Here is a 72,089-nt window from a genome sequence, read left to right on the forward strand (position 1 = left end):
ACGGAAGGCTTCTGGGCACAGTCAAGTACTTGCGAAGTCAGAGTGTGATCAAGATGGGATTGACCACTCCAAGAGTTGGAGAAGAATGAGTCGCTGTATTTCAATTTAGCAAAACCTTGGCCAGGGTAATCTATCAGATGGATTTGATATTTTGAAATACAATGTGAACAACCTGATCAGAGTTGACAGTTGAACTCTGAGGTGTCCTATGAACATTTTGGTCAAGGGGATGAATTATATAGAAACTATATCCGCATGGGTTCTAAGGATGTTGTTCTTTACACATTCGACCTATCCGACCGTCGGGTACCATTGCTAGATGGTCACTTCGATTGGTACAGGAATTTATTTCTATGCTACCGGCTTGATTCAGATCTATGAGGTCATACACATTAGAGTTCACGATCTGATCGGATGGTTGATCAACGATTAAGAATCGTTCTAAGGTTAAATGATTAAGAATCGTTCTAGAGTTAAATGATCAATACGATTGATATTTAACCTAGTGCAAATATTGTAGGAGGATCGATTAACAATTCGATTACTAATTGGCTTAATTTGATTAAGCCAATGGGCTGAGATTAAGTTTAATTGATATGATTTAATTAGATTTGGTTTGGACTTGATTGGATCAAGTCTAATTGGTTTATTGGATAAGCCAAATGTAAGAAAAAACTATTCCTAGTTCAATTAAGACTTGGATCAACCTAATTTTTAATTCGATTAAAAAATTAAATCAGATTTAAATCTAATTTAATCTGATTAAATTAAGTTTTTAATTGGGTTAAGACCTATTTTAATTGGGTTGATTTGGTTTTGGTTTGATTTGGTTTGAGAAATCAAATTTGAACAAGTCATAGATTGAATCCTAGTAAGACTAGGATTTCACCTTGCGCACCTTAGCCCCCCATGCCCACTCTCTCTCATCCCAGGCCTACTCTTTCTTATTTTGTATGACAAAACCCTCTCTCCCATGTCTTCACGCATGCCCAAAACTTTTCTCTCTTTCTTTCTTACATGGAATGTAGTTATGGACCAAGTCAAAGTAGGAATTAGTTTGGATTTCAAATTCTATAAGATAGAGTTTTAGAAAATCAAAACTCTTTTCTTATGACACTGATTTTACCCAGATTTTTTTTGAAATTTTTGTGGCTTTTATGGCACATAATATGTGCCCTTTACTGGTGGTCCATTGCAAAAAAAGGAGGGGATGCCCAAGAGTTGGGCACCCCTTGTCTTGCCTTGTTTGGATAATCCTTGACTAAGTATTTGACCTAGACAAGGACTTTTCATATCTCTCTATTTAAAATAAATTTCTGCATTTTGTGGAACATAGAGCATTGGGAGATCTTTGGAGCATCCAAAAATCAAGGAGAAAGAGTCTTGAGACGTGGAGATCTAATAGACACAAAACTAGGTGTCTGGATTAGAGCAAAGAGAAGAAGAAGAAGAACTTCTTTTAGAGTGCTAGGTTCATCTCTTCCATTTCTTCATCTGTAAGTTTTCTGAGAGTGTGTCATCTAAAACCCCTTCTCCTACTTCTCATCTTTGGAAGAGTCCAAATCAAGAAGAAGGAGGCATCTGATCGACCATTGAAGAAGGATCAGCACAGTATTAGCATACTGTGCTGATTTCCTAGACCAGGACTTCTGATTGTGATTCGTGGGCTCGTGTGGATGACTCCTAAAGGCCGAATATGTGTGCAGCTCGCAACATCATCCTCAAGCTTGGATTAGCAAAGTTAGAACGTCTAACTTACAAGGTAATAGATCTGATCTATTATATTTTACATACATTAGATGTAGTATAGAAATATGTTGATATAATCAACATATAGTTCTTGCTCTTTATATTTTAATTTCTAATTTAATGTCATATAATAATCATGTAATAGGATCTTAGATCTAGAGATTCTCTGATTTTAATAAGATAAATTTTAATTTATTTTAGTCTTTTGCTGCCTGATCTTGAAAAAGTTTCAAGATCTAACCCTGAAATCCTAGATCTAGTTCCCTCAATTGGTATCAGAGCCTAGGTTGTTTATTACATGATTATTTATATATACTTAGATTATTTCTTAGATTAGATCTAATTTATAATCTGATTGTTAAATCTGAAATTAAAATTTTTAGATCAATCACGAACTGTAGGTTGTCCTGCTGTAAGGTTTACCCCTTACAGTGTAGATCTAAAGTAGTTTCATGCTTATTTCACTTACATTTTCATTATGAATCAAACATGTAACTTGATTGGTAGAACCATGTTGTAAAAATATTTTACAAATATGAAAATTATTTTCAAAAAGCCGAACCCCAACCCCCAGCCCAAAACTTAATTGAGAATTAAGAAGTTGTTTAATTAGATTCTAGGATTATGAATTGAAGAACCTAAGACACAAACCATAACACATTGGGTTAATGGGTTAGTGGGAATTAGGTCCATTAATTGGGTTAGACCCAAGGTTAGATTAAAGATGGACTTAATTAGAGAATTGACTAAATCTAATCAATTGTTGTCTTAGATTAGGTCAAGGATTCTCTAGATCAATTACAATAGTTGTAATTGGTCAAGTCCATGTCTTTAACAAGAACTAAATGGACTAGATTCTTGGCTAAGCGATCTAGCATGAACTGTTAAATTAATCTAATTGAAACTAATTAAACCAGTTGGTGTCTAAGATAAATCAGACTGGTGGTTTTTAATTGGCAGCCCGCTTACCTGGTCATTTCTGATGGTGTCTAAGGCAAGCTTTGGCAGACCCTTCCACCGATCGAACTTACCTGACCTCTTGGTGAAATTATATTTTAATCAGATCACTTGACTATTCGAGCTGACCCATGTTAGCTAGGTAAATTAATGTGACTGATTTAGGTGCTCCTAGACGAGTCCTTTTAATGGTCTCCCTTAAACTGACTTGATGAAGCCAGTGGGAGGATCATGATAAAGTGGTTCATCTGACCTCCTCCTCTAAATCAATTAAATCTTCTAAAATTATTAGATCCTTAAAATGAAATAATTATGGTGATAACTAGATCATAGCCTCCCATTAAGTGGATGATAATGGTCCATCAGTTGGATAATCATTGGAGGCCCAAAGGCCTGGTGCATATCGGCTGATAGAATTGTCATTCATAATATGATTTCTTGACTGCATCTTTCTAAATAGTAGTTAGGTTAGCCAACCAAAGTTGGGCCTAATCATTCATTGGCTAGATAGGCCAAGTATGGTCATGTTAATGGTTGGACCTAACCAGACCTTTTCAGTGGAGGCCAAAGCCTACTGATTAGGAACTGGGGCAAAATTAAAATTATTAAAAATTGTTTAGAGAAATAATTAGTTATGAACCTACCCTTAGATGTACATGGGTTGGCCAACCAAAGTTGAGCTTGTGTGCAATCTAAGTGGATTCTAGTACCCACTAAGGAATTAAGGTAATTCCTCAAATTCGAGGTAGAGGCTACCAATTCGAATAAAATAGTGGGAGAAACCTTTTGATTAAAGTCCAAATCTTTAGGTTTAATGAATCAATTACTAATTAGGTTATGATTTTTCTTTGTGCAGATATGGCCACTTCTCCATTGCTCTGATCATTGTTGGATAATGAAAATTTGATGGGACCCAACTTCGGTAGCTGGTACCGAAAGTTGAAGATAGTCCTGGAGCATGAACGGATCCTATATGTGATAACGGTCCTGCACCTAAAGAGCCAGCTGTCAATGCACGTGGAACAGTCAGAGATATTTACCAGAAGTGGCTCAGTGACCGGACCACAGTGCGCTGCATCATGCTGGCTGTCATAGCAACGAGTTCAGTCGCAGATTTGAGATGACTCAACCAAAGGACATGCTTCAAGTGTTGGAGGATGCCTTTGGCACACCCGATGACATGGAGAGGCATAAGACTAGTTGTGCCATCTTCAACACCAAAATATGGGATGGTGCCTCTGTCACTGATCATGTATTGTACATGATCAAGCTGATGGAGCATTTGAGCAAGCTCGACTTTCCCTTGCATGAGCAGCTTGGGAAAGATGCAATATGAACTCACTGCCCAAGTTTTATCTCCCATTCCTCACTCATTATAGAATGACAAAGCCTAAAGTAAACTACCACGAGTTACTGGGGTTGCTTCAGAATTTTGAGAAGGATCCCCAACTCCACAAGGAGTCGGTAAACTTAATGGGAGGTTCGTCTTCTAGTTCTCATCCCTTTGAGAAAGGAAAGAAGAACAAGAAGAAGAAAGTGAAGAAGGTGCAAGTTCAGGTTGGGACATCAGTGCAGGGCCAAACCAGAAAGATCAAGCCCAATAAGAGTCAAGCTGAATGCTTCTTTTGCAAGAAGCGGGGACACTGGAAGAGGAACTATCCTCAGTACATTGTCTCCCTGGACCCGAACAGGCAGAGAAAGAAGCAAACTGTTGCTGGGCAAGGTATTTATACGATAACTCCTTGCAATTTCTCTATTTGTGATATAACTGACTGGATATTGGATACCGGTAGCCCTTACCATATTTGCAATTCATTGTAGGGGTTGTAGGTCAGTAAGAGATTCGAGCAAGGTGAGAGGTTCCTGAACGTTGGAAATGGAAGATCAGTTTCAGTTCTAGCATTAGAAATCTTGAAACTTGTATTTGAGTCCCATACCGTTGTTCTTAATGATTGTCATTTCTATTCCAGTTTCTTTTTAAATGTCATTTCTGTAGGTCTTCTTACCAAAAATGATTATGAAATTTCAATAAAGAAACAAATTTGTAATATCATTATGAATGGTGTTACTATTTTTTGTGGACATTTGAACAATGGTGTGTATATGTTTTACAACCTATTAACATAGTCTATTCTACTGGCAAGCACCTTAGATTAGATAGTGTATTAGATATCTACTTATGGCACTGTAAGCTAGGTCATATAAACAAGAATAGGATAAACAAGTAGACTCAAGAGAAAATCCTCGAAGTCAGTGATTGTGAATCATTTCCAACCTATGAATCCTGTCTTCTTGGTAAAATGACCAAATCACCTTTTACTAGAAAAGGTGAGAGAGCTACTGAGCTCTTGGGCCTAGTATATACTGATGTATGCGGGCCTATGAGCACAAGTGCTAAAGGTGGATATTTTTATTTCATCATTTTCACAGATGATCTATCCAGATATAGATATGTCTATCTGATGAAACATAAGTCAGATTCATTTGAAATGTTCAAACGATTCCGAAATGAAGTAGAAAAATAAACTGGGAAGAGTATTAAAACTCTTCGGTCTGACCGAGGAGAAAAATATCTTTTTGGTGAGTTTCTCACATATCTAGGAGAGAATCAAATTCTCTCCCAATGGACTCCTCCAGGAATACCACAGCATAATGGTGTGTCTGAAAGGAGAAATCAGATTCTGTTAGACATGGTCTGATCCATGATGGGTTTTGCTAGCTTGCCGATATCCTTCTGGGGATATTCACTCGAATCGATCTATTATCTATTAAATAGGTTTCCAAATAAGTATGTAATTAAGACTTCATATGAGAAATAGACAGGGCATAAGCCAGTACTTTCACACCTTAGGGTCTGGGAGTGCCCGGCGTATGTCAAATGGTTAGTTACAGATAAACTTGGACCTAGGTCTGACAAATGCACATTAATAGGATACCTCAATGAGACCAAAAGATATTTTTTCTACCATGCTGATGAACAAAAGGTGTTCGTCAGTCTTAAGGCAACCTTTTTAAAAAAAGAGTTCCTTGGTGAAGGAACCATTACCTCTAAAGTTGAACTTGATGAAGTTCAACAGGTAGAAGGACCGACACTAATAGCTGAACCTGAGTCGGATTTGATTAGATCAGATCTGGAGCCTAATGTACCTGCACCATTAAGGCGATCCGGTAGAGTACTGCGTCAGTCGGACAGATACTACGGTTTCTTGATCCGAGACGGTGATCCCATCGAACTCAATGAGAATGATGAGGATCCGATCACCTATATAGATGCAATGCAGAGATCTGATTTCTAGAAATGGCTTGAAGCTATGAAATCTGAAATGGAGTCTATGAAGGTCAATGATGTGGACATTGGTTAACCCACCTGAAGGGGTTAAACCCATTGGGTATAAATGGGTCTTCAAAAGGAAGAGGGGCGCAGACGGAAAGGTGGAGACCTATAAAGCCCGTCTGGTTGCTAAGGAGTATCGTCAACATTATGGTATTGACTATAACGAGATGTTCTCCCCTGTGGCAATGCTCAAATCCATTTAGATAATGCTTGCAATAGCTGTCCATCTAGATTATGAGATCTGACAGATGGATGTAATGATAGCTTTTCTGAATGGAGAGCTGACTGAAGAGGTGTATATAATACAACCTGAGGGGTTTACATTCACAGATGAGTCCAAGGTGTGCAAGCTTTAGAGATCCATTTATGGATTGTGAAGCAAGCCTCTCAGAGTTGAAACATGCGTTTTGATAAGGTGATCAAAACGTATGACTTCGTTAAGAACGGAGAAGAGCCCTGTATCTATAAATGGGCAAATGGTCTAGTTGTGATATTTCTTGTCTTGTACGTGATGACATTCTCTTAATCGAAAATGATATCCCCGCACTACAGGGAATAAAAGTTTGGTTGTCATCGCAATTCTCCGTGAAAGACTTTGGTGAAGCATCCTACATCCTAGGGATGAAGATCTATAAGGATAGATATAAAAAGATGCTTCGGTTATTCCAGTCCACGTACATAGACATTGTGCTGAAGAGGTTCAACATGGAGAATTTCAAGAAGGACTATCTACCGATAAGCCATGAAATTTCTCTCTCTAAGAAGGATTATCCGATAACTCCTGAAGAAAGAGAGCATATGAGTAGAGTCACATATGCTTCGACCGTGGGATCTATCATATACGCCATGATATGTACAAGGTCAGATGTGGCATACTCACTAGTAGTGAGTAGATACCAATCTAATCTTAGAGAAAACCACTGGAAAGTGATTAAAGCCATCCTTAAGTATTTGAGAAATACTAAGGACTAATGGTTGGTTTATGGCGAGTTAGATCTGAAACTTGTGGGGTTCACAGACTCCAGCTTTCAATCTGATCATGATGATAGCAGAAGCGTGTCGGGTTTATATCTTTACTATGAATGGTAGAGCCATCTACTGGAAGAATTTCAAACAGCATATTATGACAGACTCTATTTGTGAGGTGAAGTACATCGCAGCATCGGATGCTGCGAAGGAAGGCTGTGTGGTTGAGAAAATTTATCATCGAGCTTGAAGTAGCACCCTCCCTCGATGATCCGAACCTGCTCTACTGTGACAGCACTGGTGCCATAGCTCAGATGAAGGAACCCAAAGCACACCAACGGACGAAGCACATTTTACACTGCTTCCACCTGGTCTGGAAGATCATGGATCAAGGTGACGTCGACCTTCAGAAGATCGACGGAAAGGAGAACCTGACTGACCCTTTCACTAAAACCCTAGCAATAAAGGAGTTTGACAACCACAAGTCAAAGATGGATATTAGATACTGTGCCGAGTGGCTTTAAGACAAGTGGGAGTTGTTGGAAAATATATCTCAAAAGTCAATCTGTTGACGGTTGAGCAACCTTGTATTGTAATTGATTTGTTAATAAATAAAATATATTTTTGGTATTTTCATTATTAGTTTTCATCTTCTAATGAACTCCATTGTTATGATGAAGTCCTTAGGACTATTTAGGTTCGATAAAGAGAAGATTTATCGATTAGTCCTTAAAACTGTTCACGACCAAATGATAGGTTGTTAATAAGGACGACAGTCTCTGTCGAGCATAGATTGCTGTAGGCCATATGGGTTGGTTGTCCTCTTAACCAAGGAGTGTGGAGACATTGGTATGGCATACAGGTCAGATGTAAGGGTACATCATCATTGAACGTGACCAACTTCAGAGCATTCTGCTGTCGAGAATGTCTCTGATGAGATATAGATATAAGTGTCTCTTAGACCTAAGATCGCCTCAGTGACTTGCAAGCAACTCACTGTGCTTTGGTACTGGACTAACTAAATTTTCAATTCAGTGATGAAAGGCTTCTAGGCACAGTCAAGTACTTGCAAAGTCAGAGTATAATCAAGATGGGATTGACCACTCCAAGAGTTGGAGAAGAATGAGTCGCTGTATTTCAATTTAGCAAAACCTTGACTAGGATAATCCATCAGATGGATTTGATATTTTGAAATACAATGTGGACAATCTGATCAGAGTTGACAATTAAACTCTGAGGTGTCTTATGAACATTTTGGTCCAGGGGATGAATTATATGGAAACTATATCCGCATGGGTTCTAAGGATATTGTTCTACACATTCGACCTATCCGACCGTCGAATACCGTACCATTGCTAAATGGTCACTTCGATTGGTACAGAAATTTATTCCTGTGCTACCAGCTTAGATTCGGATCTATGAGGTCACACACATTAGAGTTCACGATCCGATCAGATGGTTGATCAACGATTAAGAATCGTTCTAGGATTAAACGATCAATACGATTGATATTTAACCTAGTGCAAGTGTTACAAGAGGATCGATTAGCAATTCGATTGCTAATTGGCTTAATTTGATTAAGTCAATGGGCTGAGATTAAGTCTAATTAAATATAATTTAATTAAATTTAGTTTGGGCTTGATTGGATCAAGTCCAATTGGTTTATTGGATAAGCCAAGTGCAAGAAAAAACTAATCCTAGTTCAATTAAGACTTGGGTCAACCTAATTTTTAATTCGATAAAAAAATTAAATTAGATTTAAATCTAATTTAATCTGATTAAATTAGGTTCTTAATTGGGTTAAGACCTATTTTAATTGGGTTGATTTGGTTTTGGTTTGATTGAATCCTAGTTAGACTAAGATTCCACCTTGCGCCACCTTAGCCCCCCACGCCCACTCTCTCTTATTTTGTGTGACAAAACCCTCTCTTCCAAGTCTTCACGCATGCCCAAAACTTTCTTCTCTTTCTCTCTTACATGGAATGTAGTTGGGGACCAAGTCAAAGTAGGAATTAGTTTGGATTTTAAATTCTATGAGATAGAGTTTTAGGAAATCAAAACTCTTTTCTTATGGCACTGATTTTACCTAGATTTTTTTTGAAATTTTTGTGGCTTTTATGACACATAATATGCACCCTTTACTGATGGTCTATGGCAGAAAAAGGAGGAGATGCTCAAGAGTTGGGCACCCCTTGTCTTTCCTTGTTTGGATAATCCTTGACTAGGTATTTGACCTAGACAAAGACTCTTCATATCTCTCTATTTAAAATAAATTTCTTCATAAAATTTTCATGAAACATAGAGCATTGAAAGACCTTTGAGGCATCCAAAAATCAAGGAGAAAGAGTCTTGGGGCGTGGAGATCTAATAGACACAAAACTAGGTGTCTGGGTTAGAGCAAAGAGAAGAAGAAGAGGATCTTCTTCTAGAGTTGCTGGGTTTATCTCTTCTCTTCCTCCATCTGTAAGTTTTCTGAAAGTGTCTCATCTAAACCCCCTTCTCCTACTTCTCATCTTTAAAAGAGTCCAAATCAAGGAGGCATCTGATCAACCATCGAAGAAGGATCAGCGCAGTACTAGCATACTGTGCTGATTTATTGAACCAGGACTTCTGATCATGATTCGTGGGCTCGTGTGGATAACTCCTAGAGGCCAGATGCATGTGCAGCTCACAACATCATCCTCAAGCCTGGATCAGCAAAGTTAGAATATCTAACTTGCAAGGTAATAGATCTGATCTATTATATTTTACATACATTAGATGTAGTATAGAAATATGTTGATATAATCAACATGTAGTTCTTGCTCTTTATATTTTAATTTTTGATTTAATATCATGTAATAATCATGTAATAGGATATTAGATCTAGGGATTCTCTGGTTTTAATAAGATAAATTTTGATTTATTTTAGTCTTCCACTGTCTGATCTTGAAAAAGTTTCAAGATCTAATCCTGAAATCCTAGATCTGGTTCCTTCACCATAGCCCTTGCTAAGGAACTCAAGGTCTCACCAGAAGTCCAAACACATAGAGTAGCAGTGTACGCGATCACTTTATATCAAGGTACGAAGAGTAGACTCCACGAACAACATGGCAGATCTACTGACTAAGCAGTTGAGCAACCAAAAATGAAAGTCCACCTTGAGAAGATGGGACTTAGATTTATGGCCAATTGGCTTTAGTCCAAGTGAAAGATTATTGGATGTATGTCTTAAAAGCCAATATGGCTGACACATTGTAATAAATCTAGAACATAATTTTATACTTAATATATTGATATGATCAATAAAAGGATAATTTCTTTTTCATTCAAGAGTGATGTGTCCTTGAATCATCCATAAAATTAGTTTTGATACATATTCTTAAAATATTGAGAATTAGAGACATGTATTTAATTTCTAAAGACTTCCGATCATAGGATCATCATGAGGATGATGATAGATCTGGATAGACTGGCGCATAAATCGCTTCTTTCAAGATAGATAGGTCTCTAATCTACTGTGTAAAGATGCAGGGCGACAAGTGCGGGTGGTTGTTAGAGAACAACTGACACTGAGCGTGACTATACGAGAGATCACTTGAATTTCTATTCAATCGTCAATAATTATCTCGATGCTGTAGTTGTATGACTGGTCTTTTGACTTGAGATAGTATTGCTATTTGCAGTGAAGCTACTAAAGTTTGATTGACACATAAATATGGGATCTCAATGAGCCCTTATAGTGGATATTGACGATAGTTGGTCTACTGTAGGAGTGGGGTGCGCATCAAGATAGGATCTATCGATCTTGATAGAGAGGAGTAGTCCTATGAAATTTGAGAGACCAAGTCCAAGAATCTGTGGCTACAGTAGAGTGATTGATGGAAAGAAGTTTCTATAGACATCACATCTAAACTTGAGCTAATCAAATCTATGATATAACTGATGTTGAGGTTTGACGATTTATCTATGACCTGCCATCTAGTCGGGACTCACGATAAATGTACTGAATCACACATTAACTATACTTAGAGGTTCATTTCAGTTATACTAGGTTGCCACTACATACTGCTAGGTATCACTGGTGGATTGTGAGAGCTCACTAGGATTGTTCTGGATCGATAATCCTTGTTGAGTTAGAGTGAAATTATTCCGACCATTGAAAAGAGTTTCAATGATATGATGATAGAGATCATTGTATGTCTCACTATCAAGATAGAATTAAATTTATGAGGTCACAAAATAAAGAAATTAGGTCTGAAATAAGTAATTGAGCTTATGAAGTGTCAATTGGATTTAGAAAAATCTATTGGATCCATAGTAACCTTGCTCGTACATGGTTGGACCCAGTTCCTCTTTTCGTTGGGATTACTTATTGATAAATTAATTTTAACTTAATTACCTACTAATTATCTACATGAATAAGATTCATGAGACTCCAATTGTTGGGTGTCTAAGGTTATAGATCATATAAATTAAGGATGCAAGTCGCTTATGAATCTCCTTGATAGTTATTATGGGGTGCAACTTTGATTTGATCAATTTGAGCATGTCCATTGATTAGAAGGTCTTTTGATTTCATATGGGGTGTCTCTTGGGTACAAAAGAGGATGTCTAATTATGGGTAAGGGCTCCAATTGTTGGCACCTAATGGGCTTCCTAATGTAAGTTGGATAACTAAAGTTAATAGGAATCCTAATGCAAGTAGAACTTGTATTATATAATTGAATAGGATTCAATCTTTATGTCTATTTAAATGGACCTCCTCTAAGGTCTCTAAGCGATCAAAACCAGCAGTCTCTCACACCCAAAGGCTCTCCCCACGCCCTCTCTTCCTTTCCCTTTCTCTTCTCTTGGGTGTTCTATACATCCCTTCCTTAGGACATGCGTCCCAAGGAGTTCTACATCCAAAGGAGTTTGGGTGCCTCTTTCTTGCTGATTTCTAGCATCTAGTAGCAGTATATAGCAAGAAGAAACTCTAGAGAAGAGGAGAAAAAGAAAATCAAGGAGAAAGATCAAACATTGATTGCGATCCGGGCTTCGTTCTGATTCAGCAGGCTAAATTTTGGAGAATCAAAATTCAAATTATAGAAGGCTGTTTCAGGCTGATCTCCAGTGAATACTCGTAGAGGTTGGAGGACACTTATGCTGCTAACAGAGAGTCTCGTCTCTTCCAGATCTAGTTTTAAATAAAGAGATTGTGAAACAGGTATGTGATTTGATCATAATCTAAATTTTAGCATATATTAATTTCAGCATATGAGATAGATCCATGTGATTTTATATTTTTATACATACATAATTTAGATTAAAATTATTTTAATCTTATTTTCTACCGTGATGTTTAGAAAATGAAGTTTTGAAACACACGTGCATGCATCAAACCCCGAAATCCAATAAAAATAATTTATTTGGGAGTTGACCCTAGTATTTCAAGAGTTGACCCATGGCATATGTGAGTCAACTCTAGCTCCAGCAAAAGTCAAGCCCAAAATGGCCACAAACACAACATAAAGGAGAGTCAAAAACAACAATACGTCAAGAGTCAACTCAAAGGCTTGATGAACTTACCTCAGATGGTGATAAGTTGACCCCAAATGGTGATGAGTCAATCCCTAAAAAATTGGAGTCAACCCCTCAAGTTACAAACTTGTGGGATAGGCTAGTCCAAGTCCAAAATTTGGGGATTTGTAAAACTAGGTCTAAGGGTGACTTAGTTGGAAAGATTTTGATTGATTTTCTAAGTAAAATCAATTGGATTGATTATGAGCCTATTTTAAAATAATTGGACTAGATATTTGGTGATCATAGTTGAAATTTTTAAGCAATGGATCTTGAAGAGTAGATATAGATGCAAAGTTTAGCACCAAACTACAATAAAATTTGATGTATTTGTATAATTTTGCTATTTATCTCCATATATACTTTACTCTTGCACTACAATACTAAAACTAGTGCATATATTTATTTAAATCTTTAAATAATCCAATTCACCTCCTTCTCTTGGATCGCTACATCTGGGCAATAAGTAATATCAGATCTTAGTACTCTACTCCTTTTGATCTAATGATCATGAATAAAAGATTAGATGGAAGCTCAAAGGGGAATATGTCTTGCTGAAGGGTAATCCATTAACTACCCTCCATTATTAGTAGCATAAATTACACGTATTGAAAAGCATACATGAGCATTTTTATTTAGACACTTGATTATGATTTATGGGGAGTCATAATAAATGGACCTTACACACCCACTATGACTAATGGTGTTGCTTCACCTAAACTTGAAAGGAAATGAGATGAACTTGATATGAAATGACCTAGGTAAATGCTACAACCATGAATGTTTTCTATTGCTCATTAGATGCTAATGAGTTTAATAGAATCTCTACTTGTATCTCTGCTAACAAATTTGGGATAGATCAGAGGTTATCCATGAGAATACAAATCAAATAAAAGAATCCACAATTAATATGTCTGTTTATATATATGAATTATTTAAGATGGTCTATTACTAAAATATTTATTAGATTTACTAATATAATTAATAATCTTTTCAAAAGATAGATTGTCCCTTCTCAAAAGACAAAGAAGAAGGCTGTATTGGCTACATGGAGCAATGGTAATGTTCAAACTTCGAGAAAAAGAAAATGAGGAACTCATCAATTTTTATCTCATGGTACATGAGCATGAGGTAATCAATGAAAACTCCTCTGAAATTACTTTTAAAGAGTTACAAGAAGTTTTTTATGTTCTTATAGATGATTTAAAAAAACTAGGGCAAAAAATAAAGAGCTTGAAAAGACTAATCAAAATCTAGGCAAAGAAAAAGAAAAATTTTAGAACGAAAAAGAAGACATTCTCAAAAAAAGCACTATAAAAAATAAATTAATATTAAGCTCTAAAAAACTATAAATGATTTTAAGTAATCAAAGAACTATTTACAATAAAGCTAGATATGGATATAATCCCTTCAGATAATAAAATTTTTGGAAAATATGTTTGTTCAACCATAATTGTTTCAAATGCAATAGACTAGGGCATAGATCTTTTGATTGTAACATCAACAAAATTTTATAGTATTTTAACAAAGAAGATTTAGGCTCCAAAAAAACCATGTCAACTAACCTTCAAAAATGCAAGAAAGCTTAGATACCTAAATTGAAAAAATGATATGTATCTTAAAGCTATGCCTAGCAACTTGTGCACTAAAAAGGAGATAGTACTTAGTCAGTGGGTGCTCGAGATACATAATGAAAGATAAATCTTAATTCATCACCTTAGAGGCTAAGGATGAAGGGGTGGTAATATTTGATTTCCTTGATAAAAGAAAAATCATTGGCATAGGTAATATATGAATCACCCCTTCTATATTTATTGAAAAGGTTATGCTTGTAGATGATTTGAAATATAATTTATTTAGCATTAGTCAGTTATATGATAGAGAATTTAAAGTTATGTTTGAATCAACCATTTGCATTGTCTCTAGTTACATTGACAATAGCACCATGTTCATAGGATATAGACATTGGAATGTTTACATGGTTAATCTTGATGATCCATTTGTGGAAAACATTCAACATCAAGTTGGCCAAAGTTGATGATACTAGTTTGGCACTGTAGGCTAGCTTACTTAAGCATGGACTTTAATTTCAAAATTAGTTAGAAAAGATTTAGTAAATGGTTTACAAAAGATCAATTTAAAAAAATCAAATTTGTGAAAACAAACTAGAGTTTTATTTAAGTCTACAAATGTTGTTTCAACTAGTACGCCTTTAAAAAGATTACATGTGGATTTGTATGGACCAATTAGGACTACAAGCCTAGATGGTAAAGAATATGATTTTGTAATTATTAATAATTTTTTAATATTTGTATGGGCTTTATTTTTTGCTCATAAAGATAAGCCAGCATTTTCAAAACTTTGCAAGAAGATTTCAAATGAAAGGTAAATTAACTATTTGGAAAGTTAGCAGTGGTTGTCAAACTGAATTTAAAACTCAAGAGTTTGAAAGATTTTGTAAGAAAAATAGAATTGAATGCAACTTTTTAGCTCCTACAAAATCTCAATAAAATGGGACAATAGAAAGAAAGAATAGGACTCTAGAGGAGAAGATGCATACTAAACTTTATAAAAATAACCTACTAAAGTATTTTTGAGTGGAGGCTATTAATGTTAGTACTTAACCACATATTAATTATACAATTTTGAAAGAAAACTCATGAACTTTGGAAAGGAGAAAACATAATGTAAACTATTTCAAAGTTTTTGCATATCAATATTTTGTTTTGAACAATGATAAAGAAACTAGATAAATTTGATGCTAAATGTAATGAGGCTATATTTCTGGAATGTTGTTCCACTAGTAGACCAAAAGTTTTCAATGAAAATGTCGATACAATATTGACCAAAGTGTCAATTTGTTGTTTGATCTAGCATGATCCTACAGTTATTCGCACGATCTCCTCATTGCCTCGATTTGCAAATCCCAAGGACTGCATAAAATAGTCCTTGGCCTTGACTTCCTGATAGGCCGAAATCACACAATAACTATCCTTGATGACCCGAAGATTTCCATGCAAAGATTAATGGGCGATTTGTCCTCACTAGAGACACCATCGGCCAAGTCCACCATAGTATGTATAAAGACATGCTACAATGTAAAGCATCATCTCTCGACAATAGAAGAAAGCCTTTGTACTTATTCTATGACTAAATATACTACTGTTTTGTACTGTTCCACAAGTGGCTTCAACACCATAGCCACTTGGCATGTGAATGTATCGAATTGGCTGCACTAGCTCTCCTCCATGTAGGACTTGAGCTGCATCGCCACATCCTGTAAAGAACGAGCTAGTAGATAGATAATCTCCACCTATGGACTATTCAAGGCTAGGCTTGCTAGGAGGAATATAGCTAGTTTGGTCACTGAAGACTTTAACTTCCTAAAGGCTGGAGCAACTAGTCCATAAGGTTCACCATGATGTGATGAACTTCCTAGTAGTCTTAGTGCATGAACATCAATCTTCTTTCATAGTGGCATAATGGTAGTTGTGCAACAATTCTACCAACAATGCTAAAAAAGGATGTGCTGGCCCAAAAAAACAACCCTCCACTGGTGGGATACGAGGATGCGGGCATCCCCTGGTGCATTCCTCTGTATGTGGCTGACTACCAACATCAAATAGATGGAAAGAAAAGGAAGTGAAGTGATGATAACATAAGTCCTGGTGCCTTAAAGGACTTTCTCTATCGTTATACCATCTACTTGAAAGAGGAGAACTTTGAGCAAAGCTGAGGCTATAGGTTCTATGCTACCATGGGTAAACTAAAGTTGGAGTAGCTAACTAAAAGCAAGAAGTTTAAAGGATAAATGCAATGATAAATTAAAGATAAAGATAAAGCCTAGTTGTTTGATTGGCAAAAGGGTTCTCCTCAAATTACATCTTCTTATCTGTAGATAACATGACAAGTGACAAGATAACCATCCACATCCAGTATTAACCTACAATCAGGTTCCACTTTCTTTGATAGTAGTAATAACTAGGACTATAATCCTTCACTCGCCATATCTTATTAACCATCAAGTCCTGTACTACTTCCATTAGCTATCTGCTTAGTCTCTTGCTACACCGCAATAGTTCAAATTAGATAAATGGGTAACAACCCTTTTCTTTAGCATGGTCACTTGGGCCAATTCAATTTCACTCAGCATTCAATTACTCAGTTGGATTGTTGTCTAACACAGTCTATTAAGTGCCCTGTCCAAGCAGCTTCTTCATTACAACTCCTCGATAAGATAAAATAGCACTCAAGCTTTCTGTCTTATCTAGCTTTGGTTGACTCAAGCCCTCAACTTGAAACTCTCCCTTAAGTCTCATTTTAAAATTGCCATGTGTACAGTGATCCTCAGGTGTTAGGATATGATGTAAGCAGACTCAATCTGAGTTAACCCAGTTTTGAACCCAAGCTCAGAAAATTAAGGTCGAGTATTGGTTGGGAGTTAGGGTTCAAGATCATGTTGGCTTTGGATTAGGGGCGAAGGTCTAAGGATCTTGGTTTAGGCTTGGTGTTGTGAACACAAAATTTAAGCTGTTAGTGGAAGACTGACCCAAGCTCTCTTTGATTAGCCAATGGAGGACCATGACAATCTCCCCAACCTAACTTTATGACACCCTCATCACAAATTACCTCCTACTCAAAAAGGGGGCCACCTATGGCCCAAGTCCTATGCAAACCTACCAACTGTTACCTGACCCTAATATTGGCTAGTGAGGGGTCTGCATGATTGATAAGGATAGTGACACATATGGAGCCTGACTCTGATACCACCTGCCATGGACTTGAAGCTGAAAAGCTTAGCTATTGGGTGAAGAATTGACCGAAGCTGATAAACCCATATGGTACCTCTTCTATTAGTTGATGTGAGACTGCAACATTAGGCTGACCTCCATCCCATCCATACCCACCCAATTCCACCCTTATGTCCAAGTTTGTAGCTGTTCCTTGCCACTGCATCCATGAGTCTCTATTTGCTAGTGTAACCGATTTAAATGACATGCCAGACATACATCCGCTTTTATAAACTCTGCAACCTTGTGGTTAATGTTGACCTTAATTAATTCGATGTAGGGTTCACATGCAGCAATTCAACGCGCTGAACGTGTCATTTATAACTAGGCACGACAATATTGTTTTCTTAATATTTTTAATTTTCTTCCATACTTCTTACAGTTATGTTGGAGTTCCCGCACTCTATGCACAATGGGATCCCAAGGAACCCCTAACTGTTATTTAATAGTTATTCCATCATAAGTCCCCTAACTGTTATTTAATAGTTATTCCATCATAAGTCCTATATGATGGATTAATGGCTAATATGCTCGTCATAATAACATCCCATTTTCCAGAAACATCTTGAATGCAACAATAAAATTATATTACATGATTATGTTAACCATAAACACACCTTTGACCAAATTAACATCTTCACATACTCATATGCAATGCATGTGTTACGCGGCTGGGAGACGACATAAAAATGTGAATTTGACTAAACAAAACTGAGGCTGAAAAGGTCAGTAGCACTGCAGGTTCATGGATGGGGAATGGTCGACTTTGCAAGCTACTCGGTCCAAAAGTTATTCTTATGAACATCAAAAACAATAGAGAGAGAATAATCTGGATCACAAATATGGCACCGTCGCGGTTGGTGCCTCTCATTGTCTACCCAACGTTAACAACAGGCCCCCCAAAACACAGCTTATTTCCATTCTAGCGTTGATTCAACATTTGCTGCTTTACGCTGTAATTAATACATCAAATATATGATCAATTGCTGGAACGCAGTGCACCCAATTTAATGATTGCCTCAAGCCTATCGTTCCAAAACAAGAAAAAAATGTTGGCATGCCCCCAGTTGTCCCACAAGATTTCATCAAAAAGCCAATCTTCCTCAACCAAGAGTTTTTCATAGATATCTGTATAACCCAACAGATTATAGAAACTATATGCACAAGTTGCCCCATGTTTGCCATTGCTGCTGAGTTTCAGAATCAAGAAAACCAAGCCAAGAATAATGAATGACTACACTCACATATTACTGGCATGCTAGCAGTGATCCAGGACCTAACATATTGTAACAAATTACTGTGTCAATAGAGTTCTGCATGTCCTCCATTAGAAAAATCCCGTTTTGTGAGATGCATATCCTAGTTTTTTTTTTTTTGATAATGTACTGCATATCCTAGTTTTTGATCACATTTATCTATTAACATTTTTCTTTACATGAACCACCTGGCTATGAAGGGCAGCTCAGAGCAGCTCCCCTTACAGGGGCCTCAAGAGGGGGTAGTCTTCGAGCAGCTCCCGCTCTGAAAGTGCATCATTTTCATTCTGAGGGGTCCACAGCACCTCAACAGCCTGCATTAAATGGTTCACGAATATTATATTTGAATCACTGGATTAAGATAACATAATTCTGTTTCCTTCAGCACTCATAAAGCAATTTCCAATGCATAAGATCTTTGTGATACCAGAGTTTTACGGGAGGGTATAGATGCCAGCTTTTGCAGTGCCTCCTTCAAGTCTGCACTCCCATTAATAACAGGTAGCTTATATACACCCTCAGCAGCAACCAGAATTGTAATCTAAACATGGAGTGAGGAATCAGAGGAAAAAAACATACAAAAATGTGACCAAGGAAAACCATTGCCATAGTCTAGGTATGAAGCTGCTAAAAGTTGTACTATGACATACTTCCCTATTGGTGCAAGTTTTGATTTTTATTCAACAAATCCTACATATAGCTGGACATAACTGTAGAAATAGAAAATAGACAGAAAGTATCAGCATGCATGGATAAAGAAGGTTGTGATGTGAATCTAAGCATGGATAATAATAGTAACGACAATAGATTTCAGAGTTCTCTCAAATCTGATTTTGGTCACAGTTGGTCATCATTAATGTGAGTTGGGCCTATAATCTTGCCGCCTAATTTATGTGGGTATGTTATCAAGAAAGTCTGCTCTACCATTGCATTGACCATGCTTTCTCTTGATTCATTCAGAAAGTAACATTTCCAATAGCTTGTTATGTTCCAAATGACAATTTAGAATCTACCATTGCATTGACCATGCTTTCTCTTGATTCATTCAGAAAGTAACATTTCCAATAGCTTGTTATGTTCCAAATGACAATTTAGACCGCATGTATATGTTCAACAAAGCAAAGGAAAAAAGATGACCACGAAGAATGTTACTAGTGGAGCTGATACCACCTTGCTCGACCTACTCTCATTTACATCCCTAAGGATTGCATGTTTAGTCACCTTGTTCTACTTACCTTTATGCATGTTCTAATTTACATCCCTAGTCTCATTTAACATTTTTTGGGTGATAAATACTGATGCTCCCATGGATGTATCAACTTTTGATATTTAGGTAAATCTGCAGTAGAAACTTTACATTCTTCAAAAACTAATAGTCACACAACAGTTCAAGAGTAGCTCTTTTGTTCAATTAAATTAGGTCCACATTTATGTTATTTTTAATTAATCAAAGCATAAATTATAATCACAATATACTCCTTATCTGCTATATATCATCATAAAACAGAACACTGGCACGTAGAGACAACTATAACATTTATTAAAATCTAGTGCAAATACACATCCTCCTTTCAATTTACAATTAATTAGTTATAGGAAAATGCCAAATATAAATTAATAATCACCACTTTAATAGAGAACATCTCTTTCTCAAACATAAGATCACAGACTTGCACAAGAAAAGATTTTAATAGCACAGCATGGCAAAGCTAATTTTTGAGGAGCTATACATACCACAATATACTCATTGCTGAAACCCTTTGATCTCTGGCTGGTTGTTTTCCGCCTTTTAATGTTGTTTACATTGACAAGTGTCTCTTCATCAAATTTACCTCGCTCCTCAATTGAAAGCTTATTGAAACGTTTCTCCCCACCTTCTATAGTCCGTTTTACATCAACCTTCCAAATTTCCAATCAGATAGTGCAATATTCAAGCTATTGCAATGGCTTTAAGAAGCAACATCAGAAAAGAATTTCACAATAAAACTATCCATGCCAGAGGATGAATTGTTCGAGGAATTTGGCATCATTGACAGAAAAAGAATGATCTTGATGCTTAACAACGGTTAAACAGTGTTTTACTGGGACAACAGAACTTAGTTATACTTCCAAGTTAGTAGGCAAGAAAAAGAAAGTCTCTGACCAATTAAGAATATCTTTACTTTATTTCTGCATTAAAAAAAAAAATCACAGATAATCAAAACCAAATGCTTAACCACAGGTGACTCTTTATTTGTAAGTGCACAACAAAAAAATTTACAACTTATGATGAATATCATTTTCTTGAGTCATAGAAATCACAATCACAAGCTTCAATGGCCTTTAAATTAATTTGGAACATCATAGGAAATTAATTCTTACCTTGCATTCATATTCTAAATCCAACATATATTTCCATGACATGAGATTCAAATTTGCCAAACTCCAATATAGGGAAGAAAAAAAAAAAGCATTCACAGTGCCATAGTTCGCTGAACTGGACCGAACCACCCGGTTCGGCCCCTACCAAGCCGAACTGGTGCGGAATCAGGTCAGTTCAGCCCTGAAAATCGAAATAGGACCCAAATCAGTCCGAACCATACAGTTCAGTATGGGTCAGTTCGGCCCTGTTCCCTTTTTTTTTTTTTTTTGTTTTGCTGTTGGCTATAGCAGGGGATCTTTTAACTAAAAGAATGTGGGGAGAGAAGTCTCTGGCTTCTCTTCCCATCGTGTTCATCCCCAAAGATAACTCCCTTTCTATAGTATAAGCAAGATGCAAAGCAAGGAGAACTCATCAAATAGAAGTAGATGAGTTTATCTCCCGATTCCGTTTCTCTTCTTCCTCTCTACTTTTTTTACAACTACAAAATCCGTGAAAATAGAAAAGACATGGGAAGATCATGCCAAATTTTTTTCATTTTGGTATAATTTCATCATATGTTGTAGATCTACAGATAATTTACACAATGACATTGAAATCATGAATTTTTATTAAATATATAATTTTTAAATTAAAAATATTTTCAATATAAAAAAATTATTAAAAATAAAATTCAAAAATTAACTGTTAAATCAAAATATTGTTTGAGGTTGCAAGCTACTTTTAACATAAATTTAGTATCCGTTTATCAAAATTTTCATGCATCATGTATATAATGGCCTAGGCCTAAATTTGAATGGAATTAAATAATAAATAACATTTCATGCATGTCCACTGCCTTAGAAAAATATATGTAACACCCATGATAGGATTCTACATGAATCTAAGTCAAATTAAATATTCATAATTTTTAAATTTTATAATATTTTTAATTTAAAAAATATTTAAAAATATAAAATTAATTTAAAAAATAAAAAATAAAATAAAATTTTACTATTTTATATAATTACTGAACTACGGTGATTATTCAACCTTCAGAAACAGAACTGTTACGAAAGGAGCCAAAGTGTGACATTGGTTACGACCACAGATAGATGCGCTTGGATCAGCACCATTGAAAATGCAACTAATGCAACACCAAAGTTCAAAAGAAAAAAGATAATTAGATTGGAGCAACATTTGGCTGACAGTTATCTCAATATAGCTATGTACCGAAAGTGCCCACAAGAGGTCCATCAACTGATGAAGAAGTACTTCGCTAATTTCAAAGAAGCGAAAGAAAGGATGACTTCGAAGGTGAAGAAGGACCATCGTGCCACTTAAGATGATGAGGCATAGATCTAGACTGCCATTAATACAAGCTTGAAAGATCAGTGACGGCTTAAGAAGTTGGCCAAGCGTAGAGCTCAATTTGGATTGTCAGTTTACGAGTCAAAATCGGACTTTGCGAGCACTGCAGGAGAATCAGAGTTTAGGAGGTCCTTTCAATTAGAGAGCCCATCGATAGAGGGACGAACCGTATTGCTTCTATATTAGGAGCTTTTAGTAACAGGAAGAAGTCCTCTGAGAAAATTCCAACTGGAGCCACTATCCATGACTTGGATCCATATGTCTTTCCCGATAAAGATTCCAAGCAACAAAAGATTAACAGTATGCTTAAGAAGGACAAGAAAAAATATATGTAACGAGCTACTACATCCTGATTTCACTTCAGTCACATCTCAGCGCATGCGACAGGCAATACATTATCGCTCTGCCATTGTACCTATACAATTTGTTGGTCCAAACGTAGATCGTCCAGATCTAAATGACATCTATAATGAGCTTCTCGACAATAATGAGCTACAAAAACGGATTGCATCAGATCAAAATAAGTGATCGATATACGAACTTACGATGATATGTGATGGTTGGACTAGTCCTATTCGATGGAGCGTCATCAACTTTCTAACACATTGTAATGAAAAAATATTTTTTTCTAAAATCTATTAATGCTTCAAATCAGGAGCGCGATATTGCATATATCCTCAGATTAATAGAGAAGGTGATCGATCAAGTCCGAAAGCAAAATGTCATGCAAGTTATCAGCGATAATGGGCCATAGTATAGGACCGCATAGGAGATCCTGATGCAACGGTGACCACATATATTCTAGACACAACATGTCATGCACATTGTATCAATCTAATATTGATGGATATTGAAAAGCTTAGTATGATATAGAAGACAGTAATAGTGCAAATTATTAGTAGATTCATTTACAATCACACATAGGCCCTATCATTGATGTGACAGCATACAAGGGAAGATATATTGAAATCAAGTGTCATATGATTCGCTATGAATTATATAGCATTTGATAGCCTTATTAACAATAAAATATACCTATATCAAATATTTGTCAATTCCGAATGGCAAAAGAGTAGATATACCAGGACAAATACTGAGGAGAGCAATGTGGAGAACTTAGTGACGAGACAAACATTTTGACAACAAATTAAGAACATAGTTGTTGGGTATAAAATACCCCCAGCCGAAGTTCGTGAAAGGCCGACCCTTCCAGGGCTCTTCCGGCTTCCGATCTTGTATGGCATCTTTCTGAACTCCACCGACCGTCCGAGCTTCCATAATACCATCCGGACTTCTCCGATAATGAGCTCCTCCATTCATCTACTGGGCTGCTCCAAATGCTTTCTGAGCTTCACTATCAGCTGATTTTCTACAGTGATCAACTATTCTCTGAATCTCCAAACTTCTCCCAGCCACGAACGACTTTACTCCGAACTTCTTCCAGACTTCGTCAATGTCCGAACTTCTCCAACAGTAGGACTTCTAAAGTAACCAGACTCCATCCAAGTTTCTACGACGGTCGACCGCCTTCCGGATTTCATCCGAGCTCCTACAAGAGCCGGATCCCAGCCGAACTTCTATAACGGATGAATTCCAGACGAATTTCTACAACGGACGAACTCCACCAATCGGATCTCTACTCCGAACTTCTATTGCAAGCGGACTTTATCCGAGCTCTTACAAGAACCGGATTCCAGACGAATTTCTACAACGGACGGACTCCACCAGCCAGATCTCTACTCCAAACTTCTATTGCAAGCGGACTTCATCCGAGCTTTTACAAGAGCCGGACTCCGTCCAAACTTCTACAACGGACGGGCTCTACCAGCCGGATTTCTATTCCGAACTTCGTCAATGACCAAACTTCTCCAGCAGCGAAACTTTTACAATAAGAAGTCTCCATCCTAGCTTCCACGGCAGTCGATCTTCGTCCAAGTTTCTACAATAAGAAGTCTCCATCCTAGCTTCCACGACAACTGATCTTCGTCCGAGCTTCTACAATAAGCGGACTTCATCCGAGCTCCTACAAGAGCCAAATCCCGTCCGAATTTCTACAACAGAATTGAATCCCGGACTCCTCCAACGTTCGACCTTCCACAGTGTCCCCAAGACTCCTCCAGCAGATGAACCTCCACAATGCCATCCGAACTCCACTGTCGGTCGACCCTCTGTCGGATTCCTCATGGAACCAGACCTCTCCGACGGACGGTCCTCAGACGAGCTTCTGCATCAAGCAAATTTCAGACGGACTTCTTCAACGGAAAGTCTCCGTCTGAGCTTCTACAGCAGATGACTTCCGCATGCAGCATCAGCGCCCAAGGTACTCGGCAACAGTAGACTCGTCAGCAACCTCGAAAACATCCGAGCCACTCTTAGATTGCTGAGACAGAGTCAGTCCGCTCCATCCAGACGTCCCAGCCGAGCTTCAGCCGTCCGATCCGAACTCTCCGATAAGTCGCGACAACAGACATCACTCCACTCTCTGTAACAGATTCAACGTGGCCCCACCACTCTCTGGCAAGTCGCGACAACAGACACCACTCCACTCTCCATAACAAACTCCATATGGCCCTAAACGGCCCCCTGACGCTACTACTCTCCGAAACAAACTCCGCGTGGCCCCAAACGGCCGACTACCAGGCAGTTACAGACGTCACTGTCAATCAGTTACGTTCTCCGTCTATAAAAGAGACCCCCAGATACATTCTTCTCTAAACTCTAAACTCTATTTTGAAACTCTGCTAAAATTCCATTCGAGTGCTCCATTTCTGTTGAGGCAGAGTACTGACTTGAGCGTCGAAGGATCTTGCCGGAGCACCCCCAACTCCGGTTTAGACTTTCCTTGCAGGTCCCGACGGCAGACGCGATCCCCTCGACTCCAGCTTCTCCGACGTCGGCGAAATTCTGCACCAACAATAGTGAAGGCTATCAAGTCTTTGTATAAGGTGCTTCGGACCGTAAACAATAAAAGATATCTCCAGATAAGCTTCTTATATCACATGATGAAGAAGACAAATGATCAGATTAGGTTAGCGAATCCGAAACACGCCTATGACTACATCCAAATTATTAAGCATCGATGGGACTATCAAATGGATAAAGACTTGCATCTAATAGCTAAGTAGCAAATCAAGAATGCTCTAAAAATTTGGTTGCTTTTGTATTTATATAAATATGCTTAACCAATTATGAAATTTATGTGCAACTTACTATCCAAACTCGAGATTTCAGTACATGGTACCTGGGATTAGCATAAATGAAGAGCTTCTGACGTTCGTATGAAATATGACATACAAGATAAAGTTCGATCCAAAAATCACAGTGATGTGCATTGACGAAGTTAGGTTAATTGATTTTTATTAATTAGCCATATCTTCAACTGGTAACACATTATAATAAATATATTTTTTATATACAAAAATATTTAGAGAGGGCACCATAGCTTTGGAACCGATGTGGCAATCGTAAGCAAAAAAAAAAGATGAATCTAGGTACATTATATGTAAATGATAACTTTTATTTGATATTAGAAAGCTAATAATATGTCTAATATGATATAATTTTATTTTTAATTTTATTCAATCTTAATGCTTTTGCAGTTGAATGATAGATCCATTTTATACTTGCAGCTCCAATCTAAAGCAACTTGCCATGCAGATCCTCTCTCAAATGATCTCTTCGAGTGGCTGAGTATAATTAGTCGACCTTCGTCCTTATCCACAGCAAGCTAGCATAGAAATACCCCAACCAACTTATATATATTCACTGCAATCTACCGCTAAGGCCTAAATACATTCACAAGGAAGTTGAGTTGAAGTACTTAGATCCGATTGTGAATGACTTTATTAATCATAAGAAGGATCTAATGATCGAATGGATTGTAGGTCAGGAGCAGGAGTCGAAGCTTGATGAACCAGGATCGCCTCCACGACCAACCAATTTCATAGCTAACAAGGTTCGGATGGATCTTGAGCAATGGACAACTAATGATATTCTATGTAGGCTTCCAACTGATCAGCCACGACAAGCTTTCTCATGAGACAAGATAAGAGGGCAGGCAACGGCTCAGCACAGGCAAAAGAAAAGAAAAGATAGTTGTAACTCTGATGCAGCCACTAGTGCTACGATCATCATTTCTTATTTTATTACATGCAATTTTCTTTTTGTTTTGTGAGTTTGTATCTAATTCAGGCTCAAGACAATTAATTTTAGTTGGTTCAACTAATCTAAACCTATTATCCACCAAAATTATCTCCAAAATCCCAAACCAACATGGCTAAACTTAATATCTTCTCTATTTTTGCACCCTATGACTTTTGGAGCATGTGCCTTGGAGTAAATAAAGGAGTAATGGGCTGAAGTTAATGCCTCTTGGAGTCGGTGTTTTGGAGAAAATGAAGAAACAAGAGACAAGCTGATTTGTAATGCAGTGCTGCTTTAGAAAAATGAAGAGATAAGCTAATTTTTAATGCAGTGCTGCCTTGAAAAATGAAGAGACAACAAAAATCAATATGAGGCTGATTTTTGGCATTATAAATATCTTATTTTCTTTCTTTCTCTTATTGATCATGTCGCTTCTTCCTTACAGCGTGGTTGGCTTCTTCTTCTTCGTCAACACTTCTTCCAGACTGCTGCCCCTCTCTTCTTTCCTTCCCCTCTTGTTGAAATTCTACTTGTGGTGAGGCCACTATCCTCATCAACTGTGGATCCCCTGCAGTCACGCGATCGGTACACTATTGTCCCTCTTGAATCCTAACCTCTCCTTATCCCAGATATCATTATTTCCCAACCATCCCTCTACTATCATCAACCCTTGCTGAATCAACCGAAAACAAAGAGTTTTATGCTTGATAAGATCAAACTTACTATTTTTGTTGGAATATTTATAAGCAGTTTAGTTGAGTAATATTATTGTTCCTTATATAATGTGCTCCCTATCATCTTTGTGTTGCTCTTAGTTGGATTTTACTATCACTTGCTGCAATATTATTTACTATTTTAATTATGGTGATTGAAGTTCTCTAGAATTCTAAAAAAAAAAAAAAGGATTAACTAGTTTCCAAAGTTTTAATTGAAATTTTAGTTTTTGCAACCTCACATTTGCATCAATTGGTATCAGAGCAAGTTCGTTCTTTGGGAATGCTTGTTTTGGTTTGATCATTTAGGAAAAAAAAAACTTTCAAAACATCAACCACTACTTGATCAACTTGATAGCATCTTAGTAATGGCAAATGACAAAGAAGAACCTCGAGATTGGAAAGAAGCATATCAAAGACAGCAAACATGCATGAGAGACATGCAAGAACAAATGAATAATATTCAACATATATTACAAATTTTAATCATGCAACAACAAAATGAAAGAAAAGAAGATTTTGAGATGGACACTGATTTTGACACTAGTAACTTTACCAGCTAGAAGAAACCGCTTCTCCAAAATCAAAGAAACATTTCTCGATGGGATCAGGGCATTAAGATGGATGTAAGTGAGTTTGAGGGTAGATTACAACCCGAGAAATTCATAGATTGGTTAGATAAAATAGAACAGTTCTTTGAATGGAAAGAGTTACCCGAGGACAAGAAAGTTAAGTTTGTTTCCCTTAAGTTGAAAGATCATTCCTTAGTATGGTAGAAGCAAGTCTACAATGATAGGATCAGAAAAGGAAAAGAAAAGATTAACTCATGGAAGAAAATGAAAGAGGATAATGAACAGCGGATAGCTCGCTATCTGGTCAGTCTTCATCCTCAAATCCAAGACGAGTTAGCCTTTTCAACTTTCTATAAGGTTGACAATGCGTATAATCATGCACTTAAGTCTGAAAACAAATTGAAAAGATAAACATTTCATCAAGGAAACACTAGTGGAAAGAACACCGTAAGAGCCAAATCTGCCCAGAAAATTGAAAATTTAGAATCTTCAAAAATTGTTCAAGATTATAAGGGAAAAGGAATCTTAGGAGCAAAACCAACAGATTCTAATATCATATGTTACAAATGTAATAAACAAGGACATAAATCATCTGAATGCCCATTAAGAAAATTCAATGCTCGAGCAAATGTAATTGAAAATCAAGAAGAAGAAGAAAATGAAATAGAAACTGAAGAGCAAGAAAATGAAAAGGAAATTCATGATGAAATTCCGGATGCAACTAAACCGAACTTGATGATTCATCGAGTCTTAGCAACTACTAAATCTACCGAAGATGATTGGAAACGACGTAGCCTTTTTAGGACGATCTATACTGCCGAGGGAAAGTTTTGTTCACTGGTTATTGATAGTGGGAGTACTAAAAACTTTATGGCAAGAGAAATGGTCGATAAACTTAATTTGAAAACTGAAAAACTTGCACGACCTTATAAAATTGCTTGATTTAAGGATGGGGATGAATTTTTTGTTTTTGAGAAATGTCTAGTTAAGTTTTCAATTGGAAAGACCTACGCTGATGAGGTCTAGTGTGATGTAGTGCCCATGAACGTTAGTCATCTACTATTAGGGCAGCCCTGGCAGTATGATCGTCGCACTATACATGATGGAAGAAAAAATACCTACATTATCACTAAAAACAACAAGAAAGTTAGATTGGTCCCCTCCAACTTCTTGCTCAAGCCCAAAGCTAAACAAGAAAAACCCCAGAAGCAAGCAACCCCTGATGATAAGAAAATGATGATTGTGAATAAAAATCAATTTTCTAAGAATCTTGAAAAGACCTCAGTTGTTTATGTCCTCGTAGTAAAAGAACCCATAGAAAACATCGAAGTTCCTTATGTTGTTCAGTCACTGTTGAATGAATTCTCTGACATTATGCTTGAGGAACTCCCTGACGGCCTTCCACCTATGAGGGACATTCAACACTGTATTGATCTTGTGCCAGGTGCAAGTCTGCCACACCTAGCCCATTATAGGATGAGTCCCATTGAACACAAGGAATTGCATAGGCAAGTAGGTGATTTGTTGAAAAAGGGTTATATTAGAGAAAGGATGAGCCCAATAGCCGTGCTAGCCCTCCCAACACCGAAAAAGGATGGAACATGGCGAATGTGTAGATAGTCGAGTAGTTAACAAGATCACTGTTAAGTATAGGTTTTCCATACCTAGACTCGACGACATGCTCAACATGTTAGGGGGTGCAAAAATTTTCTCTAAGATCAAGCTAAAGAGTGGTACCATCAAATCCACATTCGACCTGGAGATGAATGGAAAACAGCATTCAAAACCAAAGAAGGTTTATACGAGTGGTTGGTTATGTCCTTTGGCCTATCCAATGCTCCAAGTACTTTCATGCGCACTATGAAGCAGGTCCTAAAACCGTTCATAGGAAAATTCATCATAGTTTACTTCGATGACATCTTAATTTATAGCACCGGTCCTGAAATTCATCTAAATCATTTAAGACAAGTGTTTCAAACTTTAAGAAATAACCACCTGTATCTGAACCTCCAGAAGTGTACTTTCCTAACTGATAAACTTATCTTCTTAGGGTATGTGGTGTCCGCTAAGGGGATTAAAGTAGATCCTACCAAGATAGAGGCAATTCAAAATTGGCCAACTCCAAAGACCATAACTGAAATCTGAAGCTTCCATAGACTTGCGTCGTTTTATCAACATTTCATTCGAAACTTCAGCTTCTTGATTGCCCCAATCATTGACTGTTTGAAAGGGGGCAAATTCAACTGGACACCCGAGGCTGAGAAAAGTTTTTCATTGGTTAAGGATAAACTTACAAAAGCTCTGGTACTCGCTTTATCCGATTTTGACAAAGTGTTTGGGTTGATTGTGATGCCTCACATGTCAGTATAGGAGGTGTTCTATCACAAACGTCCTATAGCCTTCTTTAGTGAAAAGTTAAACGAAGCACGTACGCGCTATTCCACATGACCTTGAATTCTATGCAATCGTGCAGGCCTTGAGACATTAGCAGCCGTATTTGATTCATCGAGAGTTCTTTCTTAATTCCGATCATGAAGCTTTGCAATATTTGATATTTCAAAAAAAATTGAACAAACGGCATCCTAAGTGGACCATATTTTTACAAGAATACACTTCATTTGCAGCATAAGCAAGGCATTACTAACCGTGTCACCGACGCTCTTAGTCGTTAAACCTGTTTGCTTGTCACTGCTTCATTGGAGATTGTAGGATTTGAAGTGGTTAAAGATCAAATATAAGAATGACCCTCACTTTGCCCCCCATCCTACAAAAGTGTCTATCTTTTAATAATGAATCACCTTCTGATTATTATATCGAGGATGGATATCTTTTTAGAAAGTCAAAATTGTGTATTCCTCCGGGTTTGTTGAGAGAGGCATTGATTGAAGAATTGCATAGTGGTGGACTAGGAGGTCATTTCGGGAGAGATAAAACTTTGGAATTAATTCTAGAGCATTATTATTGGCCTAACATGAATAAGGATGTTGAGAGATTCATTCAAAGATGTAAAATTTGTCAAATATTTAAAGGACAAACTCAAAATATGGGTCTATACACTCCTCTTCCCATTCCCACTACTCCTTGGGAAGATATTACTATGGACTTTGTTTTAAGCCTACCAAAGACTACATGGCAAGTTGATTCTATTTTTGTGGTTGTTGATCGTTTTACAAAAAATGGCACATTTCATATCATGCAAAAAAACTTCTGATGCATCATATATTGCAAAACTGTTTTTCAATAAGATAGTTCGTTTGCATGGCATTCCAAAAACAATTATTTCTGATAGAGACAATTTTTAAGTCATTTTTGAAGAACTTTAATGTCTAAAGCAGGAAGTAAATTGAATTTTAGTAGCCCATATCATCCACAAACTGATGGACAGACAGATGTAGTAAATCGATCTTTAGGTAATCTTTTAAGATGTTTGGTTGGAGAAAAACCAACACAATGGGATTTAATAATACCACAAGCTGAATTTGCTTATAATAGTTCCATAAATCGAACCATTGGAAAATCCCCTTTTGAAGCTTTATATGGCCATCCTATAGCCCACATTCTTGACCGAGCACCTATACCCAATCTTGATAGAAATAGTGCAGACGCAGAATCTTACCTAAAACATATTCAAGAAGTGCAACACAGGTCCATCAGAGGCTACGGGATTCCACTATCAAGTACAAGGATTCAACGGATAAACACTGCCAAGGTATGAATTTTAATGGAGATAATGTCTTAGTTTATTTCAAGAAATAGAGGTTCCCCACAGGAGGCTATAGCAAGCTATGCAAAAATTTGGACCATTCAAGATCCTAAGAAAATTGGGGGCAAATGCCCATCTCGCTGATTTGACCCCAGAGGTGTCGACTTCTCCAATCTTCAACATTAGTAAGCTTTATGAGTACCATGGAGTGCACCCCTCTACCATCGATATTGATGGCTTGCCATTCCGTTCCGACATTGAGGTGCCATCTAAGTGGAGGATATTCTGGATGTGTATCTTCTACGTGTAGTGGTGTTCATCGTTGATACTTGGTGCATTGGCATGGTTGTCCATTGACTGATAGCAGCTGGATGTGTATCTTCTACGTGTAGTGGTGTTCATCGTTGATACTTGGTGCATTGGCATGGTTGTCCATTGACTGATAGCAGCTGGATTTTCGAGGCAAAGCTACGTCATTTTCGAAAGGATTTATACCACAATTTTCACGATGCCATCCCGACGAGATCGAGATTTCTCCCACCTGAGGGGAACTGATGCAGCCACTAATGCTGTGATCATCATTTCTTATTTTATTACATGCAATTTTCTTTTTGTTTTGTGAGTTTGTGTCTAATTCGGGCTTAAGACAATTAGTTTTAGTTGGTTCAGCTAACCTAAACCTATTATCCACCAAAATTATCTCCAAAATCCAAAACCAACATGGCTGAACTTAATGTCTTCTCTTTTTCTGCACCTTATGACTATAGAGCATGTGCCTTGGAGTAAATGGAGTAACGGACTGAAGTTAATGCCTCTTCTCTTTCATCTTTTGACCTTTTGGAGTCAGTGTTTTGGAGAAAACGAAAAGACGAGACAAGCTGATTTTTAATACAATACTACCTTGAAAAAATGAAGAGACAAGCTGATTTTTAATGCAGTGCTGCCTTGAAAAATGAAGAGAACAGAAATCAATATGAGACTGATTTTTGGCATTATAAATATCCAAATGTTGAAGCTTAGGAGGAGAGATTTTATAAGAACAAAAATTTTCTATTCACCTCTTATTTTCTTCCTTTCTCCTATTGATTGTGTTGCTTCTTCCTTGTGGCGTGGTTGGCTTCTTCCTCTACGTCAACACTTTCCGATCTGTTGGCCCTCTCTTCCTTCCTTTCCCTTTTGCTGAAATTCTACCTGTGGTGAGGCCGCTATCCTCATCAACCATGGATCCTCCGCAGTCACACGATCGGTATACTGTTGTCCCTCTTGAATCCTAACATCTCTTTATCCCAGGTATCATTATTTTCCAGCCATCCCTCCACTATCATCAACCCTTGCTGAATCAACCAAAAACTAAGAGCTTTATGCTCGATAGGATCAAACTTACCACTTTTGTTGGAACATCTATAAGTAGTTTAGTTGAGTAATATTATTGTTCCTTATATAGTGTGCTCCCTATCATCTTTATGTTGCTCTTAGTTGGATTTTACTATCACTTTCTTGCTAAACTTTTATTTACTATTTTGCTTATGGTGATTGAAATTCTATAGAATTCTCAAAAAAAAAGGATTAGCTAGTTTCCTACGTATTAATTGAAATTTTAGTTTTTGCAACCTCACATTTGCATCAAACTTCGATGGAAAGAATGTAGTAGTCAGTTGACTCGGTTCACCCAGATTTTGAGACTAGGTAAAATGGTGATGGTAGTTCTTTTGATAGTTATGAATCTGATAGTCAGAGAGGGAGCGAAGGATAGAAGACCACTGTTTATAAGAGGCAATCGTAAGATGGTCTTCAATTCACTAATGAGTCTCAATTTATGCATGCCACATAGGATAAAGACCATGGTGCATGAGCTAATAGAGCCCATGAGGATATAATTTTATAGAGACGACAGACTCTTCGAAGTCATTCAGGATACCATGCAACTACAAATGACCTCCCACATGAAGTTGGATCCATAGGCATATCAGGTTCATCATATTCTAAATCCTCTTACCCACAGTTATAGGCAACTTATCATCTATACGGATATACGAATGGTGCGTCCAAGACATTATCTTCTAGCGGCTACCCTCCCTATATAGATTGGAGAATCTTACAGATTAGATTTTGCTGCCACCATATTTGAATAAACCTCTCCACAGCCATACTATCAATTTGAGGACACCTGAGAGCTAGAGCTTTAACGAGAGACCTGGGACAAATTACAATCTAGCACACATACCTTATGGGATGAGCACAAAAAACTATAGTATTGCATGTTTAAAGAGATGGTCTGATGTTCCTCCAGATTATGTAAACAATCCAGATATTTATGAACATCGACGCTCAACAAGATTCGAAATCTCAGTATGTATTGATTATTTATTTTTTATATTTTTTAATTGATTTAAGTATTTTAGGATTCAATAATATCTAGTTCTTATAAGGCTATTCATATGTTTTCCTCTAACATAACATTATATTAAATTCAGATCCATATCACACGCTCTATTGCGGATGCACCGGAGTGATACAAACGTCAAATAATATCAATTTGGGCTTAAAATCATTTAAGAAATAATGAAAAATTGATTAGATATATTAGAAATCAAAAAAAAAATAAAATAAAATAAAAAATCAAAAAAAAATTGGTGTGCCGTTTTGACCGGCCCGCCTCCACCATCCTAAATGTCGGTACCGAACCGATACTATACTGTACCGACCGATGATGGGTACAAGTATCGATACATATTCGGCCTTCTTTGATTCACACTCTTAATCTCTCATATATGCAAATTAGCAAACATACATATCCATCAGACAAGCATATGCATATCAATAGAGGGGTGGGCATGTATACAAAAATCTGGTTAATAACTAGCTTAACAGATAAGGTGTCAAAACTAAAAGATACCAAATGAAATAGGTAAAGAAAAATGCCACTAAACTATAGAAGTTAACATTATATACAAATCAAGAAGTAAAATATGACATTATATGTGGTCTTAACATCAATTTGATGGTTTCATTTGTATTCCCGCCCACTGATGTTCACTAAAACAAATGATGTGTTTGTGAGACATCATAGTTTATGCTTTTAAGATTAGTAAAATTAAAAGTCAAAGTATTTCAGTACATCACGAAGCAAGCACCTAATATCATTTAAATCAAAGGCAAATTTTATCAAAAATTTTCAATCATCTTTTGAGCGTAGTCAATAAGTATATATCAGTGTGAGTTCCTGCAAGTAGTAATCAATAGGTACATTAGTAGCACGTAGAGATCTAAATTCATATTGATCAGTTAATAGATCAACACATGAAGGCGAATAGCAATATGCAATGAACAGGTAAAAAATGTCTAGAAATGATTGAAGAAGATAAACCATTGCTTACCGATGAGTAGGCAGAAATACAGCAATCTGGATGTCGAAGCAAAGCTAATGTTGTCTCTGAAAATAGATAAGAAAGTGTCAGGGTAGAGTAAAGCACATTAATAGAATAAATACTATCTCAATTGAAATCAAAAACCATAGTAAGTAACAGATTCCAAACAAGGTCAGCAAACTGGATTCCAATCATGGTTACGTGGAGTTTTGGTTTTGGCACTTTCATGGTTTTGGAAGTTCAACTTCAAGTCTAAAAGTTTTGGTCAAAAAAAAAAAAGAAAGAAAAAAAATTCAAAAATAAAAGCTAGAAGAAAAGAAAAGAAGCCAAGAAAAGTATTGAAGATTTTAGAGTATTTTGTATTAAATAGGTTCTTTGTCCATGTACTTTGGACCAGTTTAGTCAAAGATAACATTGCACATAAGTAACATTCATTAAGATATTGGTATACACTTATTTAACATCAATTTATTGAAAATTCATAATATTTATCAATTTTTTTAATGCCTAATATTGCAAACCTTTTCTCCATTTCTGAATAGAAGTCACAGATATATTAGAGTTCAACATTTCTTTCTCAAATTTAAAGGGTCAAGTAGCTACTATTGAACTTTATTTTGCAAAGTATCGTCATTGATGTAAAAGTTCTTGAACTTGGTTGTTCACATTAGTCCCGATTGCTGGAAGAAGGGTCTTTTCAAAGGCCTCTACCTATCGAGAGATATATTTATTATCTATTCCCTCTGACTCAAGGAAAAGAAAGGAAAACTGATCAGATTGATACCATACATTATAGCCTGTGTACATAAATAAGAAAATCTAAAATAAAAATAAACAGCAATACGGAACTTGAAAAGCATCTACCGCTAACTTTGGCCACATCCAACCGAAACTGGCTGAAACTATTGAAACTGGACAAAAATTGCTAAACCTAAACTAAACAGAAAAGAGAAGCTCAATTTCATTTCAGTATCAACAAAAAGAACTTGATTTCAGACAACGCCAAAGTCCAAACCTTCATTTCAAACAATTGCATCATGTAAAAAATACTAAAACTTCTGCTGGAGGCTTTGAAAGAAAAATCACAACATAAAAGTCATCTAAATTGCTATTCACAGATCAAGGATCACAAGCAATGGAATTGCAAAATACAGTAAATAGTTTACTCAGTGGTACAACAAATAGAAAATAACTAGAATCAAAGAATTTGGATGCGCAAAGAGGAAAAAAAAGGTAATATCATGTTAAGAGCCGCATGTTGGCAGGATAAACCATACAAGCAGCTCAAATATTACCTAGGCTATCAGTCTTTGTGCTGCCCCATGGTTAGGTGGTCATCAATGAAGGTATTTTGCATTTCTACATCTTGTACTTAGGGAGGAAAAAGACAGAAGAGGTGGGGCAAAGCAAGTAATTTGTGGGCACCTTGGAAAGTAAAAATGCATCAGGAGATTCACCAAATTTCATTCTAACTCAGGGTATTAAACCCCAATTTAGTGTTCATGTTTGTCTTAGAAAACAAGAAATCAAGTCAAAACTCTTCCATGCACTCATTTAAACAACAATTAAATGTAGGAAAGAATAACGTAATAGGAGTTACAAAATTGGTACTTCATACATAGATATAGGTTTCCTAGTTACATATTTTCGTTACTGTTGACAAGAAGCCTGCGAAAGACCTTACCCTTAACAGCAAATAGTATCCTTAATAGCAACCAGCAATAAAGGAAGGTGCAGAAGATTTAACAAGGACATTTTATTACAGAATTAGGATTAAAGTCATCAAGCAAGTGATAGTTCACATGTAATGGATTATCATGGAAGACCAAACCACCCAGTTCGAGGCCTACCAAACAGTACACCCCCAAACCAGGACAATACAGCTGGTCAGTTCATTTCCAGACCCGAATTGGGAGGAGACAACTATTAAGCTCAATTTAGGGCTGGAACTGCTTTTAGACCGAAATGGAGCAATTTACGTCTGAACCGAGCTGAACATCCCGGTTCAGCTCAATTAGAGCTGTCAAAATGGGCCGGCCCGGCCCGACCCGCCTCAACCCACCCTAACCCGCCTCTAAACGGGACGAGACGGGCTGGCCCGTTTAACTGACGGGTTGGAAAAATCCCAACCCGCCATGGGCCGCGGGTTAAACGGGCCAACCCGTCAAAATTCTAAATAAAAAAAAAAACTGTTAGAGTTCTGCGGATGGCGTTGGTGGGTGCAAGGAAGCCCGGGTGGAGGGGTGGGGCGGACTCACGGGCGCGCCGGATGGAGGGGTTGGGAAGGAGCGAGGGGCGAGGGCGGAAGAGCCCGCCGGGGATTGGGGGAGGGGGGGCGGGGGGATGTGAGCGTGGCAGCTGCGGGGAGCGTCATGGGAAAGGGGCGCGAAAGGTGGGGTGCAGGTGCTGGGGTGGGGTGCATGCGGCCACGGGGGAATGGAAGCGTGGCGCTAGGGAGGAGCTCGCCGAGGAGTGGGTATGGAGGGCAACCGGGATACGAGTGCCGGAAGCGCGGAGGAGCTCGCGAGGGCCTAGGATGCGGGCGTCGATGGTGGGGGGAGGGAGGTGGTGGAAAAATGGAAGCATTTTAAGAGTATATTATAAAAAATTCAAGTGAAAGGTAGCTTCCTATTGATGCAAGACTCCTTTATGAATCTTTAAGAGACCATTGAGTAAAGAGGAGCAAAGATGTCTAGGTAGGAAAATGATACCCTTGAACAGCAGGTTACAAGATTTAAGCTTGGACTTACCAGATGTTAGTTTTGATTTTATATGCATAAAGATATACATCATAATCTCATTATCATATTTTATATAAGTTATATGTTGGCATTTGGTATTTGATATGATGGTAGATTGGTAATCATTAAATTGCATTCTTATATAGTTTTGCGTCAATACATTTTACTTTTATCGATATTCATATGGTTAAGCATCTCCTAGTCAGATTGTTACTGAGAAATAGAATTTAATATAATTCTTTCGCATTTTCATTTCTTCTTAAGAAATTCCTGGAATTTTTAAGATTTTAAGCTTTCAACCTAAAACACCTGAACTATCCTAATCATTGTCCGTCATACCGCCCGAACTGCATGGTTTGGGGTTTATGAAACTATTTCGATGTAGAACCAAGATAGTATGGCCATATGGGTTGAAATAGGCCCAAAACAAACACAAACTAAGCAAAATTGCCTGATTCTACTCAGTTCAAGGTCGTTCGGGGGATTAGCTGCCTATCCCACACCTGAGGGAGAGATGCAAAGGCCTCCCGTGCCTTCTCAGCTCTTCCAACTTTGTTTTTGGTTTTTATCAAAAAAAAAAAAACAAAACAAAACAAAGTAATTCACCCTAGATTTCTCCTTCCCTTCAACAGGTGATCTCCTTTAGTAGTTGTGAGGACAGTTGGTCTACCTTCACCTTGATCCACATGAAATAGAGGAACCACTTCACACAAGTGCTTGAACAGCCTAGCATATGTCCATCATAATTTGAAGCTCAATTTATGTGTATTGAGCTGAAGTACAATGATCTACTTCAAAATGATTTCGCACATGATGAGGAGCATTTGATAATTAGTTGGCTTGAGGACCAGCAGTAGCAATCAGAGTTTAATGAGCCAAAATTGCCTCCTCAATGCTAGTTTCGTAGCAAGAGAGGTTGGAGTAGATGCAAAACAATGAGTAGAATGATACATGGCATGCTCACGTCAAGTCAAGCAACTATAGAGGTCAAGAGGAAGCCAATCATTGCAAGGCTCCATGTCTAAGACATCCTTCCAGATACTGCATACAAAGATGTTAAGAAGAGGCCACCATGGTACCTAGGTTAATCAATTAGGTAAGGCTAATCATGGTGGTAGGCCCAATCAACCCATCCAATAGAGCCAAGCAAGCAAGGACATCCAAAGAAAGAAAGCAATTCTTCAAATCAGCAAGAAATGGAAAGGGAACTATAGTTCTACTAGAGAGTGGATGAGGAGTTTGTTTACTCTAATTTGAGACCAATGAGCCCTCAAATGATCGGTTGTCCAAATCATCTCATAATACCAGTGAATATGATAAGCAATTATACATCTAGTGGCCAAGAAGGTGGCAATGACATGGCACAAGTAGGGGTGGCAAAAGTCGATCCGACCCGCCAACCCAACCCGCATTCGACCCATGTTAAATAGGTTTGGGTTTGGATTAAACGGGTTTGGGTCATAAACGAGTCGACCTGTTTAACCCATTTAATAATCGGGTCGGGTTCAGATTTTAGGCGACTAACCCGTTTAACCCGTTTAATAAATGGGTCGAATCGGGTCGAGTTGGGTCGGGTTATAATCCGTTTAACCCGTTATACTTATATCCTTTAAGGCTTTAACCGGTTGTGTTTTAGGTTTTAGGTTTTACTTGTTTGCCGACGCCGTTCGATCGATTTCGCTTCCACTGCTCCGCAACTGTTCGTCTTCCCTCCTCTAGGATTTTCCATCCCATCCCTCCTCTCGATCGAGGATCCCCCACCGTCTTCCCCACCACCGGCAATAGGTGGCCGTCTACTACCAACTCCTCCCCGTTCGCAGTAGTGCTGAAGGAAACTCGGAGGAATCACGAGATTCCACTGGTCCAAAGCTTAGGTATTCCCCTCCTCGACTTCCTCCCTTAGATACTGCTCCTCCCCGGTCTTCCCCCATCACGGGAGCGCCGGTCAGGACCTGGCATCCATCTTTAGCTGTCGTGACACGGGACATCACGACGATGGCAAACTCGGAGGAATCGCGAGATTCCGCTGTTTCGAAGCTTAGATATTCCTCTCCGATCTCTGGGGTTGGTGTTCGATCTAGATCCGACAATTATTCTTAGGTTGAATTTTTTTCTTGGATTTACGTTAGGATTTCTGGGATTTTATAGAATCTGGTCTATTATTTGGAATCCTCTTTGTTCGGCTGGTTTAAATTAGGGGTTTTAGTCCTTGTTAGTAGTCATTTCTTTTTTTCTTCTTGATTTTGCTTCGATTTATGGGTTCAATGGCACTAACCTATGGATTTTCGATCTGGCTCTCAGACGATCATTGTTCTCCTACGATTTATTTAATAAATATTATCTTGCATATCTCATTTATATATTGTCTGATTTATATATCGATTTGCTGGTTTTTTCTTTTTCTTGGATTTACGTTAGGATTTTTGGGATCTTATAGCAATCTGATTTTAGTCCTTGATTTACGTTAGGGGTTTTAGTCCTTCTTGATGTTGCTCTGATTATGGGTTCAATAGCATTAACCTATTGATGTCCGATTTTTTTGATGCTGTAATTCAAGGCATAAGGTGCTGATTTTCTGATGTTTTGGGATTTTTTTTATTTCTATTTTTTATGCTGAATGTCAAGATGTGCAGTACGGCCTATGTGCAGAGATTTGTTTTAAGGTTTGTATAGGGAGGCTATGATGATTTTGAAATATCTTTTTGTTAATTCAATTGTTTCTAACAACAATAATCTTGGACAGCCTTCTTCTACAGACAACCGATTGTTGTTGTTTTGATTTAGTTGTTGATGAAATACTAAATCTGAGCCTCCTCTTCCTCTTCCTTTCTTTAATGTTCTAACTATTTTTAATTTTTTTTTGTGGTTAATATAAGCTTTCATTATATGATATAGATGGATAAAGAGCCTGTCGTCAATTTAGATTTGAGAAGTGATGATGATGGTGTCAATGAATCGGTGCCTGTAGCTTCAAATACAGCTACAATTTGTGATTCCACTGGTAAACATAAAAGAAAGTTAACTTCAGTGATTTATCAATTTTTTCAAATAAATGAAGCAACAAAAAAATACAAATGCATCAAGTGTGGTATGGAATATCAATTTGGTGGTAAGATTGGGACTGAAAATTTGAAACGGCATATAGAGAATTGTAAGAAGAATCGTGATGTGGGGCAAATGATTTTATCACAATCTCAAGGATCCATTTCAATACAGTCTAGTAAATTTAATTCAGAAAAATTTCATGAATTGTTGACATATGCAATTATCAAGCATGATCTACCATTTCAATTTGTTGAGTATGAAGGTATTAGATCCTTACTTGCTTATGTTTGTGAAGATGTCAAGTTAGTATCAAGGAATATATGCTGAAATTGTATAAAAAAGAAAAAGAAAAGTTGTTATTATGGCTACACTCAATTCCTACTAGGATAAGCTTGACTTTAGATTTGTAGACCTCTATTATCACTGATGGGTATTTATGTTTAACCGCCCATTTTATTGATGAAGAATGGGTGTTGCAAAAGAAAATTCTTAACTTTCGTTTCATGCCTCCTCCACACAATGGCATATCTTTGTGTGAAATAATCTATAGTTTGTTAATTGATTGGGGGATTGAAAAATAGTTATTTTGTATGACATTGGACAATGCATCAGTAAATGATATTTTTGTTGATATGTTAAAGAACCAACTTAATTTGAAAAAAGCACTTTACTCAAATGGTGACTTCTTTCATGTTCGATGTTGTGCTCATATTCTTAATTTTATTGTACAAGAGGGATTAAAGGAGATAGATGAATCTATTTACAAGGTTCGTGAAAGTGTTAAATATGTGAGAGGTTCACAAGTTCGGAAACAAAAGTTTTTGGAATGTGTTAGACAAATGTCTTTGGAAAGTAGAAAAGATTTAAGACAAGATGTTCCCACAAGATGGAATTCAACTTATTTGATGCTAGATAGTGCTCTTGCTTATCGACGTGCTTTTTTTCATTTGAAATTAAGTGACTCCAATTACAAACATTGTCCATCTGAAGAAGAGTGGGACAAAATTGTGAAGATTAACAAGTTGTTGAATGTATTCTATATTGCTACTCTTGTATTTTCTGGAGTTAAGTATGCTACAGCAAATTTATACTTTCCTCATGTTTTTTTGATTGAGCTCATTTTAAGACAAGAGATGGAGAGTGTAGATGCTTTCATGCAACGGATGGCAGGATAAATGTATAGAAAATTTAAAAAATATTGATCAGATCATTGTTTAATCTTAGCCATGGTAGTTATTTTGCATCCTCGATATAAATTTCAATTTGTAGAGTATTGTTATAGAAAGTTGTATGGATATGGCTGTACGGAGACCATCCACATCTGTGATTGCATGTTTTCTCTCTTCAATCAATATATAGCTTCTTCTAAAACTCCAGTTGTTGGTACATCAACTGATGCAGACATTGGTTGTGGTACTTGTGAGACTTCTGAGCCATGTAGAAAAACAGATGTTTTTCAGATAATATAAATTTTTATTTATCAAAATAAATTTATTATCTTGTATATAATACTAGTTCTAATAAATAACTTATTTCATTTTTATAATGTTGTAGGATTTTGATACATTTGAAAGCTTTGAATTTGTGACTACTGCATAGAAGTCTGAATTGGAATTATACTTAGATGAGCCAAAAGTTGATAGGAATCATTTTCGATATTCTCATCTTTCTCTCATGACACGTGATATTTTAACTATTCCAATATCTACAGTTGCCTTGGAATCTGTTTTTAGTATTGGTGGGCGGATACTTGATAAATATCGCAGTTCACTTAAACCAGATGTCGCTGAGGCCGTGATTTGCACTCGAGATTGGATATTTGGAAAGAAAGGTATATAAATTAATCATTGTATTGCTATTATATTTTTTGAATGAGTTTATTATTAACTATTGTAATCTTTCAATGTAAATGTTTTAGAACCCGAGTTAAATGAGATTGTAGAAGATGTCATGAACTCCACTTCCATTAATGAAGCCCAATCAACTCAAGGCTCGGCCAATATTGATCCCAACTCATAATGAGATGAATCATGGTTATGCATTCTTTTTTGGATTGTGTTGTTCATATTTTTCGAACATATTATCTTGTTATGTTGTGTTTTGTTTGAAACTTTTTTTTGATTTTTGTTTGAGCAAGAACAATGGATGTTGTTATGCTATCTTTATTTGAAATTTTAGGTATTTGTTTGAATTTTAAGCAATTTTGAGATTGTTTTAAAGTTTGTATGTGGAGGCTATGATGATTTTTGGATATATTATATATATTTGATGGCTCAACTAATTCTAGCGGCAATAATCTTGGATGGCCTTCTTATATAGGCAACTGATTGTAGTCGTTTTGATTTAGCTATGAATTAATTATCAGATCTGAGCCTCTCCAGTTAATTGCTGAAGCTCATAAAATCTTGGCTTTTAGGCTGCTACTATCTATTTAATTTGAACATATTGTTGGTGATGGAATTTGGTTTAGAGTTGATGCTGTATCCTATTTGAATCTTTTATACATGTTATTGTTGCAACGTTGCTATCTTCTTTGTCATCACTGGATTATAATTTGGGAATATGTTCTGAATTCTGATATTATTTACAGTAACATTTTAACTTAATATTTTGATATATGTATTTTATGTTCTATAATAGGATGTTGCAGGTTTCATACTTTCATGCATGATATGTGATTGGACTTAAAAACACTGTGATTACTTATTTGGTTGGTAAGCTTCTTTTTTTTAATTCTTGAGCAGGTTTTCTCCTCATGCTTTATGTTATTTAAAATGATGATATGTTAAACAGTGGCAGTAGTTGTTCTCCTTTAAGGAGAATGTGTTTCTAGACTTTCAGTTTGAAATAGTATATTTTGTCTTGAATTGAATATGCTGGCTATTTGTGAATTATGATGTTTGTTTTGTTCATATTTTTGGACATATATATATGTATTGTGGAGGCTATGATGATTTCTAGATATATGTTTGATGACAACTATTTCTGGCGACAACAATCTTGGATGGCCTTCTTCTATAGACAACCGATTGTGGTCGTTTTGATTTAGCTATGGATTAATTATCACTTTATCAGATCTGAGCCTCATCTTCTTTTTCTAGATATGCATGGATCTTTCTTTTCCATTCTTTGCTATTTTGATGTTTTTCAGATGCAGCAATCTTATTATCTTTCTTGAGATGGATGAGAATGTGGATTAGCAGATTCATATGTTTGAAGTTGTACCACATGTTTGTATCCTTCACTTTTTCTCTATCAATATTTTGTATTCAATTGAACATTACTAAAATATAATTTTTTTATGTAGGAATCAGGATGAGTTTCTTCTAAGAAATCATCCCCGAGCTTATATGAACTATGATGATGGGCAACATATAAGCCTCAGGCCTCTCTGGCTAATTGCTGAAACTCATAAAAGCTAGGCTCTTAAGCTGCTACTACCGATTTAATTTGAACATATTGTTGGTGATGCGATTTGGTTTAAAGTTGATATTGTATCCTATTTGAATCTTCTATACATATTATTGTTGCAGCGTAGCTATCTTCTTTGTCATCACTAGGTTGTAATTTAGGAATATGTTCTGCATTCTGATATTATTTACAGTAACATATTAACTTAATATTTTGATATATATATTTTATGTTCTATAATAGGATGTTGCAGGTTTCATACTTTCATGCATGATATGTAATTGGACTTAAAAACACTGTGATTACTTATTTGGTTGGTAAGCTTTTTTTTTTTAATTCTTGAGCAAGTTTTCTCCTTATGCTTTATATTATTTAAAGTGGTCATATGTTAAATAGTGGCAACAGTTGTTCTCCTTTAAGGATAATATATTCCGATTTGAAATGGTATATTTTGTTTTGAATTAAATATAATGGCTGTTTGTGAATTGTGATATTTGTCTTATTTAAAAACAGGTTAAACGGATCAGGTCGGGTTGGTTAAATAGGTTGTTTATCTATTAAACAGGTTAAACGGTTTGAGTCGGATCGGTTAAACAGGTTAACTGTTTAATAAACAAGTTAAATGATAAACAGGTTGGGTCAGATCGGATAAACAGGTTAACTGTTTAATAAACGGGTTAAACGGGTTGGATCGGGTGACCTATTTATTAAATGGGTCAAGTTCAGATTTGAAAATCTGACCTGTTTAATAAACAAGTCGAGTTCAGATTTGATGTTTTCTGACCCGACCCATATCTGATCCGACCCGATCCGATTGCCACCCCTAGGCACAAGTGCATATGACTCCGCTCCACGATCATCAATTCATCGATAAGTCATAATTTACTCATGCCATACAAGATAGGGACTGGTGTGCAATCCAGTAGGACGAGTCCTTCAAGATGATTCAGGACATGGTGCTGCAACCTTAGATGACCTTGCAAATGGAGAAAGGTTCCTGGACATATCCGCAATCCAGTGATATACCGAATTTTATTCCATATAAGCTATGACCAACATGAATATTCTTCATCTAAGATATCATATTCAAGTGGCTACCATCCTCGACAACCTCAGACAACTTACAAGCTAGATTTCACTATATTGATCTTCAAATGGCCAGTTGAATATCAAATGAAAGATTAGTACCAAGATGGCTATCCAGGAGGTGGAGATAATGGACCACAAGGATAGGTAACAAATTATTTAGAAAGTTGGTGTAGTATCCCAATCCAAGACTCCAACCAGGATTCGACGTGTGTGAGAAACATTAATGTAGCTGCAAGTGCTGCAGCCACTTTATAGTGCAGTGGGAAGAGGGCTTTAAAGGACAAAATGCAATCCTAGATTCTAAATCTGAGTTTGATAAAATTTTTAAATTGAACTTAAGAGTCCAAAATAGGAAATAAAGCAAATCTCAGCAACAATATAATCCAGAATTAGATTAATATCAACTATAAGAACTAAAAATGAAAGACCAATAACAAAGATCAATACACCAATACCAAGTGCATATAACAATCCCAAAAGAAACATCCAGGAAATGAGTCTTTCCAAGCTTAATTATTTAAAAGAAAGTGGATAGGTTTTGAAGGAAGATAAAGAAGGTAATAGGTTACGAGGGTTATGAGAAAATGGTGATTATCTTATATGAGAAAGTGAAGATCAGCGAGGTTCAAAGTTACAACAGGTTCACCAGATATGGATTACCTATGACCCCCAAGGATAGCGGCACCGCAGTGGACAAACTCCAATACAGGAAGGATGAAAAGCAAGAAAAATCTAGAAGTGGAGAGGAAGAGAGATCAATCCGAGCACAAGAAAGAGGCATCTACGAATCAGAAAATAGAGGGAAGCTATACATAGAGAGAGGGGGGGTTAGGATTTCTATCAAGTCTTTTTTCTTTCTTTTTTTTCTTTTTTTGATTGGTCCAAAAATGCTATTTTCTCTCTTTCCTCTCTTTTCCTGTCTTTTTTTTCTTTTTCCCCTTTTCTCTTTCCCTTTTTTCTTTTCCTCTCTTTTTTTTCTCTTTTTCCTTTTTCTTTTCTTTCCCTCATTCCTAATAAGAGATAAATCTGTTGGAGAATCATATGGCCCCCCACAAATCTAGATTGGCATTCCCATTTCGCTAAAAATGAAAAAAAATTAGATCGGACTTGGCTTAACCTATCCAATTTTTCTCAAAATAATTAAGCTGGATTGAATCAAACACTACAAATAAAGAAAAATAATGACTTGACAAATAAGATAAAATAACGACTTGTTCCGTTGCATCAATTCTCCCCAAATGGGAGAGTTCTCGATCCCATCGAGATAGCCTCCTGATAACTTTAATATAGGCCCTCTCGAAGCCGGTGCAACTCTTCCTTCGAAATCTAGCTGCTATTAATCATTGGATGCCCTTGCCAACATACCAAATATCGATGATATGTATCCCGATGTGTCCTAATCTCACGAACGTCCAAAATCTCCTCTACACCCTCTGATGTCATCTCTGCATCTGTAATGAAAGATAGCGCCTTGATACCTTCAGTAGTGGGTGCTTCTCCATAGTACTCGAACAAATCACTCACATTGAAAACTAGAGAGGGAGTACTTTTGGTGGCAGATCAATAAGATAGGCATTCTTCCCCAACTTCTCGAAAATTTTGAACAGGACAAATTTCTTCCTGTGCAGCTTGTTATAAATTCCGACTGAAAATCTCTCCTTTCTGAAATAGACCAAAACACTATCTCCCTCACTAAAATCCACACCTCGATGGTGTAGGTCCGTTGCTACCTTATATTTGGCGATGGAATCCCGCAACCTTTTATAAACCTGTTGTTGCACCTCTTGAACCTATTTCAGATAGGACTCGACTTCTGCACTACATCAGGATATGGAATGGTGTTCGATCAAGAAAATGGAGAATAGGACAGCCATTAAGAGCTTCAAAAGAAAATTTTTCTATGGTTCTATTGATCGAACTATTATATACAAACTCAATTTGTGGTAAGATTAAATCCCATTGTTTTAGTCTTTCACCTGCAAAGCATCCTAAAAGATTGCCCAAAGATCGATTTACCACCTCTATTTGCCCATTAGTTTGCGGGTGATATGGGCTACTAAAATTTAATCTACTTCCTGATCATCAAAGTTCTCCAAAAATGGCTTACAAATTTAGTATCCCTATCTAATGTGACTGACCTAAGAATGCCATGCAGACACATAATTTCATTGAAAAATAGTTTTACATTATGTGATGCATCGAACATCCTTTTATAAGGAATGAAATAGGCCATTTTAGTGAAGCAATCTACAACCACAAAGATTGAGTCAACATATGCAGTTTTGGATAGGCCATCAGGGAGTTCCTCTAGCATAATGTCAAAAAATTCGTCTAACAGTGATCGAACAGCCAACGAAACCTTAGGAGTTTCAATTGTTTCTTTTATCACTAAGATATAAACCATAGGGGATCTTACTAAGTTTTTGGCAAATTGGGACTTGTTCAAGGTCATTATGGATTGCCTCTCAGTGGATGATGGTTTTTTTGGGATAAGTCTGACTTTGACTTTGACTTTGACTTTGATGTGCTGTTGAGTGCAATCAGTCTAATCTTTTGGTTGTCCTTAATGACTATGTATGTGTTCTCCTTCCCGTCATGTATGGTGCTATGGTCAAACTGCCAAAATCTTCCTAAAAGCAAGTGGCATACATCCATGGGTATAACATCACACCAAACCTCGTCAATATAAATCTTCCCAATAGAAAACTTAACTAGACTTCAATAAGGTTGTGCAAGCTTATCAATTTTTAACTGAAGCTTATTAACCATCTCTTAGGAGACAGTCTCTGTGCTCCCACTATCAATTATGACATAGCAGAATTTTCCCCCAATGCTGTAGATAATTCGAAAAAAACTGCATCATCTCCAATCATCCTTGGTAGTTTTGGGTGCTACTAAGACTCGATTGATCATTAGGCTTGGTTCAATAACTGCAGCAGTCTCATCAAGGATCTCACTATCTACAATAGCATTTTCCTCATGCATTTTTATCTCTTCTTCCTGCTCACTCTCGTCGGCATTTTCAATCAAATTTGTCCTAAGCTAAAACTATCTCAAAGGACACTCTGATGACTTATGACCTGGTTGCGGGTTGCCACACTTGTAACAAGTAATATTGGATCCCAGGGGCATAGCACCTAAAATCTCTTTATCTTTAGTATCAACAACAGGTTTTGTAGGGGGTTGGATGTCATTTTTCGAGGCTGGTTTGGTTCCTGCAGTGGTCTTCCTACTTAGGTTTCTCTATCAGAATGTTTGCCTTTTCAACTTGGACTTGGCCTTAAGTACGTGACTATAGGCCACATCGATCTGCAAAAAATTGCAAAAGACTAATTCATCTTGAATTTGATGGCGAAGTCCGATAAGATAGTGAGCTATCCGTTGTTCTTTATCCTCCTTAACGTCATTACAGGCCTGCAAGATATGAAATTCCTTAGTATATTCTTGCAACATCTTAAACCCTTAAGATTGTGAAGTTTTTAGAATAAGGTTTGTTGATAATTGGGTGAGAGAAATTTTTTTCTAAGCTTCTCTTTCATTCTTTCCTAAGAGGCAATTCTCTCCTTGCCTTTTCTAACCCTATCATTTTGGACTTGCTTCCACCAAACTAAGGCATGATCTTTCAACTTAAGGGAGACAAAATTGATCTTTTTGTCTTCGGAAAACTCTTTTCACTCAAAGAATTGTTCTAACTTGTCGACCGAATCTTAGAACTCTTTTGAGTTCTAGCCTACCCTCGAACTCATCAACATCAATCTTAATACCCTGATCCCAACAAGTGGTGTTCACTTGATGTTGGATGGGCCAATTTCTCCAAAAAGGTAGGTCGAATCCTTCTACATCAGGATCACTCTCATAATTGGTAGCTCCATTCCTTCCATATTGACAAGTCATGTTCATGGCTTTTAACATTTGTTGTATTTGATTGAGTTGGTTCCGTATATTTCTCATAGCCCCTTGTTGTCTTCCATATGCCTCTCTCCAATCTTTAGGATTTTCTAAGTGATTGTTTGTCATTTTGAGATGCTAATGGCCCTACAATGAAGTGTTAATAATTTGAAAAAGTTATGGACAGCCAACAAGATGCAAAAGATGGACTTTCAACACTTTTTTTCAACCTTTCTAGGCAACAATAAAGTGCAGATGGAACAAGTTCATGCAATGGGCATGCAATGATGTATAGTTCTAATAATGCATCTGAATGAAAGTTCTTGGATCAGGACTTGCTCTGATACCACTTAAGGTAGTCACAAGTGTTGTTGCAATGCTATAGCCACTTTATAGCACAGTGAGAAGAGAGCTTGAAAGGCAAAATGCAATCCTAGATTCTAAATCAGAGTTGGATAAGATTTTAAATTGAACTTAAGAGTCCAACACAAGAAATAAAGCAAATTTCAAGAACAATATAATCCAAAATTAGATTAACAGCAACCATAAGAACTAAAAATAAAAAACAAACAACTAAGATCGATACACCAATACCAAGTGCATATAATAGTTCCCAAAGAAACATCCAGGAAATGATTCTTTCCAAGCTTAATTATTTAAAAGAAAGTGGATAAGGTTTTGAAGGAAGATGAAGAAGGTAATAGGTTACGAGGGTTACAAAAAAATGATGATTACCTTGGATGAGAAAGTGAAGGTCGATAAGGTTCAAGGTTGCAATAGGTTCACCAGAGTTGCCTACGACTACCAAGGCTAGCGGCACCGCAGTGGACAAACTCCAGTATAGGAAGGATGAAAAGCAAGGAAGATCCAAAAGAAGTGAAAAGAAAAGAAAGATCAATCCAAGCACAAGGAAGGGGTGTCTACAAATCAGAATATAGAGGGAAGCCGTATGTAAAGAGATGGGGTTTAGGATTTCTATCAAGTCTTTTTCTTCTCCCTTTTCCAAGCCCCAAGAACCAATATTTATAATCTTTTTTTTCTTTTTTCTTCTTTTTTTTCTTTTTTGATTGGCCCAAAAATGCTATTCTCTCTTTCCTCTCTTTTTTTCTCTATTTTCTTTTCTTTTCCCTTTTTCTCTTTCCCCTTTTATCTTTCTCTTTTCTTTTCCTCTCTTTTTTCTCTCTACCCTTTTCTTTTCTTTCCCTCTTCCCTAAAAAGAGATAAATCTGTTGGAGAATCATGTGACCCCCGCAAATCTAGACTGGCATTCCCGTTTGGCTAAAAATAAAAAAGATTTGATTCAAATTTGGGTCAACCTATCCAATCTTTCTCAAAATAATTAAGCTGGATTGAATCAAACACCACAAATAAAAAAATAATGACTTGATGAATAAGATAAAATAATGCTTTGATGTGCAGCATCAAACATAGAAACTTCACAAAATTTTAAATGTTGGCATGTATTTTGTACTTCAAGATTATAGTATATTTGTCAAGATTCGAAACTAATTTGACATAAAAGATATAAAAACAACATTGAAATCATAAATTAAACAACCACAATCATTAAAATAACACTAAAAACAATAAAAATTGAAAGAATAAAAAATGGAAAAAATAATATATATATATATATATATGTAGATATACATATATATCTATGAAAATGATAAATTGGTATAGGACTAATACACCATTGCGTACTATGTGTCGATATCGTACTGAACTAGCATTGTACCATACTAGTCACCCATAGATACAGCTTAGATACTAGTTTGGGGACATTGATCCTGATGTTAAAATACGAGATATTTTTCCTAATTTGCATTATTTTCTCTTATTTTTCCTAGTTTTTTTCATAATACTTCCAGATTATGCTTGGCTAAAACTCCATAGCCAAAAATAAAACTACTGAAACCATCAAAAGTTCAAAATTCTCAAAACTAAACTCTATGGAACCAATGAAACTAAAAAGAATCTAATTTTTATGATCGGCCCAGAGAATGCACAAGATAAATAACTGATTTGCTTCATACATGGATTGATCAGAAAATAATGCAGCTTTCATCTCTTTTTGTGAAAAAGCTAAACAGCTCTGAATCTAACAGAGCAAAAACATATCTGAAAATCAGAAAGAATATGCTAACTAAAAGAAGAGGGAAGGAAAGATGGTGGTATGCCATAAGCCTTGTATGATCTTTCATTAAAACTTTTCCTGTACAAATAAATCACCATACAGAAACAGCCAGCTGTTACATCCCTTTTAATAAGCTTAACCACATGCCTTTCCTACTACAACTAGGATTCTTCAATTTGGAAATCAAATTTCATAACAGCAGACAAAATCCTTCATTGATGTGGTTATGACTCCTAAAAGGACTCCATTAAAAAGCAATAGCAGCAAAACTAACAGTCATCTGAAAATTCACTCCTATAAGACTCCTGTAATGGTTTAATAATCTATTCATCTCCTAAATTAACTTTAGTTATAAACCTTTCAAGGCAAAAGCAACAAATGATCCTCTACGGGCACCCAGTAGAAACTCATATTGGCATACAATAACCCCCATAGACATAGATCTACAAAAAAATAAAAAATTAGAAAAAAAAAAGGAGCTCGACTGCATAAGAGTTAAGGCCCAAGAAAAGGGCTAGTCAAGCCTACATGGCTAGCTTTCACCTGGACAACCTAGAGCTCCCCAAGAAGCTTTGTTTGGCCTGTCCTTTAATGTTCACGGCTGCACCACAAGCTCATTGACTCCTTCCCATTACCATTTGTCCTTCTGGTTAATCCTTAAATCCTAAGCTAATTATTAACAAAAACCAGACATCAATACTATTCAAACCCAGCCCTACCAGCTTTCTAAAAATAGTAATCATGTTCTTCCCCAAAATCCCCTTTGTCACTTTGAAACCCACCATTATCCCTTAATTTCAAATTTATTACCATCCCAGTCTATCACCTTTTATCCCATTTCCTTATAGATGGAGATTTGCTTGGCATCACATTTCAACGGACACAAGCTTGCATGCTCCCAAATTGTATTTGAGGATGATTTGCACACTTATGACAGAATGGAATGGTAAAAGCCTTCACACACCTTCTAGAATGGCTTCCAAGGATCTAACAACCACCATCCTGTAGGTATAATATTAGTTTTACTTTCTGGATATTCTAAAATATGGCCAGGGCCCATCATACCATTTCATTAGCCTATATCTTAGTTTGACTATTTGTTATTGCATTAGTTTACAGTTTTCCTCACAGCATATTGGTTTTGTACCACTATATGGTAGCTTTGAACTAATGAAGCTAATTAACTGTATGCATCTATCATTTAGGATCATTTAGGAGAGTGTCACTCTTGAAATTGTTCTAATGCATCACTTCATGACAGATGTTAGGAGGTTGGTTCGATCCTTACATTTCTAGCATGATTTTCAGAAAAAAGGTGGCAGTGCTCTCAAGAGAATTTTACATATTTTATGGGATTTGTGTCCATTCGAGTGTGTGAGATCTTGCTGCTTGTTCTCTGTATGAGGAATATGGTTCAGGGTTTCTTTAAAATTGATGTTCATAATCATGAGCTACAAAAATCTCCTCGGTAAGACTTCAAGATTTGTTAATTTATGTTGATGCAACAGCTTGTCATCTTTCTTCCTTCCATAACAACCATATAGAACATCGTGGACTCAATGGAGACATGGCAAATTGCATCAGCTAACCTAACTGCTTTGAGTAAAATATGCTTCAAAGCACTAGTATTGATTATCAAGTTTGCAATGACATTTCAAGATAAAATGTTATGAACAGAAAACATCCTCTCGAAAGTAGCATATTATTCAAAAATGAAAATACAAGCAAGAAGCAATTTCCTGATCAACATGTCTTAATTCCAACTGGTTAATGTGCTCAATGATAGCATGTTAAAGACATCAAAAGACACATCGTGAGAGACATACATGACATACCATCTACAAAATCTTGAAACTAATTCCAGTTACTGAAATTAAATTAGCAAACAAAATAAAATAAAAGTTCCAAAAAAGAGCAAAAAAATGAAAAGTAGAGCAAAGCTAGCCAACAAGTTTCAAACACATGTATTTGCCCTGGAGAGATAATAACCATGTACAAGTAGCAAATTCTTTTGCTGTACCACAGAATCGCGATAATTTGATAAAATGAGAAACCTTGAAGACTTGGCCTTACTCTACCTGTCAACACATAGCTCAACCCCTCTGGAGTAGATGTGTCTGCAGTTTCAGCAATCCGATCAAGATCCTTCTGAAGTGACCGTGCCATGCCCAATAAGCCGACCTACAAGAGCATGCCAGTAAAGCAAACTATGCTATTTTCTTGTCAAAAAGGGGGGGAAAAAATCAAATCATCAGATTCATCTAATCTAGAAGACCCTCTTTTGTACTGTATGTGAACGCTGGTCAACTCCTTCCTTTGTTCTTGCAATAGATGCAAAATTTTTTAATTCCAGCACCAAATTCTAATAACTCCAAAAGGCAGAAGAAGGGATATAGAACAAGATCCAGAATAACTACTTACATTCAAATAATAATGTCTCTCTAATTACAGTACAGCATAGCAGGTGTTCACAAGTTCTCCATGTTCTTGAAAGAAATAACTTCTTACAACTATAATTCCAAAACAAATAATTCCCTGTAATCTATATATTGAATATCACTATTATTCTATTTAGGATCTTCATACCCATAAAAAAAGAAGAAAAAGAAGATGATGATGCAGAGGAGGATCGGACTCACTTAACCTCAGTAAGCAACTACACAGAAAGTTTCTTTTAGCAAGAATAACCAGAAGCAGCTTTAGTACCCACGCCTAATTGACAAATCAATTTTTGTACAAGATGATATCATGGATATAAAACTAATTTAATTTCGCAAGAATCAACAGGGTCATGGGAAAGGAGAATAGCTGAACAAGGAGTTCAAGGACCAGCTACTTTTGAATGATGAATAACTTTGCATAAATTAAAAAGAATTTAGAAAATGTTCCATCAGGAAACCAGTTGGACAAAAATAAAATAAAGAATCAAACAAACTTCAGCTAAAAAATTTTCTTATACAGTGAAATATAGGAGAATTAGATATTCATCAAACCTGAAGTTTGAGGACACTCGTCTTCTGGGTGTCAGCGAGGACGCTGCCACCATCCCTCTGGTCCGAAATAATTCCAGCCAGCAAAATAACTGCCGCAAAACAAAACATAAGGAGGATGAATCCACCCTCCGAGTTGAAGCCCACCCCGACGGCCCGAACTAAACCTCCTCCTGCACCGAACGGAGAAGGAGCGTAGTACGGAACAGAGTACGAGAAGCTAGAGATTGAGGGTCTCGAATAAGAATGCAAAGAAGAAGAAGAATGAGACCGAGAAGAAGAAGAAGAAGAATGGGACCGAGAAGAAGAAGAGAAGGCACTTCCTCCCATCCTTCCCCCGGAGGCCGCGAGGGCGGGAAGTGGATCGGCCGTCAGGAGGAACCCTAGAAAGATGACGGCGATCGCCGATTTCCTCAGCGCTCTTAGGGTTTCAAGAACCGCCCTCGCGAATTTGTTCCGCTCCTCCAGGGAGGAGTACGCAGCGGCAGCGCATGGCCGGAGCGCCGCCATAGGATTTGGGACGGATTGGATAGAAACTCTCATGAATTTATGGCTCGTGGGAAGAGAGAGAGGCAATCGGGATTGGAATTTGTGGAAGAAAGGATTAGGGCGAGGCCGAAATTTGGACGGTTCTCTGAGCAAGACTGGGGTTTCGAGGATCGAACCGGTGGCCATGGGTGATAAGGTCGTCGTCCGCTTCCGCGTTTCCACGACGGCGGGGAGATGAGGTTTTGAACCGCAAACACCGATTGAAGGGATCTGCGGGTGGGATTGGAAGGCCGAGTCACGGGCGTCGAAGCGGGATGGGTGGAAATGTTGGATGGGGTCCTTGGTGGTTACATCGGTGTAGAAGACGGGGTCAGAAGATAATCAGAGAAATTGATGGACGGCCCGTCTGGCCCGACTATTGAACCTTTTCAGTTATTTAATTAGCGGTCCCTTCGTGACCACGTACCAGGAAACTTCCTCGTAGACGAACACTATAACATCTGATCCCTCCATCGCAACATGTTTTAACATTCAATTCCCAAGCCATATTTTGAGTTTCAAAAGTTCCAGCTATTGCTGCGAATCCCCAACGGGTTGATCGGCTAAAAATCGAGATGTTGTCCCTGATTACTTGATGGTAGAAAATTTGTAAAGTCAAATTCATTTGTAGAAAATTATCCGATAAAAATTTTTTTGATATTTAAGTTAATCAGAAAAAAAATAATTAAAAATATCAAAATATGAGAGTTAAAAAATTTTGTAATCAAAAAAACTTATCCAATCTCCGTGCTTACCACTTTGTATAGGATGGAGAGTACCGTTATTATGTAACCTCCACCTCCTAGAGTTAGAGATGTGGGCATTATTGTCCTTAATGGGCAGTTACTTTCTTAACTACCATTAAGACTCTGTAATGAGCAATCAATAGAAAATTGTTACACCCATAATTCTTTAAATGTGGGGGATTAACACCCACATTAAATGACTATCGCTTAACCCCCACTTCCTCAGGATCAAGATATTCGGGAAGAATCCGAGTGAGTATCCAGCCGAACATTGGCGGCATGTCAGACTTAGTCGACTTAAACCTAACTTAGTCTAACTTCGTCGGTTGATTTCCGAATTATATCGTTGGCCAAAAAATTAATTAGTTGGTACAAGCCACTTGTAGGTTATATGTTCAGTCGATAAGGGGATGAGGATAAATTTTAGTCGGTTAAGCGACGAAAATTTATCCCAACACTTGTCTCCCAACTCCTGAGTTCGATGCCGTAGCATAATCAGGTGAGAGGAGTTAATCAATGTGCAAATCCAAGTTGCTTCTTCTGATAAATTTCATTTATGATTGTCTCGAAAGACGATATCTAACATTTTCTCATTTTATGAAGCGGGCAGTTGTTTTGTCATTTCGTAAGATGTGCGACAGCTCCGTCGTCTTGCGGATTGTGCAGCAGTTAATACTGTGGGTCGTCCAAAGTAGGCTTCCATAATGATTACAGAAGATTGCACGACAAAATAATGATTCTTGAGCGGTCCGAGTCTACTACGTGTCAACGATTATTTGCTCAGTCGATCTTTACGTGGATTCGGCCAACTTGGCAAGATCATGACGGTGATTTATTGAAGAGCCGAGAGAACGATCGGTTGGGATTGCGGCCACATGTCAGAATCTTCGATTATGGTGGGATTTTCTGCATTGATCGCGGCTATCGAGTATGCCTATAAATAGGAGATCTTCTTCCCCTTAGGTTCTCTTTTGGTTTCAGGATCTTTGTCTCCAATTCCATCCTTGTTGTAGTTCTCCCTGTTTTAGCTTTAGCTGCATGTGGGGTTCATCTTCTTTGGAGTATGCTAAGCTTCTTCATCATCGTCGGTGGATTCTTAAGGTTGAGTTTTTCTTTCCTTCATTTTTTCAGTTTCCTAGGATTTTTCCTAAGGATAGCTTCATTTGGGAGAAAGTCTGGAGACAAGAACATTGTGAAAGATTAAGGTTCTCAAACTCCGACTATCCGAAGGGAGACCGAGGATGTTCCTCGGGATGCTCTCGAAGATATTACTTCTTCTCGACAGGACCATCTGGATCCTCATAAGTTGGATGATCAGCTAGCTATCGAAAATCCTTTTTGAATCTCTTTATGAGAGATCTGAGTTGTCTGAAGCCAATGTTCAACGGCTAAGAGATCATTATCACATTCTTAGTTGATATTGATTGTTATTACCTGATGAAGATAGTAGGATTGTCTGTCCATTGGATGGCTATATTGCTATTTATGAGAAGTTTCTTCGTTTGAGATTTCGATTTTCTGTGCATCCTTTTTTCGTCAATATCTTCATCTTGTATGATATAGTTCCCACTCAACTCGCCCCTAATTCCATTAGGATTCTTTCTTCTTTTATTGTTCTTTGCCACTTTCTCCATTTTGAGCCGAGGATCTCCATTTTTCATGCTCTTTTTGTCTTGAAGAAACTTCCTCGAAAAAGGGGATGGTGGTTTTTCAATCCCCGATGTCATCGTCAATTCATCATCGAGCTTTCCTCTTCTGTTCATGGGTGGATGAACAAGTTCTTTTATATTGCCGCCAACCATCCATGGGGTTTTAATTAGATCTGGACTATACTTAACTTTTTCTCGAACAAGAATGAAGTAGTCCTTGAAGAAGATCAGGAGCAGTACAATTTACTGTTCAGCATCCAAGTTCCTACTTAATGGGAGCTTCACGATGAGTAGTCATTATATGATGTCGGGATAAGCCCGATCAACTCCTTAGGTAGATTTCATTTTGTGAATTTTTTGAGTTTTTCTATCAATTTTTTTTTTTATCTGTGGATTAACTTTCTTCATCGGTTTGCAGGTATAAAGATTTCGGCTGAATCCATCCACTATGCTGTCAGAAAAAGGCCAGATTCTAGGCCTAGCAGACCTTCTCGAGACCACCGAAGAAACCTCGAGAAGGATCTTCTTCACGGATCCCAAGGAGCACACAGTTGCCGTCACCACCCTGAATTCCTCCAGCTAAGCGGACCTCGCCTCTGCCACCAGCGCTAGTAGTATCCGCTGAACAGGATGATGATGTCATCATTATCGGTGAGGCCCCGACGAGACCTATCAGTGTAGTCCAAGCCCTGCCACTGCAGGATGAGTTGGATGTCGGCCGGATGGCGACGTGCGGAGATGCCGGCCGAGGGAAGGCCCCAATGCCCCCCACATTCACCATCGAGCTCGACCCTTTGGATTCCTTCGAAGAGGCATACATTACACTTGGAATGTGCATCTAGGCGACTGACATGGCACGTCAAGATCATCGATTCGTTAGGGAGTTGATGAAAATGGTGATACTTCTTGCCAATTGGGAAGAAAGGAAGGCCCATCCAGTCGAAGAAATCATATCGGGCTCCTACGCATTATTGATGTTGGTAAATCTTATCATCCATCTTTCGGATGTTTGATTATTATTTCTTTTACCGAAGTGTTGACTTAGCGAATTCTCCTTTTTGCAGCTAGCACATGACATGACCATTTTTTTTGAAGGGTTAACCACCTTCGGATGGCTCAATCATCAATTAAAAGATAAGGTCCTGACTGCCAATGCTCGAGTCGAGGTAGCTGAGTAACTTCTTCGCGCTGCTGAGTACCGAGAGAAGAAATACCATGAGAGAATTGCCACACTGGAGACTAAGTTGGCTCCATCTTGAGATAAAGTTGGCAACTTGGAGTCCTAATTGAAGAAGAAAAATGAGGAACTGAATACATTGAAGGTCGACTTCAAGAAGGAGACAGAGTCAGCAAAAGCTGCCCTCGACAAGAAAAAGGGCAAAAGACAAGATGCCGAGAAGACCACCCAGGAGGCGAAGGGGAAGATGTTGGTACCAGAATCTCGAGCCCAAGAGGTAGTTTCTCGAGCACTGACCAAGTTTCGGGCATCCCAAGAATTTGAGAATGAGATCGCTGAAGGCTCCACCATCGCCTACCAAGTTGGCTTTGAAGATTGTAAAAGGGCTCTCAATCATCTTCAGCCTAAACTAGATCTAAGTAGGTTGCAACCCGATGAAGCCCTTGGTAAAGAAGAAGATCTTGAGAGCGACGAGGAAGTGGGTGATCCAAAAGAACATCCTTGAACTCTTTGTAATTTTTTTTTTGTTACTTGATCATGTACAAACTCTTTTAAAATGAAACCAATCTTCCTTTCAAGTTTCTCTTATGCAATGCCTTCTTTTGTGGCTTGGATGAGTAGTCAATTTCGTAAAATGTTTAAGTACGATAGTCGGCAAAGAGATGTAGACAGCAACAGATAAGATGGACTTAAGAAAATTTTTCTAAGTTAACTGATCGATTATAGCAAAACATCCATTCAAATCAGCTATCAGAATATACTCGATGAGAGAGCTTTTCAAGTTTTTTTTGGGTCATTCGATCCTTAGTCAATCGGGCGAAGGTCGACTAACTATTTTTCAAATGTTTGAATCCCCAAATTAGCTAATTGGATGTTAGCTTTTTATTTTATCTTATTTTTTTGTTAATCGAGAGTTAGCTGAATAATGTTTCATCAGATATCAAAGGATGATACAATTATATAGCTGGATGTTAGTCGACCATGTTATTCAGTGAATTTTCGAATAGGTGAACTTGTTGGCACAGTATTGTAGAAAGAAGTTTTTTGATATATTTAAATCAAATGATCTTACTGATAATACATTCATAGATCTCGGCATTCCAGGTTCAAGGAATTTTCATGCCATCCAAGTTCATGATTTTATATATCTCTGGTCGAAGTACTCTTAAAATTTCATAAGGACCTTCTTAATTTGAAGATAATTTTACTTGCTCAATCGATTTAGAGACTTCAGCTCTTTTGAGGACAAGATCCCTTATTCAAAAAATTTTGGGCTTCACCTGAAAGTTGTAATACTGGGCTACTTGTTGCTGATATGATGCCATCCTTAGTTAAGCTTATCTTTGAGTTTCATTGAGCAAATCCAAGTCGGCACATCATTTGTTTGAATTAGTCGACTCGTCGTACTGTTCTATCCGAGTTGACAGTAGGTCAACTTCTACAGAGATCATAGCTTCTATCCTGAATGCCAGGTTAAAAGGAATTTCTCCGATCAAAATCCAAGGAGTTGTTTGGTAAGACCAAAGTATGCTGTATAGTTCGTCAGCCCATTAACCTTTGGCCTGGCCCAATCTCATTTTAAGGGCTTGTAATATTGTTCTATTGGTTACTTCAACTTCTTTATTCGATTGCAAATGCCCAACTGACATAAGTTTGTGAATGATTCGATACTTTGCACAAAGTTCTTCGAATTTGATATTATTAATTGTCAATCATTATCTGTGATGATTACTCGAGACAGATCAAATCGATAGATAATCGACTTCCATAGGAAGTCCATAGTTTTTCTTTCTATTATTTATGTCAGTGGCTTGACTTTCACCCATCTAATGAAGTAGTCGATAGCAACGGTAATGAACTTCCTTTGCCCATTGGCGGGTGGAAACAGATCAAATATGTCGACTCTCCACTGATCAAACAACCAAAGTGCTGAAATAGTCACAAGATGACTTGACAGAAGCCTCTGAATATTGATGAACTCTAACATTGGTTGTACTTTTGCACTAAATTGGCAACATCTTTTTACATAGTTTGTTAGTAATATTCTTGTCCGAGTACTTTATAAGATAATGATCTACCCCCCAAGTGATTGCTACAAATACCTTCATGTACTTCTTGGAGGGCATAGTAAGCCTCAGAAGGATAAAGATATTTGAGTAGGGGCAAAGATGTTGATCTTCTGTAAAGTGGATTATCGAATAGTATATATTGAGTCACCAATCATTTTATCCGATGTGCTTCTGCATGATCGATCGACAAAGTCCCATAGTTAGATACTCAACGAATGGATCGATCTAACTCGATTCATGACCGACTTGGACCTGGTGAACTTCTTCCTTGGTGTTGATACTTGGGTTGTCAAGATGCTCAATAAAAATCTTTCCCAACTCACTACTACTAGATGTCATGAGTCCAGATAGAGAATTAGCTTAGATATTTTCCAAACGAAGAATATGAAAAACCTCAAAATAGTCGAAATTTGCTTGGAGATATTGGAGTTTTTAAAGGTACCTGAGCAGGACTGGATCTCGAACCTCATATTCTCCTCGAAATTATCTAGCCACCAGTTAGGAGTCGATGAAGATTTTTAGTCATTTCACACTGAGGTCTTTGGCTATTCTCAGCCCGACTATCAAGGCTTTATATTTGGCTTGATTATTGAAGGCTTTGAAAGCAAACTGAAGAGCATACTCGGTAACCATCCTATCAATGTTAGTTAAGATGAGGTCTGCCCTACAATCTTGAGCGTTTGAGACCCTGTTCACATGTAGAATCCACTCTAATTCTAAAGTTTCCTTTTTAGATTGCTTTCCAATTTTGTTGTTGATAGTTGCTGTACATTCAACAACAAAATCGACGAGTATCTACGCCTTCATTGAGGATCAAGGAACATAAGAAAGATCGAACTCACTGAGTTCAATCATCCATTTTGTCATTCTTCTTGAAGTATCCGATCACTGGAGCAAGGTCCTCAAGGGGAGATCGATTAAGACTTTTACTGAATGGACCTAGAAGTAAGGGCATAGTCGTCGTATAGTCATGACAATCGTAAAGATGATATTTTTGATCTGAGAATATCTCGTTTCTGCTTCATGCAAAATCCGACTTATGTAGTAGATGGATTTTTGCATCTTATCACCAACACTAAACTTACGGCTTCAGAAAATATAGCTAAGTGCATGAGCAGCTCATCGCCTGTATTTAGCTTTAATAAAAGAGGAGGAGATCTTAAATATAACTTCAAGTCTTCAAAAGCTTTTTGACATTCTTCCATCCAAATAAAGTCTTTTCACTTGTCTGAGGGTTATGAGAATAGAAGGTATTGTTCTATCGATTTAGAAATGAATTGATTGAGAGATGCAATGCGCCAGGCCAATATTTGAATATCTCATCGAGAACTCGGGGGTTTCATGTCGAGAATTGCCTTAATTTTTTTGAGGTTGGTTTCAATGGCTTACCTTGTCACCATAAATCCGAGAAAATTTTTCGAAGTTATCCCAAAAGCATATTTGGTCAGATTCAACTTCATTTGATGTCTCCTCAAGATATCGAAAGCTTTCGCTAGGTCATCGATATAGAGAGATGCTTCATCGCTTTTTATGAGCATATCGTCAACGTATACCTCCATATTATGATCGATCTAATTTTTGAAGACTTTATTGACTAGTCGTTGATATGTTGCTTCGATATTTTTGAGGTCGAAGGGCATGACTTTGTAGCAGTATAAATATTTTTTGATAATGAATGCCATCTTCTCCTCATCTTTGGGTGCCATTTAGATTTGATTATATCTGGAGAATGAAGGATCGAATCACACACTGGATGGATCAAAGTTAGAGATGTCAGATTTTAAAACTTTTAATCCGATCTAGAATGCGATACTTAGATCTAAATCAGAACATAAGTAAAAAGACAGCATGTAAAAGGATTGTTATGATAAACTATTTATCATCTTGCGTGGGTAGATAAACACCGTAATCCAAAAAAATATGAATCTAAAGGAGATTCACTGTTGAGCCACACACGTGCCCGATCTCTATAGGTATCTATTGTTGGGCCTTATGTGGTGCTCCCAAGGCTTAGGAGACCAAGGCTGAGGTCAAGGTTTAAAGTCCATGAGGTGCTCATGAGGTTTCTAGGACTAGTTTGGATCCTAGGACGAAAGACTGTCAGCCTTTCAGGTCTTAAGGTTTAGGAGACTTGAGCCTCAAGGGGCTAACTTATTTTGGGCTAGATTTGAGTCCTAGATAGATGAGATTTGTTCAAATCATGGGTGTACATAGGTTTAGGTTAGCACAAATCTCATATCAAGTTAGTTAGTTAAGGGAGTTTTGTGGTTGGGTCACATTGATCTTGTATAAATACCTTTGTATTTAGGGTTTGTAAGAAGGGTTCAATCAATCAAATTATTTTCTTTCAAAATTCTCTCTCTCTTTCTTCTTTTCTCCCTCTCTCTCTGGTCTTCTCCATGCCCTAGAACCAAGAAACCTTGGGTTTCTTGGCCGCCAACCCAAAAAGAAAAGAAAGGAATCAGCACTGCCTCTTTTGCATGCCCCTATTTTGAGTGCCCCCTCTTGGCTGCCCAAGAGGAGTTTCAGGTCTTAATTTTTTTAGTTTTGGAGGTTTCATCAAATGTGCTTCCAGATATCAAAAGATAGATTTTAGATCTAATGGAGAAGGGGTTCAAATTGAAGAAAGAAATCCTGCCGACAGGATTTATAAGACTGCTGCAACTAGAAAGGCTGTTCTTCTTCAACGTGTTTCATCCCCTTTCAGGGAGTTTTCTTTATTGATCTCCTGGTGGAAGGTACTCCACACACCTAAAAACATGGCAGAACAAGTGGTATCAGAGCTTGTATTATGTGGAGAGAGAACGAGATGCCAAAAAGTGAAGATCTTTAAAGGCTGAAATTTCAGCAAGATCCCTACCAAGATTGATGAGGAGACCGTGACACTCAAAGATGATCACCCATGCAAGGTTGCTGGTATAGGAAGCATTCGGGTGAGGATGTTTGATGGGATGGTGCAGACTCTCACAAATATGAAGCACATCTCAGAATTGAAGAAGAATCTGATGTCATGGGCTATTTGGAGTGGAGCGGCTTCAGCTTCAGCAGTCGTGCCAGAAGTGGAGTCTTGAATATCTCCAATAGAGCCATGATGGTGATGAGAGATAGAAGGATGGAGAATAATCTCTACAGATTGGAAGGATCTGTGGTGACCGAAGAATCTAATGCAGTAGTTGTAGGATTAGCAGGGGGCTCATCGATTGTGGCACTACCACCTAGGCCACATTGGTAATCGTAGGATGAAGGAGCTGAGCAAGCATAGTTTGATTTCAGATTTAGATGGAGATATTTTAGAGGTATGTGAGCCATGCCAGATGAAAAAGCAGAGGAGAGTGCAGTTTGCCAGTAGTTCAACCCGCAGTGCAGCCCCATTGAAACTAGTCCACATTGATGTGTGGGGACCGGCCCTTGTTTCAGCCAGAAACGGGGTGAGATACTTCTTGATCTTTATAGATGATTTCTCGAGAAAGGTATGGGTCTACTTTGTGAAGGAGAATCAGAAGTTTTCACCAAATTCAAAGTATGGAAAGCTGAGGTGGAGAAGGAGACAGGTCGAAGCTTGAAGTGTCTACGGTCTGACAATGGCGGAGGTACACCAGCAGGGAGTTTCATATTTTTTATGAGGAGTGCGGCATCAAAAAGCACTTCTCCATGAGAGAGACTCCTCAACAAAATGGGGTGGCTGAGAGGATCGACAGAACCCTTTTGGAAAAGACACAGTGCATAAGGCTGCAGGCAGGGCTTTCTAAAGCATTCTGGATTGATACAGTGGATACAGGCTGCTATTTGGTGAATCGGTCACCTCACACAAGATTAGATGATGGTATTCCAGAGGAGAAATAGTTTGGAAGGAGGATTGGGCTGAGCCATCTAAGGGTGATTGGGTGCATGGCATATGTGCACATCGGTGCTGGTGAGCGGACCAAGTTAGATGCCAGGTCACGGAAGATGGTGTTCTTGGGGTATCCAGGAGGAATTAAGGGATACCGACTATGAGATCCCTTGGAGAATAAGGTCATCATCAGTAGGGATGTCACCTTCGATGAAAATTCAGTTCTCCAAAGACGAGGTGGCATGGAGCAGTAGGAGCAGCAGGAGGTCCAGCAGGGTAGCACTGGATAACTTACATCCTATTTTCTTTTGCCTCTTGTAGGTACATCAGGAGAATTTGGTATTTAAGTGAAGCACTCTTCAGATGTATCTCCACAGGTGGAGAGAGCTCAGATGGGTGATAGAAGCCAAAAGGTCCAGCAGGAGCAAGCTGGACCTAGGATGGACATCGGGGTTGCACTGTACAAGCCCAAAAAGAATGTCAGGCAACCGGAATGATATGACTTTGAGAAGACATTATCATATACCTTGATGACAGTGAATGAGGACCCCTACACCTAGGAGGAGGTCATGGAGTGCCAGGACAGAGAGAGGTGGGTCCAAGCAATGTCCGAGGAGATGCAATCTCTCCACAAGAATGAGATAGCGATTGGTGCAGTTGCCATAAGAGAAGAAACTCATTGGTTGCAAATGGGTTTACCAATGCAAGGAGGGGCCTTCAAAGTAAGGAGGTATCAGGTACAAGGTGAGGCTAGTGGCCAAAGGATACTTCCAAAAGGAAGGCATCGACTGAAGGAAAAATGGGTAGTTCAAAGTATGTATTTTTAAAATTTTACAGCAGAATAATAAAAGATTAAATATTTTAATATTCTAAATATGCCTTAGATCTGATCTAAACTATCATTAAGAATCTATGATATAAAAAATTTACATATAAAATCTAAAATAAAATAAAAAAATAGATCGATCACATCAATGCCCTGAATTTGATCTAACCTTTAGATTATGTCGGTAGAGTTCAAAACTCATCACCTTTTTGTGAGTTGATGATCTTCACTGCTGGTAAGCATGGTATAAAGCTTTCATTGATGTCAAACAACTGTACAAGTGTTCGACTTCTACGGATGGTCCACACAAAACCTCTAGGACCGATCAGCCCTCCACGGGAGTGCTAGCTCACGCAGTCGGCTTCTGCTGGCAGATCTGACTTGATCTCTTTCTTCGATCATCTCAAATCTTTTTGATGTCGAAGATGGATCAGAGAAGGATGCTGAAAGATGAAGAAAATTTAGATGAAGACTCTCTTCTCTTTGGTTTTTTTCTCATCCAAAAACGTAGAATAGTTCTAGGTCTCTCACCCAAGAGGAGAACGGTCTCTTCTTTTGTTCATGCCAAGAAGGAAGGAAACCCACTCAATCCTCACATCTCAAAGAAGTATTTTTGTCCCTCTTTCTCTCTGATATCTCATGGTGAAGAGCTCTCTTCTTTTGGCACACAAAATTATGGCCTTTTTATAGTTGTCGCACAAACCAGATAAAACAGGATAAGGATTGGAGTTTGTTGTAATCAAACTCTTTTGAATTTTAATTTGACTCCAACTTTTTCTCACCCTTATCTAACTTAAAGAGGGACTTACTAGAGTAAATTGGGCATAAAAATCAATTGGGAAGATCTCCTTTTCTCATACATAATAGACCCCTTCAAAAGCAACTAATGTGTGGAAGGATATGGATAAGGTTTTAAGTTGAAATTCAAACTAATTTGAATTCAAATCAAAACCGACCAATTTCTATCCTTAATAAGTGATAAAAAAAAGATTATTTTATGATTTTCTCATGTACAAACTGATTTTGTATGGTGAGAAAAGGCGTGAGATAATTTAGGTGGCACAAGGGATAGAGTCCTGTTCATTTAGGACTCTAGGGTTTAACCAATTGGATTTCTTTCAAACCCAATCTAATTAGACCCAAATAAAATATGGTGAACCTAATCTAATTAGATTCTTATAATTTTAATTAAATTTGATCAAATTAATAAATTAATTGAGCTATAGATCTGATCAAATCAGGATCATTTCTCCCTTACCGATTAGGTCATCTCATAACCTAATCAGATTTGACTTGATTGAATCAAATTCAATTAGACTTGATCTAGACTTTAATACTCAATCAAATTGAGCTAATTAGTGATCTAATCACTAATTAATCTTTCATTAAAGATAGAGTCCAAGTCTAGTGGGACTCTTCTCTAGAGTTTCCATCTAGTGGGACTCTTCAGCAGAGTCTCCGTCAAGTGAGACTCTTCACCAGAGTCTCTGTTGATTGAGACTCTTTAGATTAGCCATATGATCGAAGAGGAACTTCTAATGTATGTGACTCAATAGGTTCGAACCTAAGTCGGTAGTACAGAAACTAATTTCTGTACCAATCAGAGTAACCATCTAGCAATGGTACACGACGTCCGGATAGGTCAAAAGTATGCTAAGCAACACTTAAGAACCTATTTGAATATAGTAACCGTATAATTCATCCCTTTGACCTAAATGCTCAAAGTGACCTAGGATTTAACTGCCAACCGTGATATGGTCATTCACATTATATTTTAATTTTTAAAATCCATCACATGGATTACCACGACTAAGATTTTACTAAATTGAAACACACTGATACATTAACTCCTACTTATTTGGAGGGATCAATTCCATCTTGACTCACACACCGACTTTACAAGTACTTGACTGTGCCCAAAAATTTTTCATTGCTGAATTAAAAATTCAGGTAGTCCGACACTAAAGCATAGTGAGTTGCTTGCAAGTCACCGTGGTGATCTCAGATCGGAGGGATACTTATACCTATATCCCTTCGGAGTGACTCTTGACAGCAGAGTGCTCCAGAGTTGGTTACATTCAGCAAAATGTACTTCTATATTTTACCTGCATACCATACCAATGTCTCTACGCTTCTTGGTTAAGAGGACAACCAACCTATATAGCACACAATGACCTACACTTGATATGTCTATCATTCTAGTAATAGCATATCATTTAGTTGCGAACTCATTTAAGAACTAAATGATATATCATCCTATATCGAATCAAATAGTCCTAAGGACTTCATCACATAATAGGAGTTCAAAATGAGATGTACACAGTGATAAAAAAATTAAATAATATTTATTAATTTAATAATTTATATACAATTACAATAATAAGCACAACTATTAACAGACTGAAGATTGGTTTTGGGACACAATTCCCAACAACTCCCACTTAGACTCAAGTCAATCGGTGTAGTATCGTATACCCATCTTTGATTTGTAGTCTTCGAACTCCTTGATGTCGAGGGCTTTAGTAAATGGATCGGTCAGATTTTTTTTTTCATCGATCTTCTGAAGCTCGACGTCACCTCGATCCATGATCTCTCGAATCAAATGGTAGCGATGCAAAATGTGTTTGGTCTGCTAATGTGACTTTGATTCCTTCGTTTGAGTAATGGCACCAGTACTGTCGTAGTATAACAAGACGGGGGTCATCAAAGGAGGATGCCACTTCAGGCTTGTTGATGAACTTTCGTAGCCACACAGCTTCCTTCGTAGCATCAGATGCCATGATATATTCCGCCTGATAAGTAGAGTTGGCCACAGTGTGCTGTTTGAAACTTTTTCAGCAGATTGCTCCACCGTTCAGGGTATAAATATATTCTGACATGCTTTTGCTGTCGTTATGATCCGACTGAAAATTGGAGTCTGTAAATCTCACAAATTTTAGGTCAGATTCTCCATAGATAAGCTATTGATATTTAGTATTTCTCAAATACTTAATGATGGTCTTTACGACCTTCCAGTGATTCTCACCTGGATCGGACTGGTATCTGCTCACTACTCCTAATGAGTATGCCACATTCGATCGTGTACATGTCATAGCATACATAATAGATCCTGCTATCGAAGTATATGAAATTCTACTCATACGCTCTCTCTCTTGAAGAGTTGTCGGACAATCACTCTTCAAGAGAGAAATTTCTTGGTCTATCGGAAGATAGCCCTTCTTGAAATTCTTCATGCTGAATCTTTTCAGTGTAGTATCAATGTACGTCGACTGGGATAATCCAAACAACCTTTTAGATTTATCTCTATAGATCTTCATCCCAAGGATGAAGGATGCTTCTCCCAAGTCTTTCATAGAGAACTGTGATGACAACCAAACTTTTATTCCCTGTAATGCAGGGATGTCATTCCCAATTAAGAGAATGTCATCGACATATAAAAGAAGAAATACTACCACAGAGTTATTAACCCATTTGTATATGCAGGGTTCCTCTCCATTCTTAATGAAGCCTTACGTTATGATCACTTTATCAAAATACATGTTCCAACTCTGAGATGCCTGTTTAAGTCCATAGATGGACCTTTGAAGCTTGCACACCTTAGACTCATCTGTGGATATAAAATTTTCAGGTTGTATCATATATACCTCTTCTTCTAGCTCTCCATTTAGGAAGACTATTTTCACATCCATTTATTAGATTTCATAGTCTAGATATGCTGCTATCGCAAGCATAATCCGAATAGACTTGAGTATTGCCACAGGAGAAAATGTCTCGTCATAGTCAATACCATAATGCTGATAGTAATCCTTGACAACCAGATGGACTTTATAGGTCTCCACTTTCTCGTCTATGCTCTTTTTCTTTTTGAAGATCCACTTACACCTTATAGATTTTATTCCTTCAGGTGGGTCAACCAATGTCCATACATTGTTGATTTTCATGGACTTCATTTTGGATTTCATAGCTTTCAGCCACTTATTAGAATCAAACCTCTACATCGCATCCATATAGGTGATCGGATCCTCATTGTTCTCATCGAGTTCAACTGGATCTCCATCCTGGACTAAGAAATCGTAGTATCTATCCGATTGATGTGGTACTCTACCGGATCTCCTTAAAGATGTTTCTACAATAGGTTTCGAATTTGATCTAATCAAGTCCGACTCTATGGGTTTACTAGATTGTGTCAGTTCTTCTACTGATCGAACTTCATCAAGTTTTCAATCTTTGAGGCATTAGTTTTTTCACCAAGAATTTTTTTTTTCTAAAAATATAGCCCTATTACCGATGAACACCTTTTGTTCGTTAGTAAGATAAAAGTAATATCCCTTGGTCTCTTTTGGGTACCCTATAAATAGATATTTGTTAGACCTAAGTCCAAGCTTGTCAGTTTTCAATCATTTGACATAAGCCGGACATCCCAACCCTCAGGTGAGAGAGTGCTAGCTTATGCCTTATCCACATCTCATGTGGTGTTTTAGTTACAGACTTATTCGAAACTTTATTTAAAATATAACAAGCCGACTCAAGTACGTATCTCCAAAAAAAATCGACAGACTTGCAAAGCTCATCATGGACCGAACCATATCTAATAGGGTTTGATTTCTCATTATGTTGTAGAGTTCCAGGAGGGGTCCATTGTGAGAGAATCTCATTCTCTTCTAAGTATGTCAGAAACTCACTAGAGAGGTATTCTCCTCCTCGGTCGGATTGAAGAGTTTTAATACTCTTTCCAGTTTGTTTCTCTACTTCATTACGGAATCATTTGAACATTTCAAATAATTCTGACTTATGTATCATTAAGTAGACGTACCCATACCTCGATAAGTCATCTGTAAATATAATGAAATAATAATATCTATCTCTGGCACTAGTGTTCATAGGTTCACATACATTAGTATGTATCAGACTTAGACTTCACTGGCTCGCTCATCTTTTCCAGTAAAAAGTGATTTGATCATTTTTTCAAGAAGACATGACTCACAAGTTGGAAGTGATTTACAATCACTGACTTCGAAGATTCTCTCTTGTGTCAACCTATTTATTATGTTCTTGTTAACATGACCTAACCTACAATGCCAAAGGTAGATATCAGAGACATCACTAATTTTAGGATGTGTACATTACACTAACAGGTTGTGATAATATGTAAATATCATTGTTCAGTTATCCATTCATCACATCAACACCATTCATAATGATATTAAAATTATTTTTTTTTATTAAAATTTCATAACCGTACATGGCCAAAAGGTCTATAGAAATAATATTCAATAAAAAAGGAGGGGCAAAAGTGATATTTACTTAGAATAATTATATTAGACTTGAATACAAGCTTAATAGTCCCGAACGCTAGAACTGAAACTGATCTTCCATCTCCAATATTAAGAAATCTTTCATCTTCTTCAAATCTCCTACTGACCTGCAGATCCTGCAAAGAATTGCAAATATTAAAAGGACTTTCGATATCTAATACCCAGGTAGTAGAATCATAAATTGAGAAATTACAAGGTGTTATCATATAATTACTTTGTCCAGCAACAACTTACTTCTTTTTCTGTCTGTTCGGATCCAGGAAGACAATGTATTGAGAATAATTTCTTTTTCAGTGCCCCTACTTCTTGCGATAGAAGTATTCCATCTGACTCTGGTTAGACTTAGATTTCTTAGTCTAACTGGGTTTGGGTGCCCCAGCACTTTGCACCCTTTTCTTGTTTTTCTTGTTCTTCTTTCCTTTCTTAATGGATCGACATCCAGAAGAAGATCCTCCCACAACATTCACTGACTCCTTTTGAAGTTGGTGATCCTTCTCAAAGTTTTATAGTAACTCTAGTAAATCATGGTAGTTAACTGCAGGCTTTATCATTCGAAAATGAGTAAAGAAAGGAAAGTAGGACTTGGACAGAGAGTTCAAAATAGCATCTTTCTCCAACTACTCATGTAGGAGAAAGCCGAGCTTGCTTAGACGCTTAATCATCTCGATCATGTATAATACATGATCAGTAACTGATGCTCCTTCCCTTATCGAGCATTGAAGATGGCACAACTAGTCTTGTGCCTCTCAATATCATTGGGTGTGCCAAAGGACTCATTTAATATTTGCAACATGTCTTGTGGCTGAGCATTCTCGAAACGATGGCTAAACTCATCATTCATCACCGCCAGCATAATATAATGAACCGTAGTTCGGTCATTGAGCCACTTTTGATAAGTGTCTCTGATCATGCTTCGCGCATTCGGAGCTGGCTCCTTGGGTGCTGGATCTGTCAATATATATAAGATCTGTTTATGCTTCAAGACTATTTTGAGCTTTCAATACCAGCTATCAAAATTTGGTCCCATCAATTTATTGCTATTTAATAGTAATCGAAGTGACAAGATGGTGGCCATAACTGTAAAAGGGAAACCAGAACCTCATTAGTATATGAATTGATTAAGCCTAAAGATATTGATTTTAGTCTAAAGGTTCTCCTACTATTTTATTCGAATTGATAGCCTCTACTTTCAATTTAAGGAATTACACTAATTTCTTAGTGGATACTAGAATCCACATGGACTGCACATGGGCCCAAGTGTGACTCGGCCAACCTTTGTATACCCACGGGTAGGTTCTTAACCAATGTTTCACCAAACAATTTTTAGTTTTTAATTTTATCCCAGACACCTCTTCAGCAGGCATATGGCACCTCCATTGAAGGTTCTGGTTAGGTCCAATATTAACATGTCAAAATTTAGTGTATCTAACAAATGAGTGATCAGGCCCGAGTGTGGCTCGGCCAATTTGACCATCATCAGAAAGATACAACTAAAACAATATATTATGAATGATAATTCTGACAGTCAGATGAGCACCAGGCGTGTGGCACCTCCAATGATCATCTAAACCATTGAACCATTATCATCCAACTTAATGGGAGGCTATGATCTAGTTATCACCATAACTATTTCATTTTAAGGACCTAACAATTTTAGAGGATTTAATTAGTTGAATTGAAAGATGAGATGAGATTTGATCAGTTAATCTTAATCCTCTCACTGACTTCACCAAGTCAGATTTAAGAAGATCAGGCATAAGTTGGTCTAACCAACCAGTCATGAATCCTCCTACTGGCTTCACTAAGTCATAAAGAGGACTTAAGACAAGTTGAACTAGGGACACC

General features: G+C 37.4%; 2 protein-coding genes across 4 annotated transcripts; one reads left to right on the forward strand and one right to left on the reverse strand.

Moving 5' to 3' along the window:
* Positions 1–18,561: 18,561 nt before the first annotated feature.
* LOC105033920 (FLUCTUATING-LIGHT-ACCLIMATION protein 1, chloroplastic) lies at positions 18,562–54,986 on the reverse strand. 3 transcript variants are annotated; one of them, XM_010908906.4, is made up of 6 exons: positions 54,106–54,975; positions 53,191–53,293; positions 34,811–34,866; positions 20,328–20,492; positions 19,021–19,134; positions 18,562–18,907 (listed from the first exon to the last, which is right to left on the reverse strand). In XM_010908906.4, the coding sequence occupies exons 1-6, from the start codon at positions 54,775–54,777 to the stop codon at positions 18,815–18,817; spliced, it is 1,203 nt and encodes a 400-aa protein (XP_010907208.1). In that variant the 5' UTR covers positions 54,778–54,975; the 3' UTR covers positions 18,562–18,814. The 3 variants fall into 3 exon arrangements, with proteins under 3 accessions (XP_010907208.1, XP_073103980.1, XP_073103981.1); XM_073247879.1 differs by lacking the exons at positions 34,811–34,866; positions 53,191–53,293 and having other exon boundaries at positions 54,106–54,981; XM_073247880.1 differs by lacking the exons at positions 18,562–18,907; positions 19,021–19,134; positions 20,328–20,492 and adding an exon at positions 20,499–25,206 and having other exon boundaries at positions 54,106–54,986.
* Positions 40,443–44,510, forward strand: LOC140853358 (zinc finger BED domain-containing protein RICESLEEPER 2-like). Its single transcript, XM_073247881.1, is given in 1 exon segment — positions 40,443–44,510. A coding segment is annotated over 1 exon segment (879 nt). The 5' UTR covers positions 40,443–41,177; the 3' UTR covers positions 42,057–44,510.
* Positions 54,987–72,089: the final 17,103 nt, after the last annotated feature.

This window comes from Elaeis guineensis, chromosome 13 (assembly GCF_000442705.2).
Source record: "Elaeis guineensis isolate ETL-2024a chromosome 13, EG11, whole genome shotgun sequence".
Classification (NCBI taxonomy): domain Eukaryota; kingdom Viridiplantae; phylum Streptophyta; class Magnoliopsida; order Arecales; family Arecaceae; genus Elaeis; species Elaeis guineensis.

Excerpts from the sequence above, each read along its gene's own strand:
- LOC105033920 (XM_010908906.4), bottom strand. The coding sequence starts at position 54,777 with ATGGCCACCGGTTCGATCCTCGAAACCCCAGTCTTGCTCAGAGAACCG. Across the intron at positions 53,294-54,105 it reads CGAGTGTCCTCAAACTTCAG|GTCGGCTTATTGGGCATGGC; the intron begins GTTTGATGAATA and ends ATGCTCTTGTAG. Across the intron at positions 18,908-19,020 it reads TACCCTCCCGTAAAACTCTG|GCTGTTGAGGTGCTGTGGAC; the intron begins GTATCACAAAGA and ends CATTTAATGCAG.